The sequence below is a fragment of the Bos mutus genome, chromosome 25 (assembly GCF_027580195.1).
Source record: "Bos mutus isolate GX-2022 chromosome 25, NWIPB_WYAK_1.1, whole genome shotgun sequence".
Lineage (NCBI taxonomy): Eukaryota > Metazoa > Chordata > Mammalia > Artiodactyla > Bovidae > Bos > Bos mutus.
Genome location: NC_091641.1, coordinates 8,664,736 through 8,736,824, shown reverse-complemented (window position 1 = coordinate 8,736,824; position 72,089 = coordinate 8,664,736). Strand labels below are relative to the sequence as shown.

At 48.8% G+C, this 72,089-nt stretch overlaps 1 long non-coding RNA gene across 1 annotated transcript; it reads right to left on the bottom strand.

Moving 5' to 3' along the window:
• Positions 1-16,073: 16,073 nt before the first annotated feature.
• Positions 16,074-66,137, bottom strand: LOC138985606 (uncharacterized). The gene is made up of 3 exons (XR_011462637.1): positions 65,767-66,137; positions 27,656-27,770; positions 16,074-16,419 (listed from the first exon to the last, which is right to left on the bottom strand). It is a non-coding gene; the product is annotated as an uncharacterized lncRNA (long non-coding RNA).
• Positions 66,138-72,089: the final 5,952 nt, after the last annotated feature.

The following is a 72,089-nucleotide window of genomic DNA, read 5'->3' as shown; positions in this document are numbered from 1 at the left end:
CTTTCATTTCTCTTGGAAGATTCCTAGGAGGGGAATAGCTGGGTCATGAGGTACATGGATGGTTAGCATTTTAAGGAACTACCACTCTGTTTTCCAAAGTGGTCATTCCATTTTACAATCCTACCAGCCATGGATAAGAGTTCCAGTTTTGGCCTGTCTTTTTTTTTTTTTGTCTGCTCTGCATGGCATTGGAATTCTAGTTCCCCAACCAGGGATCAAACTCACGCCACCTGCATTGGAAGCACAGAGTTGAAACCCACTGGACTGCCAGAGAAGTCGCAGGCCCGTTTTTTCAAATTGGATATTTATCTTATTGCTACAGCTAAGTCACTTCAGTCGTGTCCGACTCTGTGTGACCCCATAGACGGCAGCCCACCAGGCTCCCCCGTCCCTGGGATTCTCCAGGCAGGAACACTGGAGTGGGTTGCCATTTCCTTCTCCAATGCATGAAAGTGAAAAGTGAAAGTGAAGTCGCTCAGTCGTGTCCGACTCTTAGCGACCCCATGGACTGCAGCCCACCAGGCTCCTCCGTCCATAGGATTTTCCAGGCAAGAGTAGTGGAGTGGGGTGCCATTGCCTTCTCCAATCTATCTTACTACTTAGTTGTAAATTTTCTGTGTATATCCTTTGTTGGATATGTGTTTTACAAAAATTCCAGTCTGTGCCTTGCCTGTAAAATTTTCTTAAGAGTATCTTAGGGCTCCCCTGGTGGCTCAGTTGTACAGAATCCGCCTGCCAATGCAGGAGACCTGGGTTCGATCCCTGGTCCAGAAAGATCCCACGTGCAGCAAAGCCCATGCACACGACTATTGAGCCTGCGCTCTAGAGCCTGTGTCCCCAAGAGACGCTGCCACAATGCGAAGCCCACACACTGCTTGCCACAACTAGAGTAAAGCCACGCAGCAGCGAAGACCCAGCACAGCCAAAAATAAATAATTTTTTTAAAATGATAGAAGAGCTAACCTTTTGCATTTTATTTATTGCAATCTATTCCTCCTTTTAGTGTTGGTACTTTTTGTATTGCATTTCAGAAATGTTTTCCATGTCCAAGGTAATTTTAAAAATTTCCTCTATGTTTTCTTCTAGAGGTTTCATAGTTTTTATTCATACTAGTAGGTCTATGATCCATTTTCAGAGAAGGCGATGGCACCCCACTCCAGTACTCTCGCCTGGAGAATCCCATGGACGGAGGAGCCTGGTAGGCTGCAGGCCATGGGGTCGCTAAGAGTCGGACACGACTGAGCGACTTCACTTTCACTTTCCACTTTCATACATCGGAGAAGGAAATGGCAACCCACTCCAGTGTTCTTGCCTGGAGAATCCCAGGGACAGGGGAGCCTGGTGGGCTGCCGTCTATGGGGTCGCACAGAGTCGGACACAACTGATGCGACTTAGCAGCAGCAGCAGCATGATCCATTTTGACTTAATTTCTGTATATGGTATGAAGTAGGGTGACCTCTACCAGTCCGACTCCTTCCAACTGACTCCCCTCATTGAAGGATGGTTTTGCCAAAATTCAAACCTTACCATGTTACTCCTCTGCTTAAACTCAGCCTTTACGGAAGAAACCAACACAATTATTCATTACAGTTAAAGCAATTGTAATTATTATTATAATATAATACAGCCCATGGGGTGACAAAGAGTCAGACACAACTGAAGTCACTGAGCACACACGCCACTTCTCGAGGACACGGCAGCTGAAAATCAGTCCAGCCTTCATCTGCATCCTCGGTGGCACAGAGGAGGCCTGGAGCAGCCATGGAGGGAACCAACCTGCGCATCACGGGCACAAAATGTTACCTGCACCTGGACGTGTTGCTTCCAGGATGCGCCAACCTCAGGTCTGTTCCCTTGAGAGCGTCCCTGGGGATGGAGGAGCTTGGCTGGGGAGACAGAGAGGAGAGGAAGCAGAAGCTGAGGGTTTGCCAACGCAGGTGGGGGAAGGTGAGGACAAATGGGCCTCAGCATAGAGTGGGATGTGGGGCCCAAGTCAGGGCACAGGGGCCAGCCCCGGTCAGTGTCCCCCAGGAGTTCCCGCGTGAGGTCGCAGGGCCCCTGGGCAGCTACAGGCCTGTTGCACGGGGCTCCCCGCTCTGGCCAGGCGAGGGGGTGAACCTGAGGTCACCCCAAGCCTCTTGCTGCGCTCTCAAACAGCCGCCTGCCCCAGGAGACCTGGGAAGCCAAGTCAATAACGTGAAACCATAAAATCTCGAAGGCGTTGAACGCTTGGACGGAGGAGCAGACGCAGCACATGGGGCCTTTTCCCAGGCAGCTCGTGTGGAATCAGCAAAACAGATTTATGAGGCTTGTGGGGGCGGGGGCTAGTCTGAGACGTGGATGTTTCTAGAGCACAGGAAGGATGATAAATGGAAATTAATCGCACGGTCCTCGTGGCCATGATTTAAGATGCATGAACGCTGCCTCTTTCTTTCGTGTGCTTTGTTAGGGTGTCATTTGGAGGAACATAAATGCATTTATTGGCTCTTTTACGGGCTCTCCCAAGACCTTCAAACCCCAATCCTCTGTTCTCCGAAAGGTGGGCGATCAGGGATGCTGGCCCTGTGTGTGTGTATGGGTGGGTGGGCAGCGAGCCCGTCCTTGGCCCGGACCATGGACTTCCAGATGGAGCCGCATGGCCTGCCTCAGTGTCACAGGCTGCGTCTAACTGTCTGTGGAGTCTCTGGACAGACCCTGAGGCTTCAGATATAAGAGCGTTCACACAAGTACACAATGCAGCCTTTCCCGAGCGCGAGGGTTGGTCACAGCGATGGTCAAGGAGCTTGGCTCTCCAGGACCATCCCTCCCCGCAGCCTGGATCTTGGGGGACTGGGCCATTTTTGGGCCCAAGGGGCCCGCTGGGAAGCCTCCAATCCTCCCCGTACCTTCCCTCACCATCCAGAAAGATGCTGTGTCAATTCCTCAGGCAGCCCCTGACGGGTGTGAGACAAGTGGAAGCGTCTTAGGGTCTGAGGCAGCCCGGGGTGGGTGAGGGGACAGAGATTGTCCAGGCCTGGCCACTGCAGGCTCTGAGGGTTCCCAGGGGAGCGCCCTGCCCACTCAGGTTAGTGGACATGGCTTGTAAAAGATTTGTTGTGTAAACTTGCAGCAGCCTTTTGCCTGAATAGATTAGAAATAGAATGGCACCTCAGTCAAGTCCGACTCTTTGCGACCCCACAGACTGTAGCCTGTCAGGCTCTTCTGTCCATGGAATTCTATTGGTAAGAATACTGGAGTGGGTAGCTATTCCCTTGTCCAGGGCATCTTCCCAACCCAGGGATCAAACCCGCCTCTCTTGCGTCTCCAGCAATTGGCAGGTGGGTTCTTTACCAAGGTCAAAAGACTCAGAAGACCCTAGCCCCCTTAGGGGCTCCACACCCTTGGAGTAACCTCTCTGTCCTTTCCAGGGCACCCCTGAGCCCCCTGCCTCAGATACAACCACCCCAGCTTCAGTTCCTCGTTCAGCCCCAGAGGGCTTGGGCTGGTCTCCAGTCTCCAGTGACAGGTGAGCCCCGGGGACTGCAGGAACATAGCTATGGTTCCGAGAAAGGGAGACCCTGCGAATCGAATCCAGCACTATGGCCGGCAGGCATCCCAGGCAGATGGCCTGGGGAACCGATCTCTGCAAGAACTTTACAAACCTCCCCTGCCTGTCCTTGGGAGCCACAGGTGGTAGTCCCCTGACCACCACTATCAGTCTCTAGAGCTCCAGTCCTAAGAGACAAGGGGGCGCCTGGGAAGTGTTACACAGCGCCGCCCAGCTGTCAGCACCCGCTAAGGAACCAGCAAGATCAATAACGCTCTGCCATCCTGCACACCACGCAGCCCTGCCACCTGGCCGCATCCTGCCCTCGAGTCCACTCCCTGGTCCGGAGAGCTACAGGCCTCTGGCCACAGTCTCCCCGGGTCACTCGAACCAGGGGACTGGCGGGAGACCTCAACCCAGGATCACACAGCTACGTGAGCACTCCCCCAGTTTCTAGAGTTAGGGGCAGCAACCTTTGTTATCACACAGCGTCAAGGTATGAGCTCAGGTGATCTGCTGCACCCGGCCTCAGGGTGTCTGAGACCTGCTCCCTTATTTTGCCTCTTAATGGACAGAGGAGACAGGTCCAAGTGGCTGCCTGGGTCCCTTGTTGGTCTCTTGGGACATCGCAGTGATTACCACCTTTATTGCGTCTGGAATGGAAAACTCTAGGCCTCCGGGGGGTTTTCTGTCCTGTCTCACAGAGAAGGTTTTTCACTGGCAAATTGATGGGGGTACTTCAGGGGACCTACCGAATTTTACCAGGTGTGTTTTCCTGGGAAGAGCCTCAGAGATTAACAATGGTAGCTGAGGGAGAGAGGGGCAGAGGGACAGACAGGCCGTAGGACTGTAGCCAGAGGCCAGCACAGCCCTTCTAGACGCCCAAAGGTAGGCTGCGAGGCTGGTGTCAACAGAGCCTCCCTTCTTTTTTTTACTGTTTCTTTATCGACCTGTGGCTGCGCTGGTCTTCGTGGCTCTGTGCGAGCTTTCTCTAGGTGCAGCCGGTGGGGCCGCTCTCCAGCCACGGCGCCCCGGCTTCTCATGGCTGTGTCATCTCTGGGTGAGGAACACGGGCTCTGGGGTGCGCGGGCTTCAGTAGTTGCAGCACGCATACAGCCTTCCTTCTACCCAAAAGGAAAAACCGAGACCCAGACAGGTGAGTGACTTGGCCGGTGAAGGAGAGAGGGGGCAAGGAGGTCTGCCAGCATCCCTGGCCTTAGCTCTCCAGGCCGTGTCACCGCAGCAGAGATGGGGCAAAAGTTGACGAGCTCAGGCAGGGTGTGTGTGTGTATGCTTGGGTCTGTGTGCGTGCCTTCCCCAGGCCCCCAACACACACACACACACACACGCCACATATAGAGGCATACACACGCACCCTACGCGTGCACGCCTCCTGCCCTGCTCACCCAGGGCCCCTTGGTCGGCCTCCCGTGGGTGACAAGCCCTCCCAGCAAGCCTGTGGCCGGCGAGTGAAATCCAGTGAAATGACAGATGAGGAGCCCGGGGGCCCAGGGCCGGGCGACGAGAGAGGTCTCAGCAGGATGGCATGCAGACCCTGTCCAGACTGGGGCGTCACCCAGAGTGAAATGAGGCAAACAGCGAGGCTGTAAACACGGGCAGACAATGGGGGAGACAGGCCCCGGGGTTCCATAAAGAGCAACGGGCCCGGCCAGAGCTCGGGGCCTGCTTGGCTCAGGGGCGGCGGAGCGGGCGCGGGCGGGGGCTGCTCCGGGCTTGGCTGGGACGGCCGTCTCGGGCCACGGCTTGGCCGGTCCAGCTCCGAGTTGGCTGGGAGGCCTGGCCTCCACACAATAAACAACACACAGAGAGATAAATTGCAAATGTGTCTGGAACTGGTGGGGAAAGGAGAGAGGTACGCGGGGGTCACCAGGGGGCCCGTCTCCTTCCTCAGATGCTGCCCCCTGGGGAGGAGGGCCCGGTGATCCTGGGGAGCCCCCATCCCAGAGCCCACAGGATGGCTGGGGGTCGGGGGTGGTGGGACTAGAGACAAGATGGGTTGTCCTATGTGGGACCAGAGGGCCTCTGGGGTGAATTTCCACCTGGAAAATTCCAAAAGCCTGCGAGGGCTCGGTGTGGAGTAGGAGGGCTGGAGGCAGGGGCGGGTAGCCTCAGGCCAGGGCAGTGGGACATCAGGGAACCCACAGAGCACCCCCTGAGCACCAGCTGCCTTGGGACCCCCACGTTCCAGGCAGAACGTGCTGCCCCTCCTCCAGCAGAGGACTCGGGCATTGCCGGAGGGGCTTTCTCGTCCCTGCCTCCTCTCTGTGTCCCCCTGCCCAGCCCCGAAAACTCTCCCTCTCCCTGGACTTCTCAGGCGCATGTCACCTCCACCTGCTGCCTGGCTCCTTGGACTCGAGCTCCCCCCAGGGCTGCGCTCTGGGCATGGCCACCTGAGCGCCCCGGGCCCTCACAGTGCAGGCCCTGAGCGACCACATCCTCGCCCCCCTGCTATGGACCTGCCTCCACTGCCCAAGCCAGGCTTGGGGGCCTGGGCCTGACACCCACATCATCCCCCCGCCAGCAGGCCCATCGATTCCTCCTTCCCAAACGCCCCACTCCTCACGCTTTCCCATCCACCCACCACCCCTCGGCACCTAGGCTTGTCTCCTGTGGTCCACATGGCAGCCAGGATCTGTGGGACTCGCCTGCCTGACCCTCCTGCTTCCTCCCTGGCGCCTCTCCATCTTCAGGACAAAGCCCAGCCTTAGGGAGCCATGGACCCACCATCTTTCATTCATTATTTTCCCTCCTCTACCACTTTGACACTCAGCACCGATAGGACCACTCACTGGGCCTTGGATTCACCATGCTTCCCCTACCACCGGGTCCTTCTAGAATGTTCTTGCAACCCACCGTCTCTGTCTGAGCAAGAGTCACAGCTCTGCCCCGTGAAGCTGGTACAAGAGAGGAGACACAGACTCACCCTAAAGCATAAGTTAGTCTGAAGGGGGGGACATAGCCCTGGCTCAGAAAGCCCAGTCTGAGGAGGGTGGTGGGCAAGGCCCTACTCTGAAAAACCCCCATCAGGGGAGGGAGGTGTCACCCTGCCCCGGTTGCTGTGACCTGAGGGTAGATGGGGCCCTTCTCTGACTAGCCTCCATTCATCAGGCCTTCCCTGGGAGGGTCAGCGGGTGGGGGCCTGGCCCCAGGCATCTTCAGCCCCAGGGAGGGCCTGTCAGCACAGGGCATACGGCCTGCATCCGTCTGCAGGAAGCCAGTGCCCAAGCAATGCCAGAGGGATGCCAGGCACGGGGCCAGGCCCGATGACAGTTTGACCCTGCCAGCCAGTGTGGGGCCAATGCTGGGTGCACCCAGTACCAGCCCTGCCGAGCAGTGCAGAGGCCAGAGGCCATGGCAGTGTGTGGGCAAGAAGGGCAGGCGGGCACCCATGTGCCCGTGACTCGGGAGGCCCTCCTCCCAAGGCAGAGACCTCTGGGACCATTCTGCCATGCTCACCTCCCACAGGGCCGCCTCAGTCTGGCTCCTACAGGGTTGAGGCATCCCAACTCCCCGATTCTTCAAGAAGAGGTTCCTAGTGTCTCACACCAACAACAGGCTCCCCAAAGAAGGAAGGAGTGGAGAGTAACCATCTACCAAGCACCCACAATTGAGGGCAGGAGGAGAAGGGAGCGACAGAGGATGAGATGGTTGGATGGCATCACTGACTCAATGGACATGAGTTTGAGCAAACTCAGGGAGATAGTGAGGGAGAGAAGCCTGGTGTGCTGTAGTCCATGGGTCGCAAAGAGTTGTACATGACTCAGCGACTGAACACCACCACCACCTCACTGCCTGTGAAACACCAAGGGAAAATACCATTGTAGGCTCAGAGTGGGTAATCAACTGCCCCACGATACTCAGCTAGGAAGTAGGAGAGCTTAAAATGAAAAGGCGGGGCAGGGTAGGGGCTTCCCTGGTAGTCCAATGGTTAAGAATTCACCTGTCAATGTGGGGAACACGAGTTCCATCCCTTGTCCGGGAAATCCCACGTGCTGCAGAGCAACAAAGCCCATGTACCACAACTACTGAGCCTGCGCTTTAGAGCCTATGCTCGGCAACAAGAGAAGCCACCGCAGTGAGAAGCCCACGTGCCGCAACGAAGAGCAGCCCATGCTCTCTGCAACTAGAGAAAGCCTGTGTGCAGCTATGAAGACCCAGCACAGCCAAAGATAAACTTAAAAAAATTTTCATTAAGATGTATATATATATACATATAGCTGATTCACTTTATTGTATATTAGAAACACAATATTGCAAAGCAACTATATTCCAATTAAAAAAAAATTAAACCCAAGCGGTCCCACACCAGGCTACTGCAAAACAGGTCTCGCTGGGCCAGGGGCCAGGCCTCCCCGCTTAGACACCAGTCACCTGCACCTCCCCTCACCTCTCAGGTCCTTCTGGTCAGCTGCCTCCAAACCCTGTGGTTTTGAGCATGGCTGCCCTTGGCGGTCCTGCTTGAGAAAGTTGTGCAATATTCCAAGAACACCTCAAGTGTAGGGAATGGATGGATGGATGGATGGATGGATGGATGGATGAAGGTACTTCCTGCATGGCCTCTCTCTGGGGCAGACCCAGTGCTGAGCACTGAGGCCACAGAGAGAAGCAAACAGGATTTATTACTGCCTCTAGGAGCATTTATTATAGTGGGGAAGGCAGGCTGAGACCCACAGAGCCACAGAGCGTAGTGGTACACGTGGGTGTGCCATGCCAATTGCCGCAGGCCACAGGAGTCAGCAGGAACGCTTCACGAAGGGGCCGTGGTTAAGGCAAATCTGTGAGAAGAACTTTCGAGGCCTGGGACTAGGGGTGCTGTCAAGCAGCCCAGACTTTCCAGGGACCAGAGATGTTTAGCTAGAAGGGAAACTGGGGCCTGGAGAGCATGGATGCCTTGGGACACCAGGGGCCTTCACAATTGGCTAAGGAGCTGGAACTTTCTCTGCAGTCACCAGGGAGCCAGGGAAGATGTAAGGTTCAGGGTGACATGGCCCCCATGTGCCTCTTTTACAAGCCCACCCTGACTGTTGATGGGGCAGGCTGGCAGGCCTGGGGGTAGGGGGCAGGTCTCTGGCAGAGGCTGGTGAACGATTGCGTAAGGGATGGAGAAGTCTGTCCTGGAGCAACGACCATGTGGCTGTCATTAGAGGGCTGCCAGGATGCTTCTGGGGAGTGAGGGGCTGGCAGTTTCACCCACTGAGACGGGACCTACAGAAGAGGGGCGGGGGGAGGCGGCTGATGGGCAGCCACCTGGGGCCCTCCAGGGGCAGACAGTTCAGTGTCTGAGCCTCAAATGGGTCCTCTACCCTGGAAATTCCCTCCTAAAAAGCCCAGTCACTCCTCACCTCCCACCCTAGATAGCTTGCCCTAGATGGGTGGTGGGCAGAGGGGCAGTCCTTTGCCTGGGTGGCCAGGAGCCCAATCACGGCCAGAGACAGACCCAGAGGCCTGGTGCCCCCCCATTCAGCAGGGCTGTCTGTCCACTGGCAGACCCCAGGGCCGGCCATGTTGGGCGGCAGAACTGGTGCTCTCTGGAGGATGGCGGTCTGGGCATCCAGGCCCACTGGTGTGGGACGCTGTGCCAGGGCCACAAGGGGAGAGGGTGGCGGCCCCAGGAGCTTGGGCGTTCCAGCCGCCCGCAGTGCAGCAGGCAACAGGCCCTGGCAGAGAGTGGGCTAGACTGTGGGTGGCAGGGAGCCCTGGCCCGCAGGCAGCTGGCTGTGGCCACAGCTGCTCATCTTATTTTCCACTCCTCCCCGAATCACCGTCCAGCTCATCCCAGACCCCCACAGGCTCTGGTCAAGTAACTGGAGGAGGGAGTCTTGTGAGGGGGCCATCAGACGGCCCTTGTGTCCAGCTCAGCCCTGTTCTAGTAAAGCAACTTGGGCTGGTGACTTGAGTTCTCTGAGCCTCAGTTTCCCTGCAATGACATGAGGGTCTTAATTTGACATGATGCCCGGGCTCTAGCTGAACTCTCTGAAGGGCAGCTCTTGTTGACAATGGACAGGCAGTGACCGCTCCCAGCAAGATGGTGAATAGGATGGAAAGTCTCCTGACAGCTCGGTGGCAAGGAATTCTAACGTTGGGTTGGGTCCCTCTCTTGACTGGTCTCCTGAAGTCCCCCCAGGGGGACTACCAGACAGGACCCTGGTACCAGAACAAGGAGGACAGGACAGGAAAGAAGTCCAGGACTCCAGCCAGCACTGGGCCACCAGATGTCGTGATGTTGGACAGGTGTGCCAATGGTCAGAATGACCCCTCCAGCCCAGGGAGGTGGGAAGGAGGGAGTCCAGTGACAGCCCTGGTTCCACCCTTGCCTGGCCCTCCTCTGGCTTAGTCTCTCCTTTGTTCTTGCTTTTTGCTTGTTTTGCTTGTTTTTGCTTGTTTGCTTGTTGGCTTTTGGCTTTTTGCCTCAAGGCATGCAGGATCTCAGTTCCCAGACAAGGGATAGAACCTGCGGCCCCTGCAGTGGAAATGCAAAGTCTTAACCACTGGACTGCTGGGGAAGTCCCTTTGCTTCTCCTTTGAACCAGGTGGGTACAGTGATGACCTCCAAGGACCCTGTTAACATTCAGCCTTCAGGACCCAGGATCCTCTATACCCACTGGCCGGGCATCTTCCCTTTTGGACTCACACATGCCATGCCCCCACTGGGCTCCAACATTTGCTCAGTTTCCCTTAACTGTAATGCCATCTTTCTCCTCTCTGGTGACCTAAGCCCCCATGGCTCCCAAGGACCCGCCCTACCCAGGCTTTCTGGGGTCCTTGCCCTGAGTCCCCCCAGAATCTCATGCTGAGCCCCCATAGGCAGGCCTGGAACAGCACACTCCCTCTCAGCCCAAATCTGCTGCCAGGGGCCCCATCTGCTCCCCTCCCTGGCCCAGGCCATGGGCTCCAGGGCAGGAGCCAGGCCTCAGCGTCCCTGTGTGCCCCTCGAGAGCTCCCAAGTCAACAGGAACTCAGAAAAGAAAGCAGAAGGCTCATGGCCTGGCTGCCAGTCCTTGCTCTGTCACTTCTGAGTGGATGACCTCAGCAATTCTCCCTGCCGATCCCCACCCCATCCCCCCAGCTGACCAGCCAGCTCTGTGTCCCCCTCTGCAAAGTGCAGGCCTGGGGCACCAGTAAGAATCTGAGTAAGTGCCATCCGTGCATGATGTCAGTTAATCCTCATTGCAGGCTTAAGGGGTAGAGTCTAATGTTCACCCCCTGTTTATAGATGAGGAAATGGAAGGTTTGTAGAAAGAATGAGTGACTTCCTCAAGATCTCAGATCTGGTAAGAGGTGGAAGCTGGAAACCACCCAGGCCAGCTGAGGGTCTACCCCGCCAAGCAGCACACCCTCGGGGGAGTGGAGGCTGCAGACACACTTTGCCCCTGTCGGGAGCTCTCCGTGGAGAAATGGAGGTTTGTTCTTGGAAGAGGGAGGACCTGGAGAGAAGTGGTAACTTTTGGAGGCCGTACCGAGTCCGTGGCACTCTGGCTGACTTCTACTTTGGGCTCTTCCCCTACCCTATCTCCTGTCTTCTTTGAGGTTATGTGTGAGGACAAGCTCCTTGGCCCCTTGACTCCTGACCGGGAGCTGCCCCCTGATGCTCAGGCATTGCCTGCGTGGACTCTAAACCAGTCACTCCAACACTGGGCCACCAATACCATGCAAGGCAAGAGTCCCAACTCATGGATAGACGTGAGCCAAGAGGCAGCAGGGACCTGCAATTCTGGCTACATGCCACATCCAGGGTCAACTCTCCGAGCAGATACAGGACTGGTTGTTAAGAAATATCTAGTGATATTAGGGGTCCAACCTGGGAGCTGGGTGGGTGGCAGTGGTGGTGATGGTAGAGGTGATAAAGTTGGTGGAGGTAAGGATGGAGGCAAAGATGGAGGTGAGGATGGAGGTGAAGATGAAGGTGCAGATGGAGGTGAAGATGAAGGTAAGGATGAGGGTGAGGATAGAGGTAAAGATGGAGGTGAGGATGGAGGTGAAGATGAAGGTGAGGGTGGTGGTGAATATGGAGGTGAGGGTGGAGGTGAAGATGGAGGTGAGGATGAAGTTGAGGACAGAGGTGAAGATGGAGGTGAGGGTAGAGGTGAAGATGGAGGTTAGCATAGAGATGAAGATGAAGGTGCAGATGGAGGTGAGGGTGGAGGTAAAGGTAAGGATGGAGGTGAAGATGGAGGTGAGGACAAAGGTGAGGATGGAGGTGAAGATGAAGGTAAAGATGGAGGTGAAGATGGAGGTGAGGATAGAGGTGAAGATGAAGGTGCAGATGGAGGTGAGGATGGAGGTGAAGATGAAGGTAAAGATGGAGGTGAAGATTGAGGTGAGGCTGGAGGTGAAGATGAAGGTGCAGATGGAGGTGAGGCTGGAGGTGAAGATGGAGGTGAAGATGGAGGTGCAGATGGAGGTGAAGATGGAGGTGAGGATGGAGATGAAGATGGAGGTGAGGATGGGGGTGAAGATGGAGGTGAGGATGGAGGTGAAGATGGAAGTGAGGCTGGAGGTGAAGATGGAGGTGAGGATGGAGATGAAGATGGAGGTGAGGATGGAGGTGAAGATGAAAGTGAGGCTGGAGGTGAAGATGGAGGTGAGGGTGGAGGTGAGGATGGAGATGAAGATGGAGGTGAGGATGGAGGTGAAGATGAAAGTGAGGCTGGTGGTGAAGAGGGAGGTGAAGATGGAGGTGAGGGTGGAGGTGAGGGTGGAGGTAAAGGTAAGGATGGAGGTGAAGATGGAGGTGAGGACAAAGGTGAGGATGGAGGTGAGGATGGAGGTGTAGATGAAGGTAAAGATGGAGGTGAAGATGGAGGTGAGGATAGAGGTGAAGATGAAGGTGCAGATGGAGGTGAGGATGGAGGTGAAGATGGAAGTGAGGCTGGAGGTGAAGATGGAGGTGAAGACGGAGGTGCAGATGGAGGTGAAGATGGAGGTGAGGATGGAGATGAAGATGGAGGTGAGGATGGAGGTGAAGATGGAGGTGAGGGTGGAGGTGAGGGTGAAGGTGAGGGTGGAGGTGAGGATGGAGGTGAGGGTGGAGGTGAGGGTGAAGGTGAGGGTGGAGGTGAGGATGGAGGTGAGGGTGGAGGTGAGGATGGAGGTGAAGGTGAGGGTGGAGGTGAGGATGGGGAAATTACAGAGATGATGGAGACAGTGGCAGAGACAATGGCGGTGGTGACAGCAGAGCCGGTGGAGCTGGTGGGGACAGGTCTGGGGTGACAGCGATGGCGACAGTGGTGGACAGACTGGAGGTGATGATGGAGGACATGATGGGCATGCTGGAGGTGCTGGTGGCAGTGATGCTGGTGGCGATGGGGGTGGTGCTGCGGCCAGTGAAACCGGAGGCCACAATAACACTGAGACTGAAGGCCAGAGAATTGCTGGGAGTAGCTCTTGACTCAGAACCCTCTCCACCAAGCATCGACGCTCCTCCAGCCATGACTTTCAGTCAGAGAAGCCCCTCTGGCCAGTCAGTGTCACTGATGAGCATCTGGCTCCAGATAACATCACGGGCAGGAAGGGGACCCAGCTGCCTCCCAAGCATTAGCTAATGTGAGTGGAGCATCAGCCATGACTCAGGCAGCTGACAGGGTAGGGGCTTCCAACTCAGTGAGAGGCCTAGTGCCCGGGGTGCCAGACAGTCGGGAGGTGGCCTGGGGATAGGCCCTCCTGTTCTAGGAAGGAAGCAAGGCCCTGGCCACAGTCAGGCAGGAGAACAAAGGCTCTACTGGGCAGATGAGGAGCAGATCTGAGCCCCTGGGGCCAGCAAGGTGGGGAGCTGAGATCGACACTGAGCAGGGAGAAGGGGCATGCTGGGTACCAGTGCTAGGTAGGCTTCTGGCCTGGAGGGAGCTGCCAGGGGTGGGATGACGAGGTTGATGGAGGTATCTGAGGCAGAGGGGTTGGGGGTCTTGCTGGCAGCAAGGGTAGAACAATGACAGCAAGAAGATTCCAGGAGTGGTCCAAGCATGGGCTCCAAGGCGGCCACTGGGAATTCCAGCATCTTTGGTAAAAGGTCACAAATTCCTCCTCCATTCTTGACATCAACACACGAATGCTGCAGGCCCGCCATGACCGATGTTCTAGCTTTTCCATTACCTGCAGGCTGTCTGCTCCCACACCCCCTCTACCCCACGGTGCGCCCGCTTCTGGCCTCTGCCAGGACCCTGGCGAGGTGCTGGCCTGGAAGAGCCTAGTCGGGGTGCTGGCCAGGCTCCCCTGCGTGCTGCCCGGGCAGTGGGCCTTGCCAGGTGTCAGACTCAATTTCCCAATCCTTCTTGCTCAGAGAACCAAACATCTTCTCCCTCCACCCAAGCTGGGTCCTCCCAGGCCGCGTCCTTGGCAGCAGGGAGACCCTTGGGGCGGCAGTCAGACTCACCAGGCCAGGCGGAGCGGGGAGGGGGCAGAAAGCAGAAAAGTCATTCATCCAATTTGTCACCCACCTCTCAGAAGGACACTGGCCTAAGGGAAGGGAAGTGTATGCTGCAGTGGATGGAGCAGCCAGCTGCAGGCCAAGTGACCGGAGATGGCCGGGGCGGGGGACGCGCCCCCAGAGAGTCTGGAGACCTGGGTATAAGCCCTTGACTCACCTTCTCCCTGTACCCCACTGGTAAACAAGGTGGGTGAGCGAAAGAACGTCTGAGGCCCAGCCCACCGTCCGTGAGTCAGCAAGGTTCCCTCCCTCTGCCAACCCCAAGTCCCTTGCACAACTTTGCACTCATTGTTTTAAAAAAATAACAGTTTGATTGTGATAGAATTCACACACCCTACAATTCACCCATTTAAGGCATACAACTCAATGGTTTTTAGCATATTCACAAAGTTGGACACACATTTCCACTGTCTGTTTGAGACCATTTTATCTCCCCAAAAAGAAAGCCTTGGTCTATCACCCCCTACCTCCTAATCCTTCCAGACTCCATCTCTACTCCCACCAGCCCTACTCGCTATCACTACAGACGTGCCTGTTGTGGACATTTCTTGTCATCGTTGCTTCCTTAGAGAAGGAGGACACTGGGTAAACTGGATCTGCCTGCTGCCCCCAAACCAGCCCCTCCCTAGGGCCCCTCCTGCCCCAGGCCCAGGGCTCCAGGCTGCCAGCGCTTCGGGGTACAGACTCTCTAACCAGCCACAAGTCTTGTCTCTCTCCCTCTGTTTCCTCCCAGCTGACCCCCTCTCCCACAGTCCACTGTGGCGCTGTCCGCTTCTCACCGCCCCTGGGACTGTTCTAAAGTGGAAATGTAATCAAGTCACCTGGAAAGGCCCAACAGGTCTCTGTTACCCTTAGGGTTCCATCTAGAACCTCGGCCCCAGGCGTTTTCGTCTGGATTCCCAAGAGGACAGGGCCTGAACTAGACCGTGCGTTTGGGAGAGGATTTCAAGAGACAGGATGAAGGAGGAAGGAAAGCATGAAGGCAACCTAAGCATGCTCTCTGCCACAGGCAGCAGGGGCCCAGTTCCCCTGGAACCTCCAGGCTTACACAGAATGCCAATCCGATTGGTCTGAGTGACAGGAGATGGGTGTTTTCTTACTGGCTGAGGGTTGCTGCTAGGGAAGTGAACCCCACCCCAACATCCCAGGTTGCACTCGTCAGGCAGAGAGGACCCCTGCTTAGAAGACTCCGAGACAGAGAAAGATGCCACCATGAAGGCCATGCAGGACTCCACCCAATGCCTGCTGCTGGCTGTGCACCTTCTGTGAACGTGGGCAGCGCCCAGCTGCCCCTTCTCCTGAGAACAGCCCTGAGCTGATAGGAGCTATTGGTCTGGATGTTGAGCAGCCTACGATCAATGGCCAGCTGAAACGGGGACTCCCTTCCTCCAGGAAAGCCAACACGTGGTGCAATTTATGCTCTAGAGTCTTCCCTGTGGATCAGGCCAAGAACACACTTTTCCTGAGGCCACATTCTGCTTCCTTACCTCATGAAATCACAGCATCTACTTCTAATACAGACTTAGGCTCTGTTTCTGGGGAACCCAGAAGGAAAATGTGCCCCATAACCAAGAAAAAAAAATCAGTGAAATAGATCAAGAAATGACAAAGATAATCCAATCAGCTGACAAGACTTGAAAACAGCTATGATACAAGTATTCAAGATCTTAAAGGAAAAATAAATGTAATGAGGAGAGAAATAGAAGATATAAAAGAGAACCAATATAACTTCTAGAGCTGAAAATACAATGTCTGAAATGAAAAATTCATTGGATGAGCTCAGCTGCAGCTTGGAGGGGAAAAAAAATTAAAAAGAATATTAATATAGACTTGGAGAACTACAGAACAACACTGATTCATCTATTACATGTATAATTGGTTAGCATTTTTTGCAACAAATTTCTTTCTTTAAAAAATAAAGAAAAATAAAGGTATTTTCTGACAAACAAAAGGTGAGAAAATTCATTGCCAGCGCACCCTGCCCTACAAAAAAAATTTAAAGGAAGTTTTTCAGGCTGAAGGAAAAAGATGTGTAAATATGATTTACCTGACAATGAAGAATACCAGAAATGACAAATAGGCAAATATGTGGACTAAAATAAAACAGATTTTCTCTCATTTTTATTTCCTTGAAAGATAATTGACTTTTCTGTATACCTGAAGGAGAAGGCAATGGCATCCTACTCCAGTACTCTTGCCTGGAAAATCCCATGGATGGAGGAGCCTGGTGGGCTGCAGTCCATGGGGTCGCTAGGAGTCGGACGACTGAGCGACTTCACTTTCACTTTCCACTTTCATGCATTGGAGAAGGAAATGGCAACCCACTCCAGTGTTCTTGCCTGGAGAATCCCAGGGATCGGGGAGCCTGGTGGGCTGCCATCTATGGGGTCGCACAGAGTCGGACACGACTGAAGCGACAGCAGCAGCAGCAGCAGCAGCATACCTGAAACTAACAGAACATTGTAAATCAACTCGGTTTCAGTGAAAAGTTGTTTGTTTTGAAAAGAAATTTAAAACATTTTTTAAGGGTAACTGACTTTTAAAGAAAAAAAAAAATAACACTGTATTGTGGAGTCTAGAACCTTCACAGAAGTGAAATGAAGGACTGCCACAGCACGAAGGATGGAAGTGGAAGTATACTGTTGTAAGGGTCTTATATTATTCACAAAGTATTAGTTAATAGTTTAAAGATAGACTGGATCTTTAACTTGGATAAGTTACAAATCCAAAGTACAAACTCGAGAGCAATTACACACACACACACACATCATACACATAGAGAGAGAAGTAGCTAATGGGCCAAAAGTGATCAAAATGGAAGGCTAAAACCAAAAGACAAATCCTCAGTCCACAGGAAGGGAGGGGGACTTCCCTGGTGGTCCAGCGGCTAGTTGCCACGCTCCCAGTGTGGGGGCCCAGGCTTGATCCCTGGTCAGGGGACTGGATGCAGCACGCTGCAACTGAGTTCACAGGCCACAGCTAAAGATCCCACGTGCCGCAGCTAAGACCTGGCACGGCCAAATAAATGTAAACCAACAACCAACAAAGGAAGGGAAAGAGGCAAAGGTGAACAGAGCTGAAGGAGCAAACAGAAAACAAACAGCAAGGCAGGAGCGTTAAACCCAAACGTATCGCTCGGAGCCTAGTCACTTGGAGTAACGGACTGCATCTGCCCTCCCGCCTTAACAAGGAGAAAACCAAATAAAACATACGACACAGCGGTTCTTCAACACGGACGAGAAGCAGTACAGAAATGTGATCCCTAAGAGAAGAGGAAATAAGGCGAATTCTAAAACCTGGAAATTTTCTTAGATCTTAGGAAATTAAGGTACTTCTAAATAACCCATCAGATCAGATCAGATCAGATCAGTCGCTCAGTCGTGTCCGACTCTTTGCAACCCCATGAATCGCAGCACGCCAGGCCTCCCTGTCCATCACCAACTCCCGGAGTTCACTCAGACTCACGTCCATCGAGTCCGTGATGCCATCCAGCCATCTCATCCTCTGTCGTCCCCTTCTCCTCCTGGCCCCAATCCCTCCCAGCATCAGAGTCTTTTCACATGAGAGATTAGAAAGTATTTTGTACCAAATGGAAATGAAAACACAATACACCAACGTTTGTGGAGTGCAGCTCTAAAAGCAATGACTTAGAGGGAAATTATAGCTTTAACTGCTGTACAAAAGATAAAAAGTTGATAATCGATGAGTAAAGGGTCTGTCTTAAAAACCTAAGAAATGAAAGAGCAAATTCAACCTGAGATAGAAAAATGTGAATAATAAAGATAAGAACATAAGTCAATGAAATAGGAAGTGGACAAACAATACAGAAAATGCTGATACCAAAAGCAGTTGATTTGAAAGGTCCAAATCACTAACATATTTATCTATTGTTATATAACAGTAGTGCCAGAAACATAGTAGCTTTAAACAGCATACGTTAATTTTCTCCTAGTTTTGTGGGTCAGAGGCACAGATCAACTGGGTCCTCTGCTTTAGGACGTGACGAAACTACACTTAAGGTGTCTTGTCTATGGCTCAGCTCGGGAGGAGACCACTTCCAACTTACATAGTTATCGACAGAATCCAGTTCCTTATGGGATGCTGGGCTTGGAGCCTCACTTTCTAGTTTGTCGTCAGCTGGAGGCCACCTGCAGCTCCTGGCAACGTGGCCCTTTCCAAATGGCAGCTTGCAACATAGCAGTTTAATTCCTCAAAGCCATGGTGGAGGGGGGCCATCTCCTAGTAATGTGAATTATTAACTCATACAAAATAATCACATATACATAATCATGTACACTCCTTTACCGTTGCTATATTCTACTGATTAGAATACTTTGGCTACCTGATTCGAAGAGCCAACTCATTGGAAAAGACCCTGATGCTGGGAAAGATTTAAGGCAGGAGGAGAAGGGGGTGACAGAGGATGAGATGACTAGATGGCATCCCCTATTCAATGGACATGAGTTTGAACAAACTCCAGGAGACAGGGAAGGACAGGGAAGCCTGGCGTGCTTCAGTCCATGCGGTCACAGAGAGTCGGACATGACTGAGCGACTGAACAATGACAACTGATTAGAAGCAAGTCGCAGGTCACATGTGCACTTGAGGGGAGCAGCTCACCCAAGTAAGTGAACACCAGAAGGTGGGGACCGTAGGGCTGCTGTACAGCTTTTGTCACAATTGGTAAAACCCAGACTGGATTCTTCAACCAAAAAATAGAGACCATTACGTGACCAATATTATTAGAGAGAGAAGGAGGATCGCTAGAGACTATACACACACTAACTAGATAACATGGGATGATTATGAACAATATCAAGTCAATATATTCAATAACAAATGGAAATGGACATATTCCTTACACAAACTATCAAAACCAGCATACGAAGACACAGAAGGTAAAAGGGCAAATTATAGCTGAGTGAAAAAGAAAAGATAAAAGGGAAGTAAATGAAATAGAAAAATGATAGAGAAAATGGAAGAAACCAAAATCTGGTTCTTCGAAATGGTAACAAAATTCGCAAATCTTTAGCAAGCCTGAATGAGAAAAAGAGCTGTCTCAAATTATTAAAATTGAGAATGAAAGAATAGACATTACTACTAACTATACAGAAGTAAGAAGAGCTATAGGGCAATACCATGAACAGCTGTATACCAACAAAGTAGATAACCTAGATTAAATGGACATAGTTAGAAATATTCAAACTACTAAAATGGACTCAAAAGAGACCAAAAAGCTCTCTAACATGTAAAGAGATTGAATTAATAATAATAACTGTCCTCTGTCCTAAGTTTTCAGTCATGTCCAACTCTTGTGATCCCACTGGCTGTAGCCCTCCAGGCTCCTCTGTCCACGGGATTCTCCAGGCAAGAATACTGGAGTGGGTTGCCATGCCCTCCTCCAGGGGATCTTCCCAACCCAGGGATTGAACCCACGTCTCATGTCTCCTGCATTGGCAGGTGGGTTCTAACTTCTCACAAAGAAAAGCCCAAGACGCGATGGCTTTACGGGTGAATTTTGCCAAATGTTTAAAGAAGAACTGATGCTAGAGGACACCAGCAAGATGGCAGAATAAGAGTTTCCTGTCGTCATCCCCGCCCGCAGGACGTCAGTTCTGGCTACCACTGGTGACGACAGTACCTTTGTGGGAGTCCAGGAATCCAGCAGAGAGGTTCCTTCACTGTCGGAGAAAAGAAAATCTGAGAACACACACATTGGAGACAGTCGATGAATACTTGCCCTATGCCTATGTCACCCCCTCTCAAGGTGGCATAGTTCAATGCCAAGAGAGACCCTCTGGGCCTGTCCTTTCTCCCAGGGAAAAATGAGAGAGCAGTAAGTCAACACTGGGCTTCCCAGTCAAGGTGGATGGCACCCAAGAGGCCCGCTTATTCTAACCCACCCAGAACCCAGAACACGGTCAGCACAGCTGAGGGGTTGAGAGAGGCTGGGAGCACAAGAACTAGGGCTCAGAACTTATCCGAGGGAATTCCCTGGTGGTCCAGTAGTTAAGACTGTGCTCCGACTGCAGGGGGCATGGGTTCAATCCCTGGTCCAGGAACTAAGATCCCACATGCCAATTTAAAAGACAAAACAAAAGCTCATCAAGAGGCTGCAGATCCTACAAACCACTTTGTAGACTCCACCAGGAAGTCCACCCGGGAATCCCTTAGCAAGCCTCACCTGCAGATCCCTCAACTGGCCCAAGTGTATCTCCAATGCTCTGCACACGTCACTGACCTCCTCTGGTCAGCTCCCTGCACACACCGTCATGGACAGGGAGTATGAATCTTGGCAGACAACTTACAAGCACAAGCAGAAAGCTGCCGTGATTCTGGGACTGACAGAAGGCACCAAGCTTGAGCATTCTCAGGGCACAAGCCTAGGGAAATAAAACAGTAGCCTCTCAGCTTCTAGCCTGGCTTCATAGAATCAATAGAAGGCATACAATCTTAAGAATTTCCCTCCAAGGAACGTCCCTCGTGGTCCAGTGGCTAAGACTCTGAGCTCCCAAGGCACGGTGCCCAGGTTCGATCATATGCCGCAACTGAGAGTTCGCAGGCTACAACTAAAGATTCCACGCGCTATAACAAAGGTCCCGCATGCCAGAATGAAAACTGAAGGTCCCATGTGCCATAACTAAGACCAGGTGCAGCCAAATAAATAAATATATAAATAAATATATATTTTTAAAATTTCCCTCCAAGAGGGCACATGAGGTGTGGAGTGGCCACAACCATAGGAAAGGTCTTAACCTCAGAATTCCTAGCTGGGCTGACTGGTGACAGTATTTCTCTCCCAAAGTTAGTCAGTAAAGACTGGAGAAGGTGACTACTTTTTCAAATGTGAAGACAATAATGCAAGACTTTGAGGAACACAAAAAAATTAAGGAAACATGATACCACCACAAGAACACAGTAATTTTTCAGCAGCTGAACCCCTCACATATGAAGGTTTATGAATTGCCTGACAAATAATTCAAAATCATCATTTTAAGGAAGCTCAGGGATCTACAAGAGAACCACAGCTTTCTTAACACGATAAAAGGCATTTATGAAAAATCCACTGCTAACGTCATACATAATGGTGAGAACTGAAAGCTTTCCTGCTAAGACCAAGAATAAGACAAAGATATCAGGGTATTTAGGCAAGAAAGAGAAGCAAAACCACTCAGGTTGAAAAAGATGAACTATTAACTATGTGTAGATGTGTAGATGACAGGGTGTTATTCACAGAAAACCATAAGAAATACAAACACATGTGCATGCACACACACACACACACACCTGTTAGAACTAATAAACAAACTCAGCAAGCTTTTAGAATATAAGAGAAATATTCAAAAATCAATTGAGTTTATTACATAAACTAGAAATGAATCATTCTAAAGGAAAAGTAATAAAACTATTCCTCTCACCATATACAAAAATTAACTCAGAAGATCAAAGACCTAAATCAAAGAACTAAAGCTCTAAAACTCTTAGAAGAAGATATAGTAAATTTTTGTGATCTTGGACTAAGCAGTGGTTTCTCAGATAAGACATGAAAAGCACAAGCAAGAAGAGAAAAAATTAAGTAAATTGGATTTGATCAAAATTTTAAGCATTCACGCTTCAAAGCACCGTCCAGAAAGTGAAAAAACAACCCACTGAATGGAGGAAAATATTTGCAAATCGTTTTTCTGATAAGGGACTAGTTTCCAGAATATATAAAGAACTCTTACAACAGCAATAAAAAGGTACATAAGTCATCCTTTAAATGTGAAAAGGATTTTAATAGACATTTCCCACGAGAAGATATACATGCAAATGGCCAATAAGCACATGAAAAAAAGTTCAACATCATTAGTCACTAAGAAAATGAAAATCAAAACCACACCATGATGTATCAAAACCACTATAATGGATGTAATAAAAAGAAAGACAATAAAAAGTGTTGACAAGAATGTGGAGAAATTGGAACCTTCGTACGTTGCTGGCAGAAATATAAAACGGTGCAGTCACTTTGGAAAAGCGTTTGGCAGTATCTCAAAAAGTTAAAATAGAGTTGCCAAAGGAGGCATTCTACTCTCATGTATATACCACAGGAGAACTGCCAGGACAGGGGAGCCTGGTGGGCTACAGTCCATACCGTCAGAAAGAATCGGACATACCTGAGGCGCTTGAGCATGCACACATGCGAGAACTGAAAATGTATGTCCACGTGAAAACATGTATGTAAATGCTCACTGCAACGTTATCCATAGTGGCCCAAAGTGGAATCAGTTCCCATATCCATCACTGATGAATGGATAAGCATAATGTGGTATACCCATACGATGGAATAATCTTCGACCACAAAAAGATGAATGAAGTCCTTACAAATACTACAACATGGATGAATTTTGAAAACATTGTGCTAAGTGAAAGAAGTCAGCCACAAAAGGTCATGTGTCATATGATTTCATTTATATGAAATGTCCAGAATAAGCAAATCCATAGAGACAGAAAGTGTTTGCCAGGGGCTGGGAGGAAGCGAGAATGAGTGTAAACTAATGGGAATGGAGTTTTTCAGGGGGAGATGAAAATGTTTATGAAATGAGAAGATGGTTGCACAACTTTGTGAATATACTTAAAACAAGTGAATTGTTCCCTTTTTTAAAAAAGTGAATTTTATGGTATGTGATTTATACCTCTGTAAAAAAGAAAAAATAGAAAAATCTGAATGAGTCTATATCTACTAAAATTTATGTTTTATGGTTCAAAACTTTCCAACAAGGAAAAAAATTCCAGGCCCAGATGGCTTCACGGGTAAATTCTAGCAAGCAATTAAGAATGAGGTAATTCCAATCTCACAAAAACTTCTAGAGAACATAGACAGAATATTTCCCAACTAATTTTATGAGGCCAGTGTTACTCTGATACCAAAACCAGACGAAAACATTACAAGGGGGGAAAAAACCTAACAAACCTAGACAAGGGATTGTCAAACCATGGCCTACGGGCCCAAATCAGCCTGCAGTCTGTTTATGTAAATAATGTTTTAAGAAAACACACATTATTTACATACATTATTTCCTAACAATAGTCCTGGAGTGGATTGCCATTTCCTTCTCCAGGGGATCTTCCCAACCCAGGGATCGAACCCGGGTCTCCCACATTGTAGACAGACACTTTACCGTCTGAGCCACCAGGGAAGTCTTAAGAAAACACAGCCACACCCATTCATGTGTGTATTCTCCATTGCTGCCTTCATGTTACAGTGGCAGAGTTGAGTAGTTGTGACACAGATTACACGGTCTCCAGAGCCTCAGATATTTACTACCTGACTCTTCACAGAAAAAATTTGCTGATTCCTTGCTATGGACAAAGAGCTGTCCTGAACAAAGATGCAAAAATCCATTAGGAGGATCAGCAAATCAACCAAGAAACACATAAAAAAGGTAAAAGTCAAGTCAACTGGAAATTTATCCCAGAAATGCAATGTTAGTTTACAAAAAAAAAAAAATCAGTCAATGTAATAAAATATATCAATGAATAAAGGTTAAAAATAACATAGTCTTCTTAATAATGGCAGAAAGAAAGCATTTGACAAAATTCAACATACAGTCATGATAAAAACACTTTTCAGCAAGCTAAAAATGGAAACATTTCCCATCCAACATGGAAGAAGTTTGGAAGTCATCACTCTGTCCTAACAATAAGTAAAAGGCTGAATGAACTGAAGTATGAATAACTTCAGATCCATCAGAGAAGCACAGTCATGGGGAAAATCACTGCCCCCTCCCCACCCAAACTGTAGAGACAGGCAGGTGGACGCAGAGAACTACAGCTTATCCGTGCAGAAAGCAGTACTGGGGTGGGGAAACCTCAATTACAATCAACAAACTGCTGGAGGCTGAGTGTGGACAAGTCTCATTGACAAAAACTCCAAGGGGATGCAGTCAGAGGGTGGCCTGCCCGCCCCCCCCCCCACACACACACAGACACACTTGTGTGAGTTTTACCTCCTGAAGACTTATCAGGTTCTCATAATGAATATCAGAGAAAAACCCCCAGTGCTTCTGGCAGGTGCAGAAGAAAACAAACCATTATGAAACATGCCAGAGTATTCTGTTCTTAACAAAGCCTGCATTCAGGAGAAATGACCTAACCAGAGACTTACTTGCAGAGGGGTTTAACGGAGCCTAACTGTCTTGGGGGAAGGGAAATACCTAGCTCCATCCCATTCTAGCCATCCTGTTCCACCTAAGGCCAGAAAAACAAACAATAAGCACTTGTGAAGCTCACAGTCCAGGAGCATCTGTTCACGAAGACTAAGATCTAATCCTAGGACTATGGACTGCTCCCCTACACCCCCTTTATCACAACATGCCTAAAGGGTAATTTATAGTCATTCCTATCGCCCCGTACATCATGTCCAACTATCAAGGGAAAAAAAAAAACTACAAGGCATACTAAAAGGCAAAAAAACATAGTCTGAAGAGGCAGAGCAAGGAACAGAACCAGACTCAGATAAGACAGGGATGTTGGAATTATTAATATAAAAGCAAGGAATTTAAAGCGACTATAATCACTATGCTAAGGGTGCTCATGGATAAGATAGACAGCATGCAAGAACAGACGGGCAATGTAAGCAGAGATGGAAATTCTAAGAACCAAACAGAAATGCTGGAGATCAAAAGCACTGCAGCATAAATGAAGAATGCCTTTGATGGGCTTATTAGCAGACTGGACACAGCTGAGGAAAGGATCTTTGAGCTTGAGGATGTCTCAACAGAAATCTCCAAAATGGAAAAACAAAGAGAAAAAAAGGCTTGGAGAAAAAATACCAGAGCAGAACAGAACTGGGAGACAGCTACAAAAGGTGTAACATATGCTTAATGCGAATACCAGAAGGAGAAGAAAGAGAGAGACAGGAAGAGAGGAAATTTTTGAAACAATAATTTGTTTGACTGAGAATTTCCCCCAAATTAACGTCAGACACCAGACCACAGATCCAGGAAGCTTAGAGAACATCAATCAGGATGAATGCCGAAAACTACACCCAGGCATATTATATCCAAACTACCAAAAATCAAAGATAAAGAAAAATTCCTGAAAGAAGCCAGGGAAAAATGAAGAGAAAAGATGAGAATTACGTCCAATTTCTCAGAAACTATGCAAACAAGGAGAGAGTGCAGTGAAATACTTAAAAAGTATTAAGAGGGTAAAAAAAATATCCCACCATTTTAGAATTCTAGGAGGAAAATATCCTTCAAAAGTGAATGAGAAATGCTTTCTCGAGCAAAAATTGAGAGCATTTGTTGCCTTGCAAAAAAAAAAAAAATGGTTTCTTTAAAAAATATTTATTTATCTGGCTGTGTCAGGAGGGTCTTAGTTACAGCACACAAGATCTTTGCTGTGTCACGCGAGATCTTTCGTTGTGGCTGGAACGCTTGGCTTGGTTGCCTTGCTGCGCGTGGGATCCCAGTTTCCTGACCAGGGATCGACCCTGCATCCCTCACACTGCAAGGTGGATTCCTAACCACAGGGAAATCCCACAAACAATGCTTTTCAAAAATTCCTTAAGAGAAGGAAAATAATAAAGTTCAGAAACCCACTTTTACATAAAGAAAGAGCGTACACGGGAGAAAGAATAAATGAAGGCTATTTAAAAACGTATTTTTCTTATCCTCAATTGATCTAAGATAATAGCTTGTTCAACCTAATAATACCAACAAAGTACCATGTATACTTATTTGTGTGTGTGTACTTATGTGTAAGTGAAATGAATGATGACAACAGGGACAGGAGGCAGGAATCAGAGTCAGTTTGCTGAAGTGCCTGCACTACTTGTGAAGCAGTAAAGTATTATTTGAAAGTGAACTTGGCCTGGTTGTAAATATATACTGCAAATTCTAGGGCAATCACTAAAAAAAGTAGTAACTGATATGCTAAGAAAGGGGATAATATAGAATAAAAATGCTCAATTAAAACCACAAAAGGCGGAAATGACAAAAGAGCCATTTCTCCAAGAAGATATAACAATCCTTTATGCATACATGCCTAATAACAGAACATTGAAATATGTGAGGCAAAAACTGATGGACCTGCAAGGAGAAATAGATGACCACGACCATATTTGGAGATTTCAATACCCCTCTATCAGAAGTGCATGAATCCAGCAGGCAGAAGAATCAGCAAGGCCACAGTTGAACCCAACAACATCAAACAACTGGATATAAGCAGCATCTAGTGAGTGCTTCATCCAATAATGTCAGAATACAGATTCTCGAGTTCACATGGGACATTGGCTAAGATAGCCTGTAACACATTTGGGGTCATAAAACACATCTTAATGAATTTAAAAGAATGAAAAGCACACAATGTCTGTATCAGACCACCATGGAATTAAACTGGAAATCAACAACAGAAAGATAGCTGGAAAATCCCAAAATCCTTGGAGACTAAATAATACACTTCTAAATAGCACTCAGATGAAGGAAGAAATACCAAGAAAATTTTTTAAATATTCTGAATGAAATGAAAATTAAAACACAACTTATCGAAATGTGTGGGATGCAGTAAAAGCAGATCTTAGAGGCAAATTTATAGCTTTCAGTATATTAAAAAAGAAGAAAGATCTAAAATCAATCAACTAAGCTTCCACCTTAGGTAGCTAGAAAAAGAAGAGCAATTTAAACCCAGTAAGCAGAAGAAGGGGCTCCCAGAAGGCACTAGTGCAAAAGAATCTGCCTGCCAATGCAGGAGACTCAAGAGACGCAGGTTCAATCCCTGGGTTGGGAAGATGCCCTGGAGAAGGAAATGGCAACCAGCTCCAATATTCTTGCCTAGGAAATCTCATGGTCAGAGGAGCCTGGTGGGCTAGAGTCCATGGGTCACAAAGAGTCAGATACTACTGATCACATACACACACACACAGAAGAAAAGATACAATACAAATGAATGGAAATCAATGGACTTGAAAACAGAAAATCAATAGAGAAAATCAATGAAACCAAAATCCAGTTCTTTGACAAGATCAGTAAAATTCATAAGCTTCTTACCAGTCTAAGAAGAGAGGACTCAAGATTACTATTACCAGAAATTAAACAGGAGGCAGCCTTAAAGATCCCAGGGACATTAAAAGGATAATAAATATTATGAACAACTCTGCCTACAAATTTGATAACCTAAATGAAACAGATCCATTCCTTGAAAGACACAATCTGCAAAACTCACATAAGAAGGAAGAGAAAGTTCGAATAGGCCTTTATCTATTAAAGAAATTGAGTCAATAATTATTAACTCCAAATAATTATCAACCTTTCAAAATAGACAGCAGCAGACCCAGATGGGTTCACTGGTCGATTCTAGCTATAAATTCAATTTCTTCAGTAACTATGGAGCTATTCAGGTTAACTCTTAACTCACTTCACAAGGTTGTTGTTACTGAGGAATGGATCCTGTGGGCTCCACTGGGAGGTCTCACGTCATTACCAGGAAGTTGCTGAGGGCAGTGACATGAGAGACGGGAGGAGAAAAAGAAAAAGAAGTCTCTCCTCTCTCTAGGCTTTAGGAGGTCCCTTTCCTGCTCCTCCAGCGGGAACCATAAGGTTCCTCCTGGGCTTCTCACTGTTCCTGCCAACACCAGTTCTTGGTTTCAGGCTGACTTGTGCTCAGACTGGAGGACACTGTAGGAAAAAAATAACGGGTAGACTCACCACTGGTTCGGTGGTGCTCCAACTTCTTGTCTTTTTTTTTTCCAATGTTCCTACTAATATTGACTTTTCAGAGTCCTCAGATCGCTGTTCCATGTATTCCATCCAGGTTTTGCAGCTGTATTCAGTAGGAGAGACAGGGTGGAGTGCGCTTACTACATTTTACCCAGAACCAGAGCCTACAGATTTCTTTAGACATATGAAATTGTAAGAATTAATCACCAGCAGATCTTCACTTCAAAAAAAAATGTTAAAGGAAGTCTTTCAGACAGGAGGAAAATGATACCAGATGGAAATATGGATGGACATAAAGAAAAGGAGAGCATCAGAAATGGTAAGTGTGTGGATAAACTTGAAAAAGTCTTTTTCTTCCTTTTCAAATCTTTTCAAAAGGGAATTGACTACTCAAAGCAGAAATAGTAACAATGTATTGTGGCAGTCATAACAGGTAGAAGCAAAATATCTGACAACAGAAGCACAAAGGTGAAGGAGAAAATAGAAGCACAATCTTGTAAGGATCTTAGACTATATATTTTTAAGTGTATAATGTTACTTGAGGGTAGATTAATAAGTTAAAGATGTACACACTGTCATAAACCATCACTAAATAATAAAAAACTAAGAGTTATACCTAATAAACTAATAAGTGAGATCAAATAAAATCATAAAAAATGTTCAATTAATTCAAAAGAAGGCTGAAAAAGAGGGAACAGGGAACAAAGAGCAGATGGGTCAAATACAAAACAAATATCAGGATAGCAGATTTGAGTCCCACCGTATCAATGATTATATAAAATGTAAATGGTTTGTAGGACGAGTGGTAAACTATGGCCTGCAGCGTGTTCTTACATGGCCCTCAAGCTAAAAATGGTCTGTCCATTCACAAAGCATTGTGGAAAAGAAAGCAAAGGAGAAAAAAAAAAAAGGAAGCGAAGGAGTATGTAGCAAAGACCATATGCAGCCCACAAAGCCTAATTTATTTATTGCCAGTCCTTTACAGAAAATGTTCTTCAATGTTCTTTTCAACCCCAGTTAAAAGTTAAAAGGCAGAGGCAGACTTAAAAGGCATCTTCTCCACGGCAAGAGGCAGTGTGGTCCCAAGAGGACCGGGGGCGCCCTTGTTGCCTTCTCTCTATCTCCTTGCCATTTGATCCTAAAGGAAGAAGTCATCATGAATAGGGTGTTGCAGAGCAGAGAAACTAAAGCCTGGCTTTCTAATTAGGGACAAGGAAGAGGAGTAGTCACAAGCTGGAAAGTGTGAGATCGCTGAGAAAAAGGAACTCAAGAAAACAATTTGGGGGAATTCCCGGGCAGTCCAGTGGTTAGGCTCCGAGCTTCCACTGATGAGGGCCCAGGGTTCAATTCCTGGTCAGGGAACTAAGACCCCACTAAGGGTGTGGTGCAGCCAAAAAGAAGAAGAAAACAACTTGGTAAAGTTGTATGTATGAACCCGTGTGCTCACGGCTGAGCTTTGTGTGTGGATCTGGCCCTAGATAGCATAGACTTTGAGGAATAAATTACGGGAGGACAGACCACTGCCACTCACAGCAACCAACTGAGTATTATCCCAGCAACACAGGACTGTTTTACTATTTGAGTGTTAATTAATGCAGTCTAAAAAAGAAAGCACAGAAGATCATATCAATGTATGTATTTGACAAGATTCAACATCCATTCTGGATAAAGTGAAAGTGAAGTCGCTCAGTCGTGTCCGACTCTTTGTAACCCCATGGACTGTAGCCCACCAGACTCCTCCATCCATGGAATTTTCTAGGTAAGAGTACTGGAGTGGGTTGCCATTTCCTTCTCCAGGGGATCTTCCCAACCTGGATATCGACCCGGGTCTCCTGCATTGCGGGCAGACACTTTACCGTCTGAGCCACCAGGGAATCCCTATCCATTCTGGATAAATTCTCATCAAAGTAGGAATAGAGGACTTGCCTGTGGTCTAGTGTTTAAAACTCCACACTTCCAAAGCTGGGGAATCGAGTCTGATTCCTCATTGGGGAACTAAGATTTTCACATACTGCAATGTGTGGCATGGCCAAAAAATTAAATTAAAAAAATTTTTAAATATGTTTTTAAGTCTTAAAAAAAAAAAAGGTAGGAATAGAAAGGAACTTCCTCAACCTGATAAAGGGCATCTATAAATTACTCAGAACTAAAATCATACTTGGAGCTTCCCTGGTGGCTCAGACAATAAAGAATCCGCCTGCAAAGCAGGAGACCTGGGTTTGATCCCTGGGTTGGGAAGATCCCCTGGAGAAGGGAATGGCAAGACCCACTCCAGTATTCTTGCCTGGAGAACTCCATGGACAGAGAAGCCTGGTGTGCTATAGTCCACAGGGTTGCAAAGGGTTGGACATGACCTAGTGACTAACACTTTTACTTATCAAAATTATAGGGGCTTCCCAGGTGACACAGTGGGAAAGAATCTGCCTGCCAATGCAGGAGACGTGAGTTCCATCTCTGGATTAGGAAGATCCCCTGGAGAAAGAAATATCAACCCACTCCAGTATTCTTGCCTGGGAAATTCCACGGACAAAAGAGCCTGGCAAGCTACAGTCCGTGCGGTCACAAAGAGTCGGACACGACTGAGCGACTGATCAAAATTATACTTACTGGTAAAGGATTGAATACTTTCCCTAAATTCAAGAACAAGATAAGAATGTTTACTCTTACCCCTTCTATTCAACATTGTATTGGAAGACCAAGGCAAGATAATAAAAAAAGAAAAAAAATAAAGGGCACTTTGGGAAGGAAGAATTTAAACTGTCCCTATTTATGGAACACATGATTGTCTCCAAAGAAAATTCCAAGAAATCCACCCCTCAAAAGCTCCTAAAACTATAAATAAATTTATAAAGATGGAAACATACAATTTAAAGTCTATGCACCAGCAGCAAACCATTGGAAACTGAAATCTCAAAAACAGTACCAATTATAATGGTACCCAAACAAGAAACTCTATCTCTAATAAAGCTACAGTTTAAAAAAGACATTGTTTGGAAAAGGAAAAGGTAAACCACAGAATGGAAGAAAATCTTCACAGTATCTATAGATGACAGTGGACTTTTATGCAGCTCAGTAAAAGAGAGAAAAATGGTCTTTTAAAAACTGGGCAAAATGCGTGGATGCCTCTCAAAAGAAGATGTATAAAGGGCAAATAAGCATATGAAACATGCTCAACCTCATTAGTCATTCAGTTCAGTTCAGTTCATTCGCTCAGTCGTGTCTGACTCCTTGTGACCCCATGAATCGCAGCACGCCAGGCCTCCCTGTCCATCACCAACTCCTAGAGTTCACCCAGACTCATGGCCATCGAGTCAGTGATGCCATCCAGCCATCTCATCCTCTGTCGTCCCCTTCTCCTCCTGCCCCCAATCCCTCCCAGCATCAGAGTCTTTTCCAATGAGTCAACTCTTCACATGAGGTGGCCAAAGGACTGGAGTTTCAGCTTCAGCATCAGTCCTTCCAAAGAACACCCAGGCCTGATCTTTAGAATGGACTGGTTGGATCTCCTTGCAGTCCGAGGGACTCTCAAGAGTCTTCTCCAACACCACAGTTCAAAAGCATCAATTCTTCGGTGCTCAGCTTTCTTCACAGTCCAACTCTCACATCCATACATGACCACTGGAAAAACCATAGCCTTTGACTAGACGAACCTTTGTTGGCAAAGTAATGTCTCTGCTTTTGAATATGCTAGCTAGGTTGGTCATAACTTTCCTCCCAAGGAGTAAGCGTCTTTTAATTTCATGGCTGCAGTCACCATTTGCAGTGATTTTGGAACCCCCCAAAAATATAAGTCTGACACTGTTTCCACTGTTTCCCCATCTATTTCCCATGAAGTGATGGGGCCAGATGCCATGATCTTCGTTTTCTGAACGTTGAGCTTTAAGCCAACTTTTTCACTCTCCTCTTTCACTTTCTTCAAGAGGCTTTTTAGTTCCTCCTCACTTTCTGCCATAAGGGTGGTGTCATCTGCATATCTGAGGTTATTGATATTTCTCCCGGCAATCTTGATTCCAGCTTGTGCTTCTTCCAGCCCAGCATTTCTCATGATGTACTCTGCATATAAGTTAAATAAGCAGGGTGACAATATACAGCCTTGACGTACTCCTTTTCCTATTTGGAACCAGTCTGTTGTTCCATGTCCAGTTCTAACTGTTGCTTCCTGACCTGCATATAGGTTTCTCAAGAGGCAGGTCAGGTGGTCTGGTATTCCCATCTCTTTCAGAATTTTCTACAGTTTATTGTGATCCACACAGTCAAAGGCTTTGGCATAGTCAATAAAGCAGAAATAGATGTTTTTCTGGAACTCTTTTGCTTTTTCCATGATCCAGCAGATGTTGGCAATTTGATCTCTGGTAAGTCCATATTAAGACACAAATGCATTAACCATTAAAACTGTTAATCTTTTGTAAACTGACCACACCTACTATTAACAGCATATGGAGCAACTGGAACCATCACACCGGCGGGAATGTAAATAGCACAGCCACACTGTAAAACACTTTGACTCTTTCTTTTCTTTTTTCTTTTTATTAAGGATAAGTTGTTTGTTTATTTTTTGATGTGGATTTTTTTAAAGTCTTTATTGCATTTGTTGCAACATTGCTTCTGTTTTATGTTTTGGTTAACTCCCTGACCAGGGATAGAACCCACACCCCCTGCATTGGAAGACAAAGTTTTAACCACTGGACCACACAGCAAGTCCATGACTATTTCCTGTATTTTTTAATATAAATGTATTTTAATTGGAAGCTAATTACTTTACAATATTGTATTGGCTTTGCCATACATCAACATGAATCCACCACAGGTGTACACGTGTTCCCCATCCTGAACCGCCCTCCCTCCTCCCTCCCTGTACCATCCCTCTGGGTCATCCCAGTGCACCAGCCCCAAGCATCCTGTATCGTGCATCGAACCTGGACTGGCGATTCGTTTCATATATGGTATTATACATGTTTCAATGCCATTCTCCCAAATCATCCCACCCTCTCCCTCTCGCACAGAGTCCAAAAGGCTATTCTACACATCTGTGTCTCTTTTGCTGTCCATGACTATTTCTTACTAAATTAAACAAATAGTCAGCAAGTCTCATTCCTGGGCAGGTATCCAAGAGAAAAGAAAGCATATATTTGAACACAGCCTTATATATAAACGTATACAGTACCTTTATTATAAAAGCTTGAAACTGCAAAGAACCTAAATATCCATTAAAAAATGAATGAACTAAGAATTATGGCATATCTTTACAGTGGAATACTACCCACCAGCAAAAAGGAAGAAATTCCTGATTTATGCAATGATACGCACGACTCTCAAGAACACGAGTCTACCGGACGAGTGACGTCAGTGTGGCAGAGTCAGGAACTCCAAGATTTCAGCCTCAATAAAAGCAGTAAAATGAGGCAAAAATGTCAGAATCGCTTTTTTGCAATTGTGGAAATTAAACAAAGGAGCACTTATTCAAGAAACCTGGGAGCATTTGTTCAAGAAAACCAGCTGAATTTCAGCAAGACAGCAAGCTTTGCGGTGTATAATCTTACCCCTGTCTCATCTACTCTCCAGCTCAGTGGTAGTTTTGAAAATAATAATCCATATTGATGGTGGTGGAGGGAGCAGAACAGACCTCATTCACACACACACAAAAATGTAATTATTTGTTTTGACCAATCTTGTGGTTCCCTGTAAAATCAACTCAGAAGGCTTGTCTTCATTTTGCCTAACTAAGAACTGGCCCAGGGGTAGAGAGCCGGGGTGTGGGTGGGGGGGTGTTTATTAAAAACATTTATAGGCAAATGTTTTAGTCACTGCTGCCTGAGGCACTGGATAAAAGTTGAGGCAAACAATAGCCTAACCAGAAGTCTGTCTTTTTTTTTTAGGAAAGGCTGGGGAATGAGATGTCTACATGGATTTTAAAGTTCTGATCTATTTCTGGGGATCGAGCAGGTAATGTACATACCAGGGAGGATGCATACAAAAAATAGACCTGAAAAGCAATAATTACAAATCTATTAATATGTCGATGGACACACAATGGATAAAAACGCAGTTTGAACAAGAACCATATAAGTGGAGGGTAACAAAGCTATATAGGAACAAAAATTTTTGTATACTATTGAAATTAAGTTAGCATTAACGGAAACTAGGTTATTACAAATTAAAATGTTCATTTTAATCTCCATGGCAACCCCAAATAACTGAAATAGTATGTATTTAAAGGAACAACAAGAAATTAAAGTGATACACAAGACACTCCATAAACACAAAGGAAGGGAGGAACAGAGGAACCCAGGGATGAAAAGACATACATAAAGAAAACAAACAGCAAAACAGCAGAAGCAAGGCCTTCCTTATCAATAAATACACTGAACTAAATGGATTACACTCTCCTATTAAGAGACATAAGATTGGCAGAATAGATATAAAAATAAATAAATAGCTTTAAAGAGCACGGAAAAAGATAGCCCATGCAAACAGTAACCAAAAGGGAGATGGAGTGCCTACACTAAATTCAGACAAAATAGACTTTAAGAAAAAAAAAAAAATTGTTAGGACTTCCCTGGTGACCCAGTGACCACGCTTCTGCAGTCCCCACGCAGGCGCCAGGGTCTGGCCCCTGGTCAGGGGACTAGATCCCACATGCTGCAACTACGACCCTGCCCAGCCAAACAAATAAATAAATACTTTTTAAGAGGAAAAAATGTTACTAAAGACACAGAAGGACATCACAGAATGACAAAAAGGTCAACACATTAATAAGATATAATAATTGTTAACATATATACCTAAAAACAGAGCCCCACACAAAGCAAAGCAAAAACTGAAAGAATTGACGGAAAAAATAAGCACCCCAACTATGATATTTAGGTATTCCTTTCTTGTTTTTCTTTTTGCCACGCGGCTTTCAGGATCTTAGTTCCCTGATCAGGGATTGAACCCGGGCCCTGGCAGTTGCCAGGGAATTCCCTTATTAGATATGTCAATATTCCACTTTTAATAATGGAGAGAACACCAGACAGAAGGTCATCAGGATACAGAATATACACCAACTAGATCTAATGAACGTCTATAGAACATCTACCTAACAGCAGCAAGATACACATTCTTCTCAAGCACACATGGAACGTTCTCCAGGATAATTGATACGTTAGACCATAAATATCTTTTAATAGACTGAAATAATGCAAGTAGGTTTTCTGACCATAATGGGACGAAATTAGAAGTTAATAACATTTGGAAAATCGACAAATACACAGAAATTCAACAACACACTCTCAAATAAAGTGGATCAAAGGAGAAATCACAAAGAGAACTAGAAAATGTTGTGAGATTAATGAAAACAAAAACGACATACCAAAACTTTGGAGATGGAGCAGAAGTAGTGCTATAAATGAGGGAAACTGATAGCTATAAACACCCAAATTAAAAAGGAGAAAAGATCCCGAATCAACAAGCTAGCGTACTGGCAGTCCAGTGGTTAAGACTCCAAGCTTCCACTGCAGGGTGGTGTGGGTAGGATCCCTTATTGGGGAACTAAGATCCTGCATGCCACGCAGCCCGACCCAAAAAGGAGGAAAGAATCTAGGGGGAGAAAGAGCAAACCAAACCCAAAGGGCTCAGAAGGAAGGAAATAATAAATATTAGCATGGAAATACATGAAACAGAGACAAGAAACTCAATAGAGACAATGAACAAAGCCAAAAATTGGTCATTTGAAATGATCAACAAAATTGACAAACCTTTAGCCAGACAGATGAAGGAAAAAAGGAAAACGACTCAAGTTATTGAACTCAGGAATAAAAGAAGAGACACTAATACAGATCTTACAAAAATAAAGAGGATTATAAGAAAATACTATGACAACAAATTAGATAACCTAGATGAAATGGAAAAATTCCTAGAAATGCACAAACTCCCAAGAGAGACTGAAAAAGATAAAGCAAATCTGAAAAAACATGTAACAAGAAATTGAGTTACTAATCAAAACACTTTCAACACAGAAAAGCCCAGGACAAGATGGTTACATTGTTTAATTTCACCAAATGTTTAAAAAGAATTAACACCAATCTCTCACAGTCTTCCCATAAAAGAGAAGAGAGGAGAACACTTCTAAGCCATTCTGTGAGGCCAGTACTTTGCAGATACCAAAGCCAGACAAAACTCTCACAAGGAAAGAAAATTATAGACCAATATTCCTTATGAAAATAGAAGGAAAATCCTCAATAAAATATTAGAAAACTGAATCTAGCAGCATACAAAAATGATTATACGCTGTGATCAGGTGGGATTTATCCCAGGAATGCAAACTTAGTTCAGTACACAAAAATCAACCTGTGAAATATTCCATAGTAACAAAATAAAGGGGAAAACACAAACTAATCTCAATAAATGTAAAAAAACAATAACAACAAAATCCAACACCCTTTCCTCATTAAAACACTCAACCAGCTAGAAATAGAAGTGAATTTCCTCAATCTGATGAAAGCCATCTATGAGAAACCCAGAGCAACATAATATTTCATTGTGAAAGACTAAAATTTTTTCTTTCCTAAGATCGGGAACAAGACAGGAGTGTCTGTTCTTACCACTTCTCTTCAACATGGCATTAGAGGTCCTAGCCAGGGCAGCAAGGCAAGAAAAAGATGCAGAGGCTTCCAGATGAGGAAAGAAGTAAAAAAAAGAAAAAGAAAAGAAGCAAAACCACGTCTGTTTACAGATGACACGACCTTATTCACAGAATGGATGTGAACTTATTTCTACAGTGTGGATGAACCTTGAAAATGTTATGCTAATTGAAATGAGCTAGACACAAGAGCCCACATACTGTATGATTCTGTTAATATGAAATATCCAAAATAGTCAAATCCATGGGGACCAAGAGTAGATTAGTGGTTGCCAGAGGCTGGAAAGGGAGAATGTGGAATGACAGTTTAATGGGTATTGGGTTTCCTTTTGGACTGATGAAAATGAAATTAGACAGTGGTGACCATTGCACAATACTATGAATGCACTAAACACTACTGAATTTTAAAATGGTTAAGATGGTAGATTGTACGTTCTGTGTATTTTATCACATTAAAAAAAGTTACCAAGGGATTTCCCTGGTGGCCCAGTAGCTAAGACTCGACCCTCCCAATATAGGGGGCTGGGGTTCGATCCCTGGTCAGGGAACTAGATCCCAGCAGATGCAACAAAGATTGAAGGTGCTGTGTGCCGCAACTAAGATCCAGTGCAACGAAATAAAAAAAAATTAAGTGACCAATAAGGAAAGAACTCACAGTAAAAAAGTTAGAGTGAAAAAGTTGGCTTAAGATTCAACATTCAGAAAACTAAGATCATAGCATCCGGCCCCATCACTTCATGGCAAATAGATGGGGAAACAATGGAAACAGTGACAGACTTTATTTTGAGGGGCTCCAAAATCACTGCAGATGGTGACTGCAGCCATGAAATTAAAAGACGCTTGCTCCTTGGAATAAAAGTTATGACCGACCTAGACAGCATATTAAAAAGCAGAGACATTACTTTGCCAACAAAGGTCCGTCTAGTCAAAGCTGTGGTTTTCCCAGTAGTCATGTATGGATGTGAGAGTTGGACTATAAAGAAAGCTGAGCGCCAAAGAATTGATGCTTTTGAACTGTGGTGTTGGAGAAGACTCTCGAGAGTCCCTTGGACTGCAAGGAGATCCAACCAGTCCGTCCTAAAGGAAATCAGTCCTGAATATTCATTGGAAGGACTGATGCTGAAGCTGAAACTCCAATACTTTGGCCACCTGATGCGAGGAACTGACTCACTGGAAAAGACTGTGATTCTGGGAAAAATTGAAGGCAAGAGGAGAAGGGGACAACAGAGAATGAGATGGTTGGATGGCATCACTGACTCGATGGACATGAGTTTGAGTAAGCTCTGGGAGTTGGTGATGGACAGGGAAGCCTGGCATGCTGCAGTCCATGGGGTTGCAAGGAGTTGAACGCGACTGAGAGACTGAACTAAACAACTGAACCAAAGAAAAGGAATAGACGAGTCACAGATTTGAAAAAATATATACTTGCAAGACATAGATCTGACAAACAACTTGTATCCAGAATATGTAAAAAACTCCAAACAAATCCATAATAAAAAATTAAAACCCAATTTAAAAAACAGGCAAAATATACCTAAACCTTAGACACTTCCTAAACGAAGTTTTATAAATAAGTTGAACGTAATTTTCTGCAGGAAAATGCATTAAAATCAAGGGATACCACTATATATCTATTAGAATGACCAGACTGAAAAAGAATATGTGAATATATGTATACATATACTTATGTGTGTGTGTGTGTGTGTGTATACACACACATATATAGCCCCCTGGTGGCTCAGATGGTAAAGCATCTGCCTGCAATGTGGGAGACCCAAGTTTGATCCCTGGGTTGGGAAGATCCTCTGGAGAAGGAAATGGCAACCCACTCCAGTCCTCTTGCCTGGAAAATTCCATGGTTGGAGGAGCCTGGTAGGCTACAGTCCATGTGGTAGCAAAGAGTCGGACACAACTGTGCAACTTCACTTTCTTTCTTTCTATACACACACACACACACATATGCTGTATGCTTCCACTTCTAAAGGATGAAATTTAAACACTAACAGTACCACTCTTTTTTATTGTTAGGGAGAACATAAAAAATAGGAAAACTGTGAGGAAAGTTCTGACCATTTCTTGTTTGGTTGAACATACACTTTTCTCATCACCCAGCCAATTCTGTCCCTAGTTGCTCTAGAGAATATTCTAAAATGACAGAAATTGTCTCTACTTTGACTGATGTTAGGTACTGAATGTTTGTGCCTCTCCAAACTTCATTTGTTGAAGCCATAACCCCCAAGGTGCTGGCATTTAGAGATGAGGCTTTGGGGAGGTAATTAGGTTTAGATGAGGTCATGATGGTGGGGCCCCCAGAATGGGATTAGCAACCTTATAAGAAGAACAAGACCAGAGTGCTCTCTCTGCCTAATGAGGACGCAGCAAGAAGACAGCCATCTACACACCAGGAAGATAAACCTCAAGAACCAAATCCACTGGCACTCTGATCTTGGACTTCCAGCCTCCAGACCATGAGAAATAAGTGCCTAATATGTAAGCCACCCCGGCTATGGTATGGCTTATCAAGACAGTTGGGCCGTGGGTCATACAAGTGTATGTATTTGTTAAAGCTCATCAAATCACACGCTTAAGATGTGTGCATTTTCTATATTAAATTTTATCTTAAGGAAATGTAAAGGCATATTTAATACCAATTAATAGGTTTTCCTGTTAAGGTGGTATGGGTTACCAACTCTAAAACGATTTCTCTGAGCAAATAAATACAAAATAGGAGGTAGTATTTCTTCACTGTTGGAGGGGAACGCACATACATGGAAAGGAGAAGTCTAGAAGTTTGGTTTAACCAAACTAGGGTGCTGGACAGCAGTTGAGTGCATCAGTATGAACTCACGGTTTGTAATGTGTGCATCTGTGTTTGCATATTTATCTGTGTGTATGTGTCTGTGTGTAGCTGGAGATTACACGATAAGCAAAAGGGGTAAAATGTAAATAAGCAATGACTCCAGGTTAAGAAAAAACCTCGGGAAGGGAAATCCACTTCGGACGCGAAGCTCTGTGAGCGTCCACACGCTCACTGCACCATCCCTTCCAGAATCAAGAAGAAGTGCCACGTGGATTTTCCCACTTGGAAGAGGCAGCGGCGGCCGCGGCCTGACAGAAAGAAAAGAGGGCAGGCCGGGAGCCAGGGCACCTGGACCCGCGTCCCAGTTCGCCGCGGCCTCACAGGATGGCCCCGGTCCCCTGGACCTCACCGTCCTGTCCACACCGCGAGGTGGCCAGACTCTCCAGTCACTCTGTTTTCACCACTCTGGTTGGTTCCGAAGCCAGAATGGCGCGCGTGCCAGCAGCTCAAAGACCCGCTGCAGCCCCCGTGGGGGTTTCGACTTTCCAAGAATGAGTCTCTCCTCTCGCACAGGCCGCCTCTTGGAACGCCAGGCCCTTAGCAATTTCCCTGCCTTGTCCTGAGGCCAGCCTCGAGCTCGTGATGTGATTTTCCAGGCCAAAGCTCTCCTTACCCTCAGAGCCTCCAGCTCCAACTCACCCCTGTCGCAGTCTCAGGACGGCCTGCCCCAGCTCAACAAACGTGCGGCTGTGGGGCTTTCTGACCTCCAGGGTGCTGGCCATAGAGAGATGCGTGACCCCCAGGCCCAGGACTCATCAGGCTACATGACTGGGGAACAGGATTCACCTGCTGGCCTCGTCTGCTCGCACCCAGGAGACCCACAGGCTCGCTTTGCAGGCTCCAGCCTTCCCAGGCCAGAGAGAACATTCCTTTTGCTCATTGAACACATTTTTATGGGGTGTTCTGGGTTGGGTGAGCACACACAGACCCAGAGAGCTTACATTCCAAACAGGCAGGAATGTACACTTGGGCGTGGGGAGAGGTGGTCTTCAGGAGGGGAGGTAGGAGCTACTCCTGTTTTCCTAGGCCCAAAGAGGAGAAAGGAGCTTTGGTCCCTGAGAACCAGAAATTCAAAGGCCCTGAGGCCATGTCAAGTTCAAAGGATGGAAAGAGGTCAGTTAGCAGGGGTTAGCAGAGGCTGGATGTGCAAGAAGGTCAGATGCGCTTGTCACTCAAGGGGCGACATGAATATACGTGTGCATTTGCCAAGGTTCCCTGACTACAGAGCCGAGAGGGTACAGAGGAGAGAGAGTGCCCCCCGCCTTAGGATCTAGTATAGATAAGCAGGTGATGGAAGTGGGAGCTCAGACAGGCGAGTCCTCCCCATAGTAGCAACAGAAGATGGCATCTGCAGGTGGTTCCATTAGGCTCTCACCTGCTTGGGGACACTCTGGGGACCATCTGGGCCATAGCAGCCTCTATTCCTCCATGGGGGCCCAGCCAGCCCACAGGAGAGGCTTATGCCTCAGTCTCCTTGCCAAGCACTCCTGTTTGGCGACCTGTCCCAATAACACTTTTTTAAAAACAACAACGAAAAGGCTTTATTAAGATATAATTCACACACCCGGCAACTCGCCCATTCAGAGTGTACCATTTGATGGGTTTTAGTATACTGACAGATACGTGTAACCACTTTAGGATCTTTTCATCACCTCTAAAAGAAACCCCATATCCTTTAGCCATCATCCCCTGCCTCCCTCCCAGCACCCCACCAGCCCTGGGCAACGACTAATCTACTTTCTTTTATTTTTAACTTTTTTTTTTTTTTTAGTATAAGTGCTTTAAAACGTCGTGTTACTTCCTACTGTTAATGGACTTTCTGTCCGTGTAGGAATGGCATGCTCTTTGCCCCCTGCATCTGGGGACTGACTCCTACCCTAGTGCCCCAGGTGCTGGCCAACTCTATCATGTTGACCAGTAGGGTCAGAGTTCAAGGGCCACCATCAAGTCTTCCCTGGCCTTGGATGCTAGCTATATCCCCCTGCCTGACTCCTGGAACAGCCCCTGCAGCTGGCAGCTTCTCCTGCCAGGTCCGCTCAGCTCCCCCTTTGCAGCCTGACATGGGAGTATCTGCTCTTCTATCTGCCCCATAAGCCAGTGTCTCAGGAGCAGTGTCTCCAAACCCCAAGGCCAGACCCCAGGGCCTTCCATGTAGGGCCTGCTTCTGCCCCTTCCCCTGTCTCAGATCCCAGACAGGCTCCAACCACCTAGCTGAAGCCTGTTCTTCTTCTCTCCATCTCTCCAGGGTAGGCCCTCTGTTTGTCCCATTCGCCTTCCTAGGATCCACCCTGACCTTCCTAGACGCCTTGGGGAGGGGAGCATCCCCATCTCAGAAACACAAGGGGAGGCCAGGTGGCCATCCAAAGTGGGCAGGATGTCCACGGTCATCAACCCAGACTTTCCCCCTTTTCTTTCGTGTCAGTCGCTCAGCCATGTCCAACTCTTCATGACCCCATGGACTGTAGCCCACCAGGCTCCTCTGTCCATGGGACTCTCCAGGCAAGAAAACTGGAGTGGGTAGTCATTCCTTTCTCCAGGGGATCTTCCCAGCCCAGGGGTCAAACCTGGGTCTCCCGCATTACATGCAGATTCTTGCAGTAGTTGAAACTTCTTCCCATGGAGAAGTCATTTCATCTGGTTTGGAGGGGCTGGTCCTTCCCAATCCCCCCTCCTAGAAGTAGTCTTGTGACTCGGGCCTGAGTGAAATACACAGAGAAAGGGAGGGAGAGAGAGATTTGGGAGTGGATGATGCCGGCTAGATGACAGTACCCACTGTGGGTACTTTCAGGATAGGATGCCCCAGAACGACCGGGTCAGGGATGGACATGTGACCCCAGCAGGATAACTGGTCTTCTCTGAGATCTGACATTTGGCAGCTGCGAGGAAGACTGTCCTTCTTCCTTTTGTACTGAGAAATTGAAGGATAGTGCTTGGGGCTGTCAGACACCAGCCTTTCCAAGGGAGACCAGCACACAAGGGGAGCCACAGTCAAAAGTTGGAGAGAGAGAAACCTGGTCACGTAATTTCCACTCCAGCACCTAGCCATACCCTTAGACTTCTCAGCGACCAGGGTCAAAGACTTCATTTCCTGCTTAAGTCATTTGAGTAGAGTTACTTTCCAAGTGGCTCAGTGGTAAAGAACCCGCCTGCCAATGCAGGAGATGGGAGTTCAATCCCTGGGTTGGGAGGATCCCCTGGAGAAGGGAAAGGCAACCTACTCCAGTATTCTTGCCTGGAAAATCCTATGGACAGAGGAGCCTGGAGGGCTCCAATCCATGGGGTTGCAAGGAGTCGGCATGGCTTAGCAGCTAAACAACAAGAAATCACTTGTGACCGACGCTTGCTGGCATCCATGGGAAACTGCGTCAGGTGGACTGTATGTCTCCTCCCAGGGACTTCCAGGGGGTCCAATGGCCAAGACTCCCAATTCTCAATGCAGAGGGTAGCCCACGTTCCAAACTAGATCCAGCGAGCCACAACGAAGAGCGAAGATCCCACGTGTCATAACCAAGACCCAGCGTGGCCAAATAAACCATTGTTTTTTTTAAGGCCCCTCCCAGCCAGGAACTTGGACAGTCAGTATTGCCCAGAGCCCACCCTCTGCTCTCCTCTTCTGGCTCTGCCCTCTCCAGGGCCAACCCATCCACGCCAGCTTTGATGATGGTCAACTTGCTGTGGACTCAGGGAGCAGACAGTATGATTCATCTTCCCCAACGTGGAACCCTGGGACGACTCTGCATACCTGGACTTGCTAGGCTCTCCTGGTCAACAACTGGCTCTTGGCCCCTTTTTGGAGGACAGCCCTTGGCCTGCTGGAGGCTTCCCTGCACTTGCAGAGAGTTAGACGCCAAGCAACCTTCCCATCCCTCGCTACCACAATCCCTAACCACTGGCTTACACCGGCAGAAACCATCACTCTCAGAAACAATCACTCTGATGCCAGTCTCAGGCCAAGAAGCCTAAGTACACTCCAGAGTCCCCTCAGGGGTGGGTGCTGGGGTTCTGCACTTTTTATTGCTGGACTCCTTCTCCTGTGTTGTCCTACGTCCCCCACCACCCCTTCCCAGGCTCCCCTGGGAGCACCTCCTTAATGAATCATTCACACAGAAATCTGCATCTCAGGGTCTGCTTCTAAGAAACCCAACCTCAGACAGCTCCCAAGCCTGAAACTCCAGATCTAGATGTTTACTGCAAACCTCAATCTGTTTATCCAAACTCCTCTGAGCATGTCCAGCTGGCCAGTCCACCAAACTCCATAAACGCCATCCTTTTTGATCCCACGTCTACTCCTACTTGCTACCCACTCTGTCTCCTGCTCCCAAAGTGGGAGGGTCATCATCAAGCCTCATCCCCACTCTCCATCTATGATATCCAGTCAGTTCCCCTCCATTATGCCAATCTTCTTCACCACAGTTCAAGTTCAAATATCTGGACTTGATATCTGTGACTCTCCCCCCCCGACTCCATGGCTCCCCATCATTAAAGATAACAACTTCTGGCCATGATGTTTGAGACCCTCCAGGTCTCCCTGATGTCTGCTGCTCTGAACCCTGCCTCTGGCTGGGCACAGGGAACAGAGAGGGGATGGAGCTGAGTCCAGCCCGGGCGTGACCCTGGGAAGACATCCTCCCCCGGCCCAGCCCTCTCTCCTCCTCCCCACCACAGCCGGCAGCCTCTCTCCTTCATTTAGGAAAAAGAATTTTCATAATTCAATTATTCAGAATTTTCTGGCACTCCATTTCACAATCCGATCTCTGTGGCTCTGTTTCCCACTGGGTGTTTGTATTTTGACGGTCTCTAGCTGGGCTTTGGGCAACTCAACATTTCAGCCATCAGATGTGTCCTCTTGTGTCCTCTGGTTGTGTTTCCTTGGACCTCTTCTCAGAGCCTTCATGTCTGGCAATGGGCTTCCTGGGTAACATCGTCAAACAACCATCTGGATGTCTTTAGACGGGGACCGGGGCTGGAAATCAATCCACGGGGTTGCCACTGCCTTCTCCCCCAGCCAGCACTCCTGTGGGCCATCTGAGTCACGGCAGGCCAGCGTTCCTGGCTTGCTCCCACCCCATGTGGGGTCCAGAAGGACCACTCACCGGGCACCTGCCTGGTACCACATCCTCCCGGCTCCATCACCCTGGCTCAGGTCTTTCTCACAGGAAACGTACATCAAACTAGAAACAGAAAGAAGCGACGTGACCAAGCGCTTTTTATAGTCCACAAAGTACTTTCGCATGTCTGCAGCCCATCGTGCCTGTAAGAAGTCCAGGAGGTAGGCGTGATTATAACCATCTCCACTCAGAAATGAGGAACTTGGGGGCTTGGAGAGAGGCTGCAGGCTGCTTCCCCATCTCAGCTAGACAGCAGTGGGGGTGTAGGAGCTCCAACTCAACCTTTGGCCTCCAATTGCTATGCTTTTTTCTGAAATAAACAGATACATAAATACAACCAGGTGTGCCTAGTGAGTGCTGAACTGCTCAGACTGCATACCGACCTGGCATCCTTGGGGTTACTGTGGTCCTGGGAGGTTTCCTAGGGAGGTGGCCCAGAGTTGGACCACACATTGGCAAGGAACTGGAGGAGCAGAGGGGAGGCTCAGACCTGGAGACAGGCGAGCATGATGGCGGTAACTCACACGTGTGCCTTCCCGCATCTCCTATGGAGGGGCTTCCGCCCCCCTCACACAGGCAGGAAGTCACTTTCACTCTCTCCATTTGCTCTTCTGGGGAACCGAGGCTCAAAGATGCAAGGACGTGGGTCAGGTCACCCAGGCCATGGAGGGGAAGACCCAGGCCAGGAATCCAGCGAGTGGGAAGAAGCTGGGCCCTTTGGGCCTGGCCTGGGTGCCAGTCAGACCTCTACGGAGGGGACAGGGTATAAGAAGGAGCCGTGGAGCCCTGGACCTGGGCCGAAGGCTGCAGAGCAGGGACCTTACTGACGAGGGGAAGCGGGCAGGCATCAGCACCACCGAGCGGGCATGTGGCTATGGCTCAATTCCAATATCGGCTTTGCCACACCCTCTCTGAAGACTTTCTGGTGAGCCAGCAGGATAAACAGATAGGGAGTTCAGCTTTGGAGAGATGGCCTAAGCTGGCTCCCATCCTTCCAAGAGGAAGTGGCCGCTCTGCTCACCACAGGGAGCGGGGTCCCAAGCTCCTCAGCCATTTGGTCCTGCTTCGTTCTGCATTATTTTTTTGGCCTCTGAAACTGTTGGGGGAGGGGCGGGGAAGGAAGGTTTGTTTCCAATTGGTTTCAGAAGGCTGGAGTGAGACCTCTGTTTCCCAAGGCACAACAGAGACTGTCTTCGTTAGGGCAGGGAGCGTGAAATCCTCTCTAAGAGGTTCCGTGTGTCACCGGATGGAGCTGGGCCTCACCAGCACCATCTCACATTCAGGTCATTTCCCCGGACCAGAATGGAGAACTCCATCCTGCCAAGCTCCCCCAGCCCCAAAGGGGCAGCACGATGGCCCAGGACAGACCATGGGGACACCAGCTGCCAATCCCACAGCGCCTGACATTTTTGGAGCCAGTTGGAACCCGCCTGGGCTTGTCACTTTGACCCCTCCTCCCCCAGGAAGCCTGCCCTGACTGCCGCCACCCACAGGATCTCACAGTATGGCACGCACTGGCCTTGGCTTGGGGAAGCATCATTGCCATTTATGCCTGGTCAGACACTTCACTCGGAGAAGGCAATGGCACCCCGCTCCATTACTCTTGCTGGAAAATCCCATGGATGGAGGAGCCTGGTGCGCTGCAGTCCATGGGGTCACTAGGAGTCGGACACAACTAAGCGACTTCACTTTCACTTTTCACTTTCATGCATTGGAGAAGGAAATGGCAACCCACTCCCGTGTTCTTGCCTGGAGAATCCCAGGGACGGGGGAGCCTGGTGGGCTGCCGTCTCTGGGGTCGCACAGAGTCGGACACGACTGAAACGACTTAGCAGCAGCAGCAGACACTTCATCGTAGCTGCCATAGTGTAGAATTTCATAACTGTCTTCCATTATGTTTCCTTATCATGTGTCATTAATTCTTTCAATTACCCATCCAACACACACTTATCAGATGGTTATTTGGGGCTAGCCACGGGGGTCTGGTGGAGAAGGGAATGGCTACCCACTCCAGTATTCTTGCCTGGAAAATCCCATGGACAGAGGAGCCTGGCAGGCCACAGTTCTGGGGTCACAGAGTCGGACACGACTGAGCGACTAAACCACCAACACCAGGGGGTTTGGGGTGTTAGGAACAAAGGCATGGTTTAGACTTAGGCTTGCCCTCAAGTTGCTCACCGGCTGATGAGAAGGCCAGACAGCTAAAGACATGTTTAAACTTAAAAGGTGCAAGTGCTGGGACTTCCCTGGTGGTCTAGCGGCCAAGATTCTGAGCTCCCAATGCAGGGGGCCCAAGGTTCGATCCCTGGCCAGGGAACTAGAGCCCACATGCTGTAACTAAGAGTTCACATGTGGCAACTAAAGATCCCACGTGCTGCAACTAAGACCCGGTGCAGCCAGATAAATAAATAAAAATAATTTTTTTAAAGCTCAAAAAATAAAATGTGCAAGTGTTGATGCAACAGAAAAAAGGATCTGGGTGTTGGGGGAGGTTTCCCAGAAGAGGTGATTTTTGAGCTGGGTTGGAAGGAGTAAGAGCTCCCGAGCATAGACAGAGAAGAGCAAAATGATGGAGGGAGGGTGTGGAAGGGTAGGCTGGAAAAAGTATAGTACTAGCAACATGAATATCTGAGTATCTACTAGGCGTCAGGTCCTGTCCTCAATGCTTCATTTATACTAAATGTATTTAATGATCATGAATATCAGATAAAGTAGGTAGATGGGTGCTGATTATTATCATCACCATGTTATGGATGAGGAGATAGAGGAACAGAGAGGTTAAGCAACTTGCCTAAGGTCACACAGCCAGCAAGTGGTGGAGCTAGATGTTGACCTCAGGGCAGGCTGGCTCCAGAGCCCTGCTCTTAACTGTGATCAGGTACCGTCTCACTGAGATGTATCGCTGCGGTTCTTCCAGAGGGTTGTGGACACATTGTGCCCGTGTTCAGTCACTCAGTCGTGTCCGACTCTGTGACCCTATAGACTGTAGCCTGCCAGGCTCCTCGGTCTATGGGATTTTTCAGGCAAGGATACTGGAGTGCATTGCCATTTCCTCCTCCAGGGGATCCTCCCCACCCAAGGATCGAACTTGTCTCTTGCATCTCCAGCACTGGCAGGTGAATTATTTAACACTGTGCTTTAACACATTAAAGCACAAATAAATTAGCTTTTCAGTCTCAAATGATCAATGCCATCTCCCTCACACACACACACACACACACACACAAGTCGCACCAACCTTCAGGAGTCGCACCAACGTCTCCTTATGAATCTCCTTTCCCCAACAAGGGTACAAGTCCATCATAACAGTGTCTGTCTCTCAAGGTACCCACCTCCCCAGCCCTGCCTTTGTGACCCGTCTAGAGGTGAACCCAGCCTTGCAGTACTTGCCGGAGGAAAAGGTTGACTAAGGCCTCCCCACAAGTCACCTGAGCTGCCAAACACCCAGAGGCCAGCCAAGCGGTGAGCATGAGTGTGAAATTTTCCAATCCGCTGCCCCCGCCGGCTTAGCCCTGAGTCCAGCTGCCCCAGGAAAGATGAGCTCACACAGGGTCTACCCAGCACCTCACGGACTCTGAACTGCAACCAGTGCTGGTGTCCCTTCCAAATCTCTTAACTCAAAAAACCTGTCTGTGAGCCCCGACCACGGAGCGTGTCCGCCACGCACGATCGGTGCTAAGGAATGGCGCCTGGGGCTGGCTCGGCTGCAGCCCAGGCCCCAAAGCAGGGTCCAGGCGTGTGGCCTCGCAGCTGAGGCAGACACGGCCAGGGCCGGCCATGGGGACCATGGAGAGAGCCTCAGGCCAAGGCTAGGGGATGGAAGCCCAGCAACAATACTGAAAGGGGATGCTCGGGTTCAGGCCTGAACTGGGGCAGTGGCCATGAGGCTAGAGAGGAGCAGGGTGCCCCCCCCACCCCCTCCCGCCGCCAAAGACATTGGAAAGGCTCTGTGGATGGTGCTGGGGTTCTCCAGATTGGTTGCTGGGGAAAAGGAAAGGGACAGAGTGAAGGAAGTGGGGACCCAGACTTGTGCAGCTAAAGGAAAAAAGGAGCAGTTCTTGAGCTGTGTATCACAGAGGAGAGAAAATGAGCTGAGGGATGGTGGAAAGGGAAAATGGGAAAGTGTGGATTGTGAGGGGTTTGGGGTCACCCAAGCAGAGACGTCCAACAAGCAGTTGCCCATTGGCCCACTTTTAGAAGGGAAGACAGAGATGAAGGTCAAGTCTTGGATTCCATATTCATTGAGAGTCAGGTTTTGGAAGAAAATGAGAGAGCCAAGGTGAACAGCCAGACCCAATGGAAAAAGGGGTCCAGAAGGGTTTTGGAGGGGGAGTGTTCCAGCTGGGGATTAAGAAAAGTTAAAGGACTAACAAATGAAAGTCAAGTGGGATGGAGAGAAGCCAGCAGAGAAAAGTCACAGAATTCCTGGGAGTTGTGGGGTTCAAGAAGCAGAAGGCCAAACCAGAGTTCAGATGGGGTGGGCACAGAGAAAAGGTCACTGGGTATAGAGAGCAGGGCATTTCCCCCTACAAGAGTCCAGTGACCAAGAGAATGTTCTCTCAGACGAATGCCAAAGAGAAAAAAGTTCATGCATCATATTAACAAAAATATGCATACAAGAATGTTCATAGCAGCTCTATTCATAACAGCTCCAAGCTGGAAACAACCCAGATACCCATCAATTGATGAATGGATAAACAAATCATGATATAGTCACACAGTGGAATTGTTTCAGTAATGAAAAAGGAATGAACTTCAGCTAGAAGCAATAACATGGATGAATCCCAAAAACATTAGGCTGAGCAAGAATAACCAGACTCAGAGGAGTACCTACTGCTTGACTCTATTCATAAGAAGTTCTACAATAGGCAAAACTAACTTCCAGTGATAAAGGTCATAATGACAGTTATCTGAGAGAATGGGTAAGTCTCCTGGAAGGAATATGAAGGCGATTCCTAAGGAACTGAAAATACTCTAGGTCTTCATCTGAGTGGCAGCTGTATGAGCGTATACATATGCAAAATTCATCAAGCTGTACATAGCTGTTTGTAAATTTTAAAAATATTTTTATTTATGTATTCGATTGTGCCAGGTCTTAGTTGCAGCATGCACACTCTTAGTTGTGGCATTTGGGATCTTAGTTCCCTGACCAGGGATCAAACCCAGGCCCCCTGCATTGGGAGCATGAAGTCTTAACCACTGGACCGCCAGGGAAGTCCCTGTAAATTTTACCTGAATGAAAATGCAAAGTTAAGAAAAGGCAGAGACCAGGTGAAATCACAGAAAATGATGGAGTGGACAAGTTAAAGAATCAGTCCTTCCACTGAAACAACCACAACTTGGGAAAAATGGACTTAATCAGCTTTTGGAGGACTCTGGAATCTAATCCAAAATTTACAGCTACCAGGAAGATGCTTAATGAAGAGAAAGGAAAACTGAACTTCAGCAAGAGGACACTGTGACATTCTCACCCACCTGACTCTCATTTCTCATTCTCCAGCATGGTAGCAGCTGTGGGGATGACATGACAGCCGGCACTCCTGATGTAACTGACTGATGATGGGGGCTAATATAGAACCTTGTTCTTAAAAACTGGAATTGCATGTTTTGACCTCACTGGTGGGTCCCTGAGGAATGACTCAGAAGTTGACTCTTTTTATGCTCTCCCTCAAACACACACACACACACACACACCCCTGGAGTGACTTTCCAGGCAGCAGCAGCATCTGTGGAAGGATTTAAAGTCATATATACTTCATGTCCTCCTGTGGCAAAGGGATACGTGGGACTGACAGACACCCCCTCCCCAAAAAAAAAAAAAACTGGGAAGGAGGAGAGAGAGAAGGATGGTTATTAGGGCAATAACAGCTGAGAAGGGCCACTGCACACACTGGGAAAAAGAGTGCAGTGCACATGCCCAGGATGTAATGAATACTCAGAAAAGACCTGAGATGTCAGGACTCCCCTGGTAGGCCAGTAGCTAAGACTCCAAGCTTCCAAAGCAGGGGGCCCAGGTTCATTCCCTGATGAGGGAACTAGATCCCACATGCAACAACTAAGAATTTGCATGCTGCAACTGAGTTCACGTGCTGCCAACTAAGGATCCTGCATGCTGCAACTAAAACCCGGCACAGCCAAAAATGTCATTAGGTTCCACCTCTGATAACTCTGTGGGCTCTGCACAAGCAGAGGGTGAGGGCTAAGTTGGAGGCGTAAGCAGCATGGCTTAGGCTGAAGGAAAGCCTCAGCTCAGAGTAAAGCACGAAGACCGAGAGAGTACTGCTTTTTTTCCTTTTTGGTCCCAGGCACTTAAGGAAATCTCAGTCATGTCACCTGCTGACTACTGAGACAGTAAAATAGAGACTTTAGAGACCATACACAACAAGGAATATAGTATTTACAAAGATAGTTTAGATAAGTCACTAAACAAAGGGACCAAAGTAAACCCTGGGGAAGAGAGAAAATCTGATTTCCAGAGTTACTACATTATAATATTCAAAATGTCCAGTTTTTAACAAAAAAATTATCAGGCATACAAAGAATCAGGAAGTACAGCTCATTCATAGGGAAAAAATTAATCAACAGAAACTATACCTGAGGAAGTCTGATCATTAGACTACTAGATAAAGACTTAAAATATAGTGTTTTAAATACACTCAAAGAACTAAAGGAAACTATAAACAAAGAACTGAGGATATCGGGAAAGCAATACATAACAAGAACATAACAAAGAGATAGAAAAAAATATTTAAGGAACTAAATAGACATTCTAGAGCTGACATTGGAGAAGGCAATGGCACCCTACTCCAGTACTCTTGCCTGGAAAATCCCATGGACGGAGGACCCTGGTAGGCTGCAGTCCATGGGGTCACTAAGAGTCAGGCACGACTGAAGCAACTTAGCAGCAGTAGCAGCAGAGCTGACGTGTGTGTGTGTACACACTCTCTTTTCTCCAAAAGAGAAAATTAATGAAGAATTTTATACCCAGTAAAACTATCTTTCAAAAAGATTTGGGCAAAATTAAGACATTCCCAGATAAACAAAACCTGAAGAAGTTCATTGCTAGCAGCCCTGCTCTATGATAACATTAAAGGGAGTACTTCTGGTTGAAATGCAAGGACGTTAGATGTAATTTGTGGCCATATGAAGAAATAAAAATTTTAGTAAAGGTAACTACCTGAGTAAATACAAAAGCCAATAATTTTATAATTCAATATTTTTAGACTCAAGGACACAAGTAAACGGAAGGAAAAGAAAAAAAAATTTTTCAGGCAAACTGTAATTAAAAGAGTTGAAATGGTTAAACTAATATGAAATTTAAAAAATTTAAGTCAAAAACTGTTACAACAAAGACATTAATTATTAATGAGAGAGTCAATTCATCAAGAAGATATAACAATTAAAAACATTTATTCACAAAACGGAAGACCTTCAAAATATATAAATCAAATATTGACAGAACTGAACAGAAAAATAGACAATTCTCTATTAAAGTTGGAGACTTTAATAGTGCACTTTCAATAATGGATAGACTGGGATTTTCCTGGTGGTCCAGTGGTGAGAATCTGCCTGCCAATACAGGGGACCCGGGTTTGAGCCCTGGTCTGAGAAGATTCCGCATGCCACAGGGCAACTAACTCTGTGCGGCTGCACTGTAGAACCTGTGAGCCACAGCTACTGAGCCTGAGTGCCACAGCTACTGAGCCTGAGTGCCCTAGAGTCTGTGCTCTGCAACAAGAGAAGCCACCTCTATGAGAAACCCATGCACCGCAACCAGAGAAAGCCTGCAGGCAGCAGTGAAGACCCAGAGCAGCCAAAAATGAATAAATAAAGAGCCACATGTTGGCTCTTAAAAAAGAAAAAAAATGTCTAGACCATCTAGACAGAAGATCAATAAGGAAAAAGAGGACACGAACATTACAAAACAATCAGACTTAATTAGACCTACACAGAACACTCCAGTAGACAACAGCTAGAATACACATTTTTCTCTAGGGCACAGAGAACATCCCTCAAGATAGACCATATGTTGGGCCCAATGTGAGTTTCCATAAATTTTAAAAGATTGAAATCATATCTTCTCTCACCACCACAGAATGAAGCTAGAAACCAGTAACAGAAGGAAAAGGAAACAAGCCACATATGTGGGAATTTACACAATTGTAAATAATGATTTACGATTAAAGAAAGAAATCAAAAGGCCAATTAGAAAATACTTACAGATTATCCACGTGGGGATGTCCCAGTCTCTCCAGCTGGGCCTAGGATGTGCCAGACAAGGGACGGCGGTTCCTGGCAACCGGGGGGCTACCCTTCTCACTCTCCTCGCCGGCCCTCGGGGCTCCTGCCCACCTGTTGGTGGTGTGTGGAGGGCAGGCATGGGGCACCAGCTGACCCTCGATCCTCAGTCTCCAGCCCCTGCCTCACAGGTGTCTGCTGACGCCATGGCACTCTCACCTCACCTTCTTGGCGTGTCTCGTGAGAGGCCCTCCCCGCGGCCGGGCGGTGGGGGATCCCACCGTGAGCATGTCCCACCTGGCCCTCTTAGGTGCCCCTGGAGCATCTGGGTCACTGCTCAGCTGCCCAAGGCCGAGTGATGGCATCCTTTCCCTTTCCCAGCAAGCTCCTCAGGTCCCCTCCACGGTGCTGTGTCAGGTGAAGAGCTCTGTTGGGGGGGTGCTGTGGTCCGTAAGGAAGGCAGGCGCCCGTGCCCCCTTGTTGGTGTGGGAGCGATTGCGGCAGGCTGGGCAATGCGAAGGGGGCTGGCACTCTTGTCCAATGAGGCCCCTCCCTTGTGAGGCCCTTTGCTTACCTCTGTTGGCCGGAAAGGGAGGTGATGGGTGGGCGACTCTGCGCCCTGCATGAAAAAAGCCTTTGCTGGTGACACACGAGGAAGCCTTGAGGTACCAGACTCCCCCAGCCGCCCCTCCCCCAGAAAGCGAAGTGGCCACTGTGGTGACTGCCGCAGCGTGTGGACAGACCCTACCCCCCTCCCTAAGACAGACTAAAGGAGAACACGGCATACTGAAACACAGGAGATGTAGCAAAAGCAGTGTTGAGAGGGAAATTTACGGCAGTTGATGCCTACATTAAAAAGGAAGAAAAATCTCAAGGCAACAATCTAACTCTATACCTAAGGACCTAGAAAAAAAAGAGCTAACTAAACCCAAAGCTAGCAGAAGGAAGTAAATATAGGAATTAGAGTAGAGATTAATGAAATAGAGATAGAAAAACAATAGAATCACGACAAAATTGACATTGCGTTAGCTTGACTAAGAGAAAAACAGTTCAGTTCAGTTCAGTTCAGTCGCTCGGTCTTGTCTGACTCTTTGCGACCCCATGAACTGCAGCACGCCAGGCCTCCCTGTCCATCACCAACTCCCGGAGTCCACCCAAACCCATGTCCATTGTGTCGGTGATGCCATCCAACCATCTCATCCTCTGTCGTCCCCTCCTCCTCCTGCCCTCAATCTTTCCCAGCATCAGGGTCTTTTCAATGAGTCAGCTCTTCTCATCAAGTGGCCAAAGGATTGGAGTTTCAGCTTCAACATCAGTCCCTCCAGTGAACACCCAGGACTGATTTCCTTTAGGATGGACTGGTTGGATCTCCTTGCACTCCAAGGGACTCTCAAGAGTCTTCTCCAACACCACAGTTCAAAAGCATCAATTCTTCTGTGCACAGCTTTCTTTATAGTCCAATTCTCACATCCATACATGACTACTAGAAAAACCACAGCTTTGACTAGACGGACCTTTGTTGGCAAAGTAATGTCTCTGCTTTTTAATATGCTGTCTAGGTCGGTCATAACTTTCCTTCCAAGGAGCAAGCGTCTTTTAAATTCATGGCTGCAATCACCATCCGCAGTGATTTTGGAGCCCAGAAAAATAAAATCAGCCACTGTTTCCACTGTTTCCCCATCTATTTGCCATGAAGTGATGGGGCCAGATGCCATGATCTTCGTTTTCTGAATGTTGAGCTTTAAGCCAACTTTTTCTCTCTCCTCTTTCACTTTCTTCAAGAGGCTCTTTAGTTCCTCTTCACTTTCTGCCATAAGGGTGGTGTCATCTGCATATCTGAGGTTATTGATATTTCTCCCAGCAATCTTGATTCCAGCTTGTGCTTCTTCCAGCCCAGCATTTCTCATGATGTACTCTGCATATAAGTTAAATAAGCAGGGTGACAACATACAGCCTTGACGTACTCCTTTTCCTATTTGGAACCAGTCTGTTGTTCCATGTCCAGTTCTAACTGTTGCTTCCTGACCTGTATACAGGTTTCTCAAGAGGCAGGTCAGCTTGACTAAGAGTAGGGAATAAAAATTACTAAAATCAGAAATGAAAGAGGGGACATTACAGCTGAATTTACACAAATAAAATAAAAGGGGGATTATAAGGAAATACTGTGAACAACTATATGCCAACAAATCAGAAAACCTATCTGAAATGGTTAGAAATTCATAGAAACACACAAACTAACCACTGACTCAAGCAGAACTAGATAATTTGAATAGGCAAGGAGATCCAACCAATCCATTCTGAAGGAGATCAGCCCTGGGATTTCTTTGGAAGGAATGATGCTGAAGCTGAAACTCCAGTACTTTGGCCACCTCATGAGAAGAGTTGACTCATTGGAAAAGACTCTGATGCTGGGAGGGATTGGGGGCAGGAGGAGAAGGGGAGACAGAGGATGAGATGGCTGGATGGCATCACTGACTCGATGGACGTGAGTCTGAGTGAACCCCAGGAGTTGGTGATGGACAGGGAGGCCTGGCGTGCTGGGATTCATGGGGTCGCAAAGAGTCGGACACGACTGAGCGACTGAACTGAACTGAACTGACAATAAGTAAGGAGATTGAATTATTTATTGAAAACCTCCCAATGAAGAAGAGTCCACCAGATGGCTTCACTGGTGGTCAACCATATATTTAAGGAGTTCAGTTCAGTTCAGTCGCTTAGTCATGTCTGACTCTGCGACCCCATGGACTGCAGCACGCCAGGCTTCCCTGTCCATCACCAACTCCTGGAGCTTGCTCAAACTCATGTCCATCAAGTCGGTGATGCTATCCAACCATCTCATCATCTGTCATCCCCTTCTCCTGCCTTCAATCAAAGGAAGATTTCATGCCAATTCTTCTCAAATTTTTCCAAAAAAATTGAAGCGGAGGAAATACTTGCTAACTCATTCTATGAGGCCAATATTACCTTGATAACCAAGGCCACAGACATTAAACGAAACTGAAAACTAATATTCTTTATGGATATAAATGCAAAATAACCTCAACAAAATACTAGCAAACTGAATTCAGCAGCTTATTAAAAAACTATACACCATGAGCAAGTGTGATTTCTCCCCAGAACGCAAGTGGTTCAACATATGAAACAATGAAGCCATGTAAAATACCACATTAATAGAATGCATTTTTAAAGCATAATTATTTCAACTGATGCATAAAGAGCGTTTGACAAAATCCAACACCTTTTATGGTAAAAATAAAAATACCCAATAAACTAGAAATAGAAGTTCCTCAACAAAATAAAGGCCATGTATGTAAAACTTAAAGCACACATCATACTCAGTGGTGAAGGGCTGAAAGCTGTTTCTCTGAGATTGGGAATAAGACAACGATGCCCATTTTTGCTACCTGATAGCACAGTACTAGAAAATCAAGCCAAAACAATTAGGCAGGAAGATGAAATAACAGGTATTCAAGTTGGGAAGAAAAGTAAAACTATCTCCAGTCATAGATGATATGATCTTATATGTAAAAAAACCCTAACGACTTCACACACAAACACATATACAACTATAAAAGCTATAAATTCAGCAAAATTGCAGGATATAAAATCAACTCACAAAGACCAGTTGTCTTTGTATACACTAGCAATGAACAATACAAAAAGACTTTTAAAGAACAATTCCGTTTACAATAACATCAAAAATGACTAAAAACCTCTTAGGGATAAACTTAATCAAGGAGGTGTGATTCCTGGACACTGTAAAATACAAAACATTGCTGGAAGAATTTTAAAAGACCCAGATAAATGGAAAGATAGGCTGTGTTCATGAATTAAATCCTCACGGTGATGGTCAGTTGATTTTTGACAAGGGTGTCAACACTGTTCAATAAGGAAAGGACAGTTTTTTCACCAAATAGTGATGGGAAAACTGATTTTCCTCATGCAAAAGAACAAAATCGAGCCCTTATCTTACAGCATATACAAACACTTGCTCAAAATTGATTAAAAATCTAAATTTAATAACTAAAACTATAAGGCTTTTAGAAGAAAACATAGGAAAGAATCTTCATGACCTGTTAGGATTTCTTTAAAAAAGCTTTTCAAATGGTGCTGGGATAATCAGATATCTGCGTGGGGAAAAAAAAAAGAACATTTATTCTCTCTATACAGTACACAAAAATTAATTTGAGATGGATTCTAGACCTGGAAGTAAAAGGTAAAGTTACAAAGTTTAGAAGAAACCGAGAAAATAGCTTTTCAATCTGGAGGTAGGCAAGTGTTTCAAAAATTTGAAAAAAGTTTTTAAAAAAAATTTGTATTTTAATATTTTTAAAATAAAAAATTTAAATTACACTTTATCAAAATTAAAAACATGTTCTTCAAAAGACACCGACAAGAAAAAAAAAAGACACTGACAAGAAAATACATAGAATAACCGCAGAATTGGGAGAAAATTTTCACAAAACATACATCGGACAAAAGACTTGAATGTAGAATATATACAGAATTCCTGCAAATCAGGAAGAAGACAATGCAATTAAAAATGGACAAAAGACTTGAAAAGACATTTCACAGAAGAAAGTACAAAAATAGTAAACACATCGAAAAGTGATCAGCATCACTAATCAGTGGGGAAATGCTTAAAATCATAATGATACTACTATATACCCTTTTAGAAAAGTTAAAATGAAAAAGACTGACAATGTTAAATGTTACAGAGGATATGGAGCCATTGAAACTCTCATATGTTACTGGCTGAAATGTACATTGGAAGATGGTTTGACAATTTCTTAGAGTTAAACATATGCTTGCCATATAGTCCAAAAACTCTACCTATTCTTGAGGATTTACCCAAGAGAAATGGGTATATCCACACAAAGACTTGAACAGAAACGCTCAGAGCAACTTTATTTCTAATAGCCCCAAACTATTAAACCCCAAATGTCCCTCTACAGGAGAATGGATAAACAAACTGTGGGATGTCCATACAGTGGGGAAGTATTTGGAACAAAGTACAAGCAACATCATGGATAAATTTCAAAAATATTACACTGGGAATCAATTCCCTGAGGGTCCAGTGATTAGGACTCAGCACTTCCACTGCCATGGCCCAGGTTCAAACTCTGGTTGGCAAACTAAGATTCCTGTGCATGATCAACAACAACAACAACAAAATCATGCCAAATGAAAGATAAAATTCTAGAACAGGAAGACCCAACTCATGGTGATAGAAGACAGTGAAGAGTATAAGTGAAGGGGTTAGATGCTCAGTCATGTCTGATTTTTTGCAACCCGTGAACTTTAGCCCATCAGGCTCCTCTGCCCATGGAATTCTTCAGGCAATACTGGAGTGGATTGCCATTCCCTTCTCCAGAGGATCAAACCCAGTTCTCCTGCCTTGCAGGGAGATTCTTTACTGTCTGAGCCACCAAGGAAGTCTGATAGAAATCAGACCAACAGTTGATTCTGAGGGGTTGCTGCTGCTGCTGCATCACTTCAGTTGTGTCTGACTCTGCGCGACCCCATAGACGGCAGCCCACCAGGCTCCCCCATCCCCGGGATTCTCCAAGCAAGAACACTGGAGTAGGTTGCCATTTCCTTCTCCAATGCATGAAAGTGAAAAGTGAAAGGGAAGTCGCTCAGTCGTGACCGACTCTTCGCGACCCCATGGACTGCAGCCTACCAGGCTCCTCCGTCCATGGGATTTTCCAGGCAAGAGTACTGGAGTGGGGTGCCATTGCCTTCTCCATCTGAGGGGTTGGGACATGTGAAACGAGCACAGAAAGTTTCACAGGTGATGGGAATGTTCTGTGTTTTGATATGCCTTTGTCAAAACTGATTGAATGATACACTTAAGGCTGCATCATTTCACTGTAGGCAAATTACACCACAATGAAAAAGAACTTTTTTAAAAGACTTGCTAATACCAAATGTCAGTGAGTATTTAGGGCTTTCTTTCATCTGTTACAGATGAGAAAGGAAAATGGTGCCGTCGGTTTGGAAAACAGTTTGGCGGTTTGAACAGATTCACGCTGATGTGTGGCAGAAACCAACGCAACATTGTAAAGCAATTATCCTCCAATTAAAAATACAGTTTTAAAAAAATTGCACATACCCTTACCATATGGCCCAGTGATCCCGCTTCTAAGCAGATTTCCAAGAGAAATGGAAACATGTGTTCATAAAAAGGATTGTACACCTATGTTTAGAACATATTATTTATTCAAACTAGTCAAAATCTGGAAATTTCCCTGATGTTCATCAACAAGTGAGCAGATAAACAAATGGTGTACCCAGTGGTGTTCTACTCAGCAAGGAAAGGGAATTAATTATTGATATACTCAGCAATGGGCTTCCCCGATGGCTGAGTGGTAAAAAACCCGCCTGGCGATGCAGGAGATTCGATCCCTGGATGGGGAAGATCCCCAGGAGGAGGGCCCAGCAACCCACTCCAGTATTCCTGCCTGGAGAATCCCGTGGACAGAGGAGCCTGGGGGGCAGGAACCTGGCAGAAAGAGCTGGACATGAGTTGAAGTGGCTTAGCATGCACACACGCCCATGAAACTTGAAATGGATGCAGCTTATTGTGTGTTGATTGGACCTTAATAAAGTTGAGGTTTTTAAAAAATAAAAAATATTTTTAATAAACTAATTTAAAAAGAGAGACAGTCGACCAACAGGCTGGCCTGTAGGTGGGAGTTCAGGCCACACGGGAAGTCCAGGTGTGAAATCCACACTGGAGTTCGGGCCACGTATGAAGACTTCCTTGAGCTCACCGTGACACACAGCTCCCCAGATCCTCCACTATGGCTCCTAGAGATGCCTGGGACCCTGAACCCCCATCTGGCACTCCCAAGTGTTCACTGAATGAGAGGGCCTTGGCAACAAGAAATGGCATTTCCCATACATTCATTCATGTGTTTATTCAATAAAGATTTGTTGTCTACTGGATGCGAAGTTCCTCCTGGCACTTGGATCCTCTATTAAGTAAACAGAAACAGATCCTTCTTCCCCCAAAAGGAATATTAATAAAATAATTTTAAAACATGATTTGAAGGCATTGAAACAGAATAACAATGGGGTGGATCAATCAGTTTTCCAAAGGTCTGAGGGCTCCTCTGAAGAGGTGACATTTACATCAACGCCCACAGAAGAGAAGTCCCAGGAGGGGACCTCCTCACATCCGGTTCCAGAGGGCCCATCACTGGTCTAGCCCAGAGCAGATGCTGGATACATATTTAGGAATACAAAGATGCCTGGCTTCCGACTTCGCCGGTGGTCCAGTGGTTACAAATCCGCCTGCCAATGCAGGGGACACGGGTTCGATCCCTGCTCCAGGAAGATTCCTCATGCCTTGGAGCAACTAAGACTGTGCGCCTGCGCCCTAGAGCCCGAGAGCCGCAGCTACTGAGCCCGAGAGCTGAAGCTACTGAGCCCACGCGCCCTAGAGCCTGTGCTCGGCAACGAGAGAAGCCAGCACCACGAGAAGCTCACGCACCACACAACCAGAAAGTGGCCGCAAGTAGAGGAAAGCCCGTGCACAGCAACAGAGACCCAGCACAGCCAAAAAATTTTTTAAATTTTAATTTTAAAAAAGCACAAAGACGCTTGCTTAGTAAATGAACTTTTAGGTAATGTATCAGTCAGGGTTCCCCAGAGAAATAAGACCAATAGAACAGAGAGAGAGTGATTTTAAGGATTGGCTCACAGGACACACGGTCCTGGGTCACCCGGGGAGAATACGGCCATGGCAGGAGCAGAAAGCTGCTTTACTTGACTCAGCCATGGCTATGGGCCCCGTCAGCCCCGCTGAGGGCCCCTCAGATGGAGCAGATCCCAGAGGAAAAGGACCTGCCCTCCTCCCTGCCCAGCAGACTCCCCAAGGACGAAAGGAAGCGGGTGGGTCAGAGGCCGCAGCATCCTGGGTTGTCAGCAATCTGCCCATGAGACGTATCCGTGGACGCCCTACCTAGACCCCTCAGCCCACCTGAGTTTACCTGCTGGTGGCGTGTTTCTGGTATGAAAATGGCTTCAAGCTACTGCCTCTGTCTTTCTCCTTCTTTGCCTGAGGGCTCTCTGACACCAGAACACTGGTTCGGCTGGTTGTTGCCAAGAGCTCTAGGGGATTGATGCCCCCTAAGAGCGGATCAGTATCCAAGCCTCCCCAGGAATGCCTACAGTTGTTGTTCAGTCACTCAGTCGAGTTCAACTCTTTGTGACCCTGTGGACTGTAGCCCGCCAGTCTCCATGGGATTCTCCAGGCAAGAATACTGGAGTGGGTTGCCATTCCCTTCTCCAGGGGATCTTCCCAATGCAGGGATCGAAACTGGGTCTCCTGCATTGCAGGCAGATGCGTCACCATCTGAGCCAGTGGAGATACATTTCTTGAGTTGCACTAGTCACACAGTACCTCACATGCGGCCGGTGGCTGCCATACCAGTCAGGATAGATTTAGAACATCCCCAGCACACAGAATGTTCTGTTGGCAGTGCTATCTCAGAGGATGCCCCGGGGGAATGGAGCCCTGGGCTGCCTGCTCACGTTGGCCTTTCTCCCTTCCCTGCCTGTCCTCCCACCCCCTTACCTGTGGTTCCTGGGGCCTTCTCACAAATAAAAGACCTGCAGCCAACACCTTGTCTCAAGGTCTGCTTTCTGGAGATCCTAAATCAATGCACCTGTGACATCGCTAAGACAGCAACCAGGGGTGACTCAGCCCCTATCACCCGAGAGCCCCAGAAGAAGCTGAGGGGCTGTGTTCCTGACCCCAGTGCTGCCCCCACCCCCCCTCCAAATGTGGCACATGGAGAGACACACAGAAACCAATGTGCAAGGAGATCAACAGCCTTGAGATCTGGGGGTGAGCATCCCGAAACCTCGGGCTCTAAGTGCCAGAAAGGGGGGTCAGAGCCCCTGGTAGTTCCACCCAAAGGTCCCCTGCCCTGCCTGCAGCCAGGCACTCAGGCACCAGCACATTCCTAGTGAGGACCCAGAGGATCAGAGAGAGGACGTGACTCTGAGAAGGTCACTCAGCTGCTCAAGAGCTGAGCTGGCTCTCAGAGTCAGGTCTTCTGAGACCCTGGCCCTTGCTGTACCCTCCCAGAGGGTCTCTGGGGGCAGACACAGGGATCATCAGAGTTTCAGTGATTCAGGCTCAAGGCAGAAGAGGCTGGCCCTTCCCAGTTGGGGGTCTTTATCAGAGCCCCAGGCCCAACCCCGGAAGGCATGTGCAGTGAGCAGCTGGTCTTCCCCTCCCTGGTGAGCCGCCTTCATTCGGCTTGAAGGCACATGGCTCTCAAAACCCTGAGCAGGCTGCTTCATGGAGGGAGGGGTCCACTCAGTGACCAGGAGCAGGGGGACAGCCTGGGACGGGGAGTCCCAACCGTCTCCTTCACCGCCCACATTCCCTCCCTGGAGTCTCCAGAGCAGGGCTGGACAGGGTGGCAGTCAGTGAGCTCTGAGCCATGAGCGCTATCCCCAGGGCACTGTCAAAATTAAATTAACATTTTTTCCATTTCCCTGTTATTGCAAACATATTGAAGGCTGTTGCACAAACTCCAGTTCTCCCCTGGCTCCTCCACCCACTGGTCTTTCAGCCTGGGTTTCCAGGGCAGGTCTGGAGAAGGGTGGGAGACAGGCCTCCTGCCCCCTCCCCAGCCAACTCCTCCAAGGATAAGGTCCCCCAGAGTCAGAGCCAAGTGCCAGCCCATGCATAAGCCCACCTGCTCCTCCCTCCCACTGTCGCCAGCCCTCAGGTTTCCCAGGCACCCACCCAACTGCCCCTCTCCGGTGGGATTAGAAATCTCAGAGGAGAATAAATCTCCACACACCAGCCATCAGCCCGTGGCAAAAATGCTCAGAACTCAGACCTGAGTGCTCAGAACTCAGAGCCAGAAGGGCAACTGGGGCCTCGGATTGCAACAGATGAGCAGGGTCCCCAAGGAGAGGACTGAGGCCTTGCTGGGCTCATTCGTTCGTTCGTTTAGTACGTGTGTGGTGAGCACACCCTCTACTCCAGGCCGTGGAGGGACCAGAAGGACGGGACCCAGCCCTGCCCTCCGAGTTCACACAGGAGCAGGGGACACAGCCAGGCAGGGATGGTGTGCAGAGTGGTGAGTGGAGTGGCCACAGGACCACTGGAAACCTACCCGAGGGGACTTTCAACTTGGCCAGTCTGTTGAGAAAGGGAAGAAATGGGAGGTAAGAGATTGGAAAGGAGAATCGGTCCTGCCTGGTTGGAGGTGATGGGTCTTTGGAGGTGGATGGAACACAAGGTGGGGTGTTGGGTCAGGCCGGAGGGGTGGCCAAGGACCTAGATGTGGAGGGCCCCGTGGGGCGGGGGGAGCCGTGGGGAGCCAGGGAAGAGCGTTGCCCTGGGGGGCAGGGGCAGGTTTGCGTGGGAAGACGCGCCCTCTGGCTCCCCGTGGAAGGCCAGCTGGAGGGCCAGAGATGAGTGATGTGGATGTTGCAACAGTCCGAGCCAGATAAGATGAGCTCAGAATGAAGGCGACTACAGCAGGGAGAGAACCAAGTCATGGGATCGCATGGCTTGGCCTTGGTCGATCCCTGGCACCAAGGGTGGGGATGAGGGAGAGGGAGGAGTCTCAGGTGATGCCTGCATCTCCACCTGGAATCAGGTAGGTGGGGGTGGGGGGAGCTTCACGGAAAGTGGGGGAGCCCTGGGGAGGAGCAGGGCAGGTGGGAACCCCAGACAGCCGAGTGTGAGGGCCCGTGGCTCACCCAGGTGGGTACGTCAATTTGGTTCTGGATGTACTGGTCTGGGGCCCTGGGGAGATGGAGCTGGCCATCCGATCCGGGGACAGTGGGGACAGTCATCAACCCCAGTGTTTGATAATCAGACTGCCGGCCCAGGGAAGAGGATGGTGAGCAGAGCAGGGGATCTAGGCTAATCACCAACCCAAGGAGGAGCCCCAAGGGAGGGAACGGGGGAGACAGGAAGGACCAGCGTGGGCAGGGGTTTGTGACAGGTGAAGTTGAGGGCAGACAGCATGGTTGGGAGCAGTAGCAATAAGTCATGAGAGCTTTGGCATCCCCCTCTCCATCTGTAGAGGACTGGAGAGGGATCCGGAGAGGGTGGGCAGTGAGGATGGAGGGGATGGGAAGTGTAGACAACCTTCTAAAGAAACTTGACTATGGATGGATTGATGGAGAAAGCTCGGGGGCGAAGGTGAGGGTGGGTGGCACCCAGAGACACTTTCCTTTTAAGATGAGGGAAAAACTAAGCTGGTGACGTGCCAAGAACTAGGGAGCATTTGCGGACACGGGAGAGCAGGGTGATCGCTCAGTGTCTCTGGCCGGAGGACACCCAGCACTCGGTGGGCAGTTTTGGCACAAGGGCATGAGCAAGTACAGACAGTGGGAGCAAGCTTGGGCCTCAGGCAGACTCCTTTCGTGATGGGGACAGAAGGGAGGGGAAGGCCAGCTGGGCACGGGAGTTGTTGCAGATAAGGTAGGGATGATTTGTGTGCTTGGAGTGACGGGGGAGCTGGAGGAGAAGGAGGTCCCCAATGTTCTCTCCTCTCTATCAGTCGGGAGCACACGGTTGTGTTGGGAGAGGAGCTGGAACAGACACTGCTTGCCATGGGACTAGAAAGGGCCTCAACCCAAGGCAGGGGGCCGGGGTGCAGCCCAGCCCAATGCTTGACTCCACATGTGACCTGGAGCAGAGCCTTCTGCCCTCTTGGAGCCTCAGCATCCCACCTGCAGGATGGGGCCTTGGCATCAGCGTGCTGTCAGAGGGGTGCAATGTGACATTCCACGGGTCTCACATTTCAGACCCGTGGAATTCCGAGAAGTCACTCCTGTAGGATTCCAGGCTCTTAAAATCCTATAACATAATTTCTGTGTTGCCACCAGGGATGGGTCCAGCAGACATCTCTCCCCTCAAAACTGCTCTGTCTGCCCATCGCAGCTGCCAGCTCTCCTTCCCTCCCTTTTCCCCATCAGCTCTGGGCACGGCCAGCCTCGAACACGTCCCAAGTGAGCACTTGGCAGGCGGGGTCCGTGATTCATGCCCCTCCAGGAGGCTTCGTGGCTAGCCTGCCCGCCAGAGTATGCAAGACATTCTTGGCTTGGCCCGTGTGCTCGGGATTAGCAGGGCGGGGGCGGCTGGGGCTGGGGGAGGCAGACTGTGTTCTCTGTCCTCAGCGAGGCAGGGGGCATCCAGGCACGAGCGTGTCTGAAGTGGCCGCCAAGCTGGCCAGGGAGGGAACGTGGCCCCATAAGCCGAGGCCACGTCTGGAACCCAGACGGCGGGGCTGGGGCGGGGACATTCAAGGAAGGCCGCCACCTGCTCTGTGTCCAGGGAATGAAAAAGGGCCAGGAGTCCAGGGCAAGCGAGGCTGCTCACCCCAACCCCCGGTCCCTGTATCCGTCTATGAGTCCCTACCCACCCCCACACCTACTCCTCCGGCCCGGAGCCTGGTCCACTGCAACCCCACTGCCCAGATCCCATACCTGGCTGAGAACCCAAAGCTTGCTCCTGGATGGTCAAGGAGCAGACACACTCAGCTGCCTCCTCTCTCCCTGAGTCGACTTCAGGTCTTCCTCCCCCGTGCCCTCTTCTAGGACCATGCCTCCACCCTCAGACTATCATTTCAGAAGACTAATTGTCTCTAAAAATAAGCCTCCCAAGTCAAGGCTGTGTACACACACACACACACACACACACACACACGGTGAGACCCACATCCTAGGCGAGGGCTTTGCGCTCATCAGACCATCATCCCAGATCAGGGTTGTACTTTCCCCTTCCCCATCAGACAAGTATTTCCCGGTCTCATCTCTCTCTCAGTGGTGACATGAGCGGGTGTGATTGGGGGTCAACGGCCGCCCAGAGAAGAGAGTGAAGGAAGTTGCTAAGTCCCCAACCACCCTCAGGGTCTCCTGCTTCCTCGAGGAGTCTCTGTGCCAAGGACAGATATAGACAGCCCGACTCGGGGCAGGAGGGCTGGGCTGGACCGCTCAGGGAGGGGAGGGCTCCTGCTGAGGTGACTTTGAAGAAGGGTCTGAAAGGTGGAGTTGTGTAAGGGTGGCTCTAAGATACAGATTCAAGTGGGTCTGACCCAAAGCTTGAGCTCTAGTCTCTGCCCCCACAGGGTCTCTGAGCCCCAGGTCAGGGATGAAGACTGCTCGGGGATAGCCCCGTTGAGCCCCAGAGAAGGACGAGGTGGCGTTTTCACTGCTCCCCCACCACCCAGCTTGCAAGGGAGGAGGGCAGAGTGTTCCTGTATTTTCCAAAGGCCATAACCCCTACCTTGGGGGTCCCGGTAGTCAGCAGGCAACATTTGCAAAGACTCCTGGCAAACACACAGTTGGCCTGAAATCCACCGGACTTCTTTCCCTCCGTTGGCCTCAGGTAACCCCAGGTGACAACGTGGCCAAGACACAGGAAACAACGGATATGAGTCCGGCAGCGGCAGCGGATCCTCCAGGAAGCAGTTGAGACAAAGCAGAGTGGCGGGGCGGGGCCAGAGCTGGCTGGCCTTGGGAGGGATGGCTCAGGTCACCGAGGTGGGGGAAGGGCCCCCTCCAGCAGGAGCGGGAATCCCCAGCACCTTGGGGCTTCCTCAGGTACCCGTTCCCTCCCCAGTCTCCAGCTGAGCACCTGGTCAAGGCCTCCCCTGTGGGCTGGCACCAGGGACCCAGGGGGACCCAGACATGGTCCTCCTCCTGGAGCCCTGGGACGAGGCAGGAGGCTGGATGTCAAACTCCAGAGTGCAATGGGGCAGGACTGGGCAGTGGAGGGCCTGAAGGTCACATCTGGGAACCAGGGACCCAATTCCAGCCCAGGAAGGAAGAGGGCAGGGGAGGCCATTACCAGCCTCTGGGGAAAGACTGGGCCTGTCGGGGATCGGGTGCAAGGCCCCAAGTATCACATCAGGTGGGCCACAGCCTCTGGGGCTAGGGGACACAGCATGGGGCTCAGGATCCATGGGCGAAGCCCGAGGGTGGGAGGAATCACCCAAAACTGCAGTGAAGAAGGAAAGATCAGGGGGACACAGAAAGGGGGGTGGGGATATTACTCTTCCTCTGCTTCATCTTCTGTCCTCTGAGACCAAAAGACCAAAGACTGGGTCTAAATCCCGGCTGCACCACAGATCAGCCAGAAGGCGTGGGACAAGATACTTGATGCGTCTGAGCCTCAATTCTCTCATCTGTGAAATGGGAGTGACGATAAAACCAGAGGGCCGTTGGCTAAGTCAAGTAAGGGCCCGGCACTGGAAAACGGCAGCTGGGGCTACAGGCACTGTCCTATTCCCCGTCTCCAGGCCTCCTAAGAAGCACCCAGAGGCCCCGGCTCAGGTGGAAGGTCCAAACCAGGCCCGGAGCCCCCGCTAGTCAGGGACAGCGGTTCCCGTTCCGCAGGACCGCCCAAGCGGGGACGGAGGCACACAGGCCCAGCTAGAGCCGGCAGGCTTCCAAGCCCGGTCCATTCCTGATCTGAGCGCCGAGACCTCTCCCCACCGGGGCACCCGGCCAAGCCCCTCCAAGACAGGGCCAGATCCGAGGACAGCTCGGCCAGGCCAGGGACGCAGCTCGCTCCCGGTTCAGTCCTTAAAAGTCCACCGGCCGAAGCGCCTCTCCCCCGGCGGAGGGGGCCGGTCAGTGCGCGGCGGCATTCCCAGCATGCCACGGGCGAGGGCGGCCCGAGGTCTCCCAGGGAAGCGTCTCACTCCTGCCCAGCCCCTGGGAAGACGCCGAATCACCAGGACCCGGGGCGCCCGGAGACCTGCCCCCTGGCAGCTGGGGTTCCACCTGCCTGGCAAAGCCGCCGGCCCAGGGGGAGTGGGGAGGGACGGGGAAAGAGTGCAATTAGGACCGGATCTAATAAGGGGGAGGGGGCTCAGACAGAGGAGAGGGGCTTAGTGATGGGAGAGGGGACCCAGGCCCTCCCACTCCCACACAGCTATCAGGGGGCCACCCGCTGTAGGCTGTACCTCTGTCCTCCGGCCTGCCCGGCTCTGACCACCCTGCCACGTCCCTGTCCATCCGGGACCTCGGTGAATCCAAGACAGAACAGCCCGAGGTCTGGGGCCTCTCTGAGGACATCTCCGCAAAGGTGGGGGCGGTCCAGGTGGGGAAGGATTCGCGCTCCAGGCCCTGCTCGGGCTCTGAGGCCATAGTGCCGAGGCGAAGGGACCCCCTCCTTGGCTTGGCTTTGCAGTCGGAAGGCTAAGAACCAGGTCATCATACACACGGAGACGCGAGCTACCGTGGGTCATCTCCAGGTGTGAGCTAGCCTGTGAGGCAGTGGTCAGCTCTCTCTGGCAGCCCAAGGAAGCCTGCCTGGAGGAGAAGGCATGACCCTCAAGCTGGGCTTGAAGGAGTAGGAAGCCAGATAAAGAGGCCTGGCTGCCGCGAGTAGCGGGGCCATCCAAGGGCAGGTGTGTGGCAGGCATGGCAGGGGAAAGGGCAAGGTCAGGGCTGCAGAAGGGGACAGGCACTGCCACACACAGCCTGGCAAGTGCTGCCATGTGGATAGGATTTCATCTTACAAGTCGAGGGGCATACGGAGATGTGTAATCAGGCACTGCCAGGGAGAGGGTCCCCTGAGGAGCAGGAGAAGGAAAAGGGGGTCCCAGGACTAGTCACTGTAGGGTTACCCCTCTGTCTCCTTAAGGAACTCCTGGATTCTGCCCATCCATGCAGGATGCCCTACAAAGAAGGAATGAGTGTTTCACTCGGTCATCCTGAGGCTCCATCCAAGATCCAAGTGTGAAATGGTCTCCCAGGGCACAAGTTTCCTAAACCCAGAGGGGCTGTGGGTCATGGGGGGTGGGGGCCGTCAGCACTGAACCAGTTCTTCCCCCACGCTCCTCACCCCCACCCCCTGGAAGGCAAGTTACCCTGGAAATACTGTTTAGGTACAAACACTTCTTCAGGAGCTCTCCTGGGGGGAAGGAAGGAGAAGCAAGCCAGCTGGGAAGAGGCCCCTCCTGGTCACCAAGTAACCCTGGTCCCTGGGGAAGGTGGGGCCAGGGCTGAAGTTCCTTTCCCAAGGCCCAGAGGGAAAGCTAGAGGGAGAGGAAGAGTAACAGCAGGGGGAGAAGAGCCCTAGAGCAGGGTCCCAAGGCCTGGATTTACACCCAGCTCTGCCACTGGCTCTGGACCTCAGTTTACCTTATCTGTAAAATGGACAGTTTGTCCTGATGCTTCCTTTGACCCTGGTTTCCCAACTTCCATTTTCTTTGCTGCTGTCAGGACCTTCCCTGGGTGGAGCGGGGAGAGGTCCAGAGATGCTTCCTGCTCAGCCCCTCACAGAGCCCCTCTCTGCCACCTGCTGCCCTGCTGGGTGTGGCCAGAGTGAGCAGCTGGATGGGTATATGGGGATGCCACCAGGGGGTCAGAGCTGGGGAAGCAGCCTGGAAGGACAGGGTGGGGAGGAATTTGGAAATTTTTAGAACCTTGACAGCTGGAGCCCCGTGAGTCAGAGGGGCAGATGGAAGTGATTAGACGCTGGCAGGAGGTGCAGGGGGCGGAGATGGGAACCAAGCGTGAGGGCTCAGGGCTCAGAGCTCAGACCCTGGCGGGCGGCTTCTCCCAGCTGCACTGTTGCCACGGGCCTGGGGCTGCTGTGCCGGTTTGCAGGCAAGGCTGTGCAGCCAGGCTCCTGTGCTACAGGACCAGAAGGCTAGAGCCGGGACCCGCCCAGGGAAGAGAGGACGCCAGGGCAGAAGAGAAGCATGGGACATGGGGTGGGGGGCCCCCTTGCCATCCGCTCCATAACACTTGCTGTCCAGAGGAAGGAAGATTCCAGGTGCTTGTCCCACATAGCTACTCCCCACCCCAGAAGATCCTAGGACCTCCCCTAGTGGTAATGTAAACACCTTCACCCCAAATCCAATCACATACTTCCCTTCCCCTCAGGAGGCTGCTCTTGTGCCCCTCAAATCATATCTCATCTCTGGGCAAGGGGAAAGCAGAGAAGAAGGCATTTTTCAAAGAACTCCATGCTAAACCATTTATCAAGCCTTTCCTGAGCCAGACCTGTTGCTAGGTTCTGAGAAGACTCCCAGAGGCCCTGCCTTTGAAAGCTGTTCCATCAAGCAGGGGAGGCATGTGGCTGTGGAGAAGCAGTGTGCTTGAGGACAGTCCAGCAGGGCCTGCTGTGAGGTGGGGGTGGCGCAGGGCCAGGCCGCTCCCGGAGAGATTCTGAGGATGAAGGAAACCAGGAGGTGGGGAGGGGGGGTGGAGATTGTATCCCGCTGTTCAGACCCTGAGATTAATGAGTGAAGAGGCCCCTGGTCTCCACGCCGCAGTAGAGTGGAGCCAAATTGGAGTAGACGGAGGGGTGAGGACAAGGAGAGGAAGTGGAGGTGATCAAAACCCAGCCTTGGGAGCAGGGAGGCGCCTGACTGCCAGGGGGAGTCCTGAGGGGGAGGTGTTGGGAGGGTGGGGAGCCCCCAGGCAAAGCCCCCCTGGGGACCCAGGGCCCAGAGCCCTCCTGCAGAAGGGACCTCAGGACTGTCCCTTCCTCCTCTCCAGGCCTCAGTGGTCTCATGAATCCAAAGGGGCAAAGGATGCTGGCTCTGGCACTACCCCACCCCACCACCCACCCCCACCCTGCAGACCCACCAGCGACTCCACAGATCATCGTAGCACTCAAACACGAGCTGTGGGGCGCCAGACCCAGCTTTCTTCCAAAGCATCTTGTGGCTCCATGTCTCCCCAAGCACCCCCCACCCCGACCCTCTCAGTGTTCAGCGAACATGGGCTGATGGCTGCCATGTTCCAGGTCCGTGCCAGGCTCTGTGGTATGGACAAAAACCAAGCGTGGTCCTGGCCGGGGGAGGGAGACAGACGGAGTGTCCCGGATACTATGACTGACTCCACCTGGGACGGGCGGATGCCGTATTAGAGAGGCGAGTCTGGTGCAGGGGGCAGGAATTTGTCAGGCAGGCCTGGGTGAAGAGCTTTCAAGGGTGTGGAGGTGAGGGGACAGCAGGGGGCCTGCAGACGGCTTCACAGAGGGTGATAGAGAGGCCTGAGGGAGAGGGCGGAGGTGAGCAAGGTCAGTACATCAGCATCAGGCTCTGTCCCTAGAGGCCATGGGCCTCATTGTGGCCGTGTGCCGCAACTACTGAAGTTCACATGCTCATGGGGGATTTATCAAAGGTTTGAAGGAGGGAGGACTAATGTTTAGAAAGATCATTCTGATGGCTGAGACTTCCCTGGTGGTCCAGTGGCTAAGACTCTTCGCTCCCAAATCAGGGGGCCTGGGTTCTATCCCTGGTCAGAGAGCTAGATTCCTCATGCCTCAGCTAAAAGATCCCGCATGATGCAACTAAGACTCCATGCAGCTAAATAGATGAATAAATTTAAAAGAAAGAAAGATCATTCTGATGCCTGTGAACAAGCCAGTGCGTGCATGCTAAGTTGCTTCATTATGTCCAACTCTTTGCGACCCCATGGACTGTAGCCCAGCAGGCTCCTCTGTCCGTGGAATTCTCCAGGTAAGAATGCTGGAGTGGGTTGCCATGCCCTCCTCAAGGGGATCTTCCCAACCCAGGGATCAAACCCAAGCCTCTTATGTCTCCTGTATAGGCAGGGGGGTTCTTTACCACTAACACCACCTGAGAAGGCCTGAACAGGCCAGAATAGAGCCCAACTTTGATGGCCATGAAGAAGAGGGACACAGAGCATAGTAGGTAAAATCTATAGGATTTGGTAACAGTAGGGAGGGAATTGAGGTTGGGGGGGAGGACGTGTCTGGGAAGTAGGGAGGATGGACAGGATGCAGGTAGAGATGGAGACAGTGGAGGAACAGCTATCTGGTAGCATCCCCAAGCCTCCCTTGAACCTGATGGCTTCCAGCACCTGGGACATCTCAGTAGAGAAGACCCACAGGGGCTATCAGCATCAGATTTAGAAGAATCATTCAGGCAGTGGGGAGAAGGCTGGCCTGCGCATTGAGAGACCAGAGATGCGGAGACATAGGATGAGGATGAAATGTCCCCTGAGAGGCCAGGGCCCCATTGGTGGGTCCTAGATCAGGCACTAGGGAACCACTGACCTAGGCTTAAAAATCACAGGTAGATCTCACATTTCACGTAAGTAAGTTCTTGTCAAGTTAGGTGGTAAACGATGCTCAGGCTGATGATTTATGTCAAATCCTATTTTAAATGACCTGATTCAGAAATGAAATTAAAAGGTCAGTGGGGAGGGAGAAAAAAATGAAATTGGAAAAAACAATTTCAGGACCTCTCTGATGGTCCAGTGGTTAAGAGTCCACCTGCCCAGTGCAGTGGACACAGGGTTGATTCCTGGTCTGGGAAGATTCCACTTCTGTGGGGCAACTAAGCCCATGAGCCACAACTGCTGAAACCCACATGCTCTAGAGCTGGAGTGCTGCAAGTACTGAAGCCCACACACCCTAGAACCTGTGCTCTGCAGCAAGAGAAGTTGCCACGGTGAGAAGACCATGCATCGCAACTAGAGAGTAGCCCCCATGAGCCACAACTAGAGAAATCCCACACACAGCGATGAAGACCCAGTGCAATCAAAAATAAATAAACATTTTTTTAAGTTAAAAAAATCCATTTATAATAGCATGAAAAAGAATAAAATGTTTAAATA